Genomic DNA, 72,089 nt, shown 5'->3' with positions numbered 1-72,089 from the left:
CCTAAAGTAACTAAGATTGGGAAATTTTAAAAAAACATATACTTACTTTGTATTTGTTATTATACTTTTAATGAGAGGATGAGGTTGCCCTATCCTACCCGTTCGGCTAACGACCCTCCACCGATCTAGCAAGCGGTGGGTGTGAGTGTACACCCATTAAGCGCCATTTTATAGGCCGCAACCTTATACCCACCTTATAGATCGGCTTCGTGAATGAGGCATACTAACGGTAAGACTAGCATTTTAGTTATACATATATATATTTATTAATCTTGTAATATTATCTTAGTATAGGGTTGCATTTTAAACATTTTAAAATCTAGGGTTTGAAATTTAAATTGTCTAAATTAAAACTTTTAATCACAAAATATAAATTTCAAAACTTGAGGACAAGTTTTAAACATTTAAAACATGGAGGATCAAATAACAAATAATTTCAATTAACAATTAATTTCCTAATTATCTATATTTGATTTATTCAAGATTTCTTTCAAGATAATTACCAAAATAATCAAAATAATTAATTAATTATCATATAAGGAAATTAAATATTTTATTAATTGATAAATATCTTTAATTAGATCAAGATAATAGTCATATATATCAAAAAATCGGATTAGGGTTGATCTAATATGATTAAGGTAAGTTTCCATAAGATAATCATGAAGAAATCCCGAATCTGGCCATTCCTGACGTTCGGACTCGCCGAGTGCACCAAGTGACTCGCCGAGTCAGGCCAACTCGCTGAGTCCATGACTCAGAAACACAAAAATCGAATTTTGCAATTTAGTTTCAGACAATTAAGCAACAATTTAATGATAACCAACCTAGGCTCTGATACCACTGATGGGTTTTAGCCATAAGAACTTTCCTATGTGCGTATGCAAAACCCTAATGCTTGGATCTAGGCTTTCTAATTAAACATGCTTTGAATCCAAGACTTCTAACAACTATTTAGGTGCAATAACAATATTGAAACAGATCTAGAATCATACCTTTGAATTCCTTGTTGATCTTGTTGTCTTGGAGCTTCTAGAGTCACAATTGTCACTCCTCTAATGGCTTACAAACACCAAATAGCAAGGAGGATGATTTGGGAGAGAGAAGAGGGGAGGAAATCGGCCAGGGTTTCTATACTTTTGATGAAGTACCGATTTCCCTTTGCCATAGGGTCTATTTATACTTGTAGACTCCTTAAGGGTTACAACCTAAACCCTAATTGGATAATCTTCCATTAAGGCTATCCAAATCCATTCCTTAGATAACTTTTGGACGATTTGAAGCAATCCTTAGCTTCTAGAATCCGTCCAATCATTATCTATATGGATTTACAGTCTAAAGTTTAACTATCAAACAATTGACAGTTTATACCCTCTTATTTAATTAATCTCTTTAAGTCACCAAATTAATTCCAATTAATTCTATGACTTATATTAATCGAATAACAATATATTATTCTTTATATTATTCTCATAATATACTAATAATATTTACTCTCTCTTAATAAATCATCCTATCAAGTTGCTATGGTGAAGGCAACCCAAAAGGACCATGCACAACCGGGTCAAATACTTGCCTAATATAGTTGCAGCCTTAGACACTATTCCAACATTATTAAAGTAAAACTTTTACATATAAGAAAATACTTTATTGAATAAGTAAGTAATTGAACCCAAATTACTAAAAAATAGTAATTAAATATTTTAAATAATTGTAAAAAATCACAAATTTCTAAATTCTTCTTTGAATAGAACATTAAATGTCTTATTGATAAGGTTACCTTTATTGTCTAAAAATTAATATTTTCAATCCGTCTCTACTTTTAACTCTGGACAATGTAACATACAACTGCCCATAAGTAAACACTGGTTGTCTAAAAAACAAACCAACATTTGATAACGACTGTCCGTGACTTTTGTTTATTGTACAACACGGATTTAATTAAAAAAAAAGTTTAATATAAAGGTGTAACCTACATGGGTTCAAAATGTTTTTAAAACGTATAAGATGATATTATGGGATCACTTTTGTTTTTATAACATAATTAATAGCATTATAGATTCTTTTATGTTTGTTTATGAATCTGTCAACATCACCTATGGCTACATGTTAATTTTTTTTATTGAAAGTATTTAACATGCTAATTCATATGAACTTTCAATAAATTAACTACAAACAAATTAAACACAACACTTTTTTATTAATAATAAGGATACCTACAGAAAAGGTTTGTAAAAACGAAGGAAAACAGACAAAAACACCCCTTTATTTTCTATTTAGAAAAAATAGGAACAGTTTGAAGGTATTAAGTATAGTCTAAAAGAACCAATTCATGTGCAAACCGGAAGTGTTAAATCAATTCAGCAATTATATGAATTAAAAAATTAAACAAATAACATTGTTTGATAATAAAAGGACCAAAATGCCCCTTTCCAGATTTCTGCTATTCAAAATTACAGTTGCATGAAAAATTAAAGTCTGTATTGGGTTTCTTTGCTGGAGATTTTGTAGGAGTACTTAAACAATTGAAATAATTGTAGAAACTCTAGAAATAACATCCCATTTTCCATTTTTTTCTCCGAAAATAGCATTGTACTTAACAATGTACCTTTACACTTAATAAAAGGACCAAAATGACATTTTCCCAGATTTTCCATGTTCAAAGTTATAGTTAGCTGCCCTTATTGGTTCAAAATGTTTTAAAAACATATAAGTATCATATCGATACAATTTTAGCATCCAACTTTTATTTCTTTTAATACTTGTTTTAAAACATATAAGTAAGATGTGAGAATTGACATAAATCTGAGAAAATAAAAATAAATAAACAAAAAAATTATAAAAGACAAATGAATTTATTTTTCCAATTTATCGATTTACCCCTGTGCAAAAAGTAAAAGTAGCATGCTAATTCATAGGAACTTCTGGTAATTAAAAACAAAGAGATTAAACACAACATTTTTCATTAACAATAAGTAAGCCTACAGGAAAGATGTGTAAAAAGAAGGAAAAAAGATGAAAATAACCATTTCTTTTATGTTTGTTTATGAGTTTGTCAATAGGGACCGAGGGCTACATGTTGATTTTTTTTAACTAAAAGTAGTGTTATGAGCATGCTAATTCCTATGACCTTCCATCAAATTATCATATAATAGCATTATACATTCGTTTTTAGCACATAACAGCATCAAACTTTCATTTTATCCCATAATAGCATCATACTTTCGTTTTCATCCCATAATAGCATCGTACTTTTTTCCCCATAATCGTATAATACTTTCATTTGCATCACATAACTGCATCATACTTTCGTTTTTTTTTATCACAAATCACATCATATTTTCCTTTTTATCCCATAATAGCATCATACAATTCCTTCATAAAAAAACCATATCTTGAGATGTGCTACTGAGTTGGGTATTTTTTTTAAGATAAAGGGATTTTTAGTATTTTTGCTAGTTTACAATTTCTATAAACCTTTAACGCACATATTAAAATGTTTTAGCTCAACACAATTGCAATATTTAATAGAAGGTAAAAGATAATACGAATCCATAAGTTAGTTTCTAAAGAAAAGAAATAATGAAATCTCAAAAAAAAAAACCAAAATTTAATTAGAAATTGGACAATTCCTTAGAGAAGAGTTTCTTGCACCAAAATTTACTTTATTAGTTAGAAATGATAAATTTTTTATATGATCGTAAAGCCTAGAAAATGCTAAAATTCACTACCAAAACCCAAACTAAAAGAATCTTCATATATGTGGTTAAACACACTGTCGAATGAAAAAGAAAACCAAATTATTGGATCGTTAGGCTATAAATTGCCTTATTGTGACAGTTAATAATAAAATTTCTTTTTTACTTTCTACTTTACTCTTACATTCACTCTTCAGTCCACAAGCTCATCGTTCTTTAACCAAAATTAGATATATTCAAACTTATAAAAATGTAAATGAAATACTATGTCACATAAAAATCTCAAAAGTATGAGAATTTTAACACATGTCAATAAATAACAATGTACTTTATCTTCTTTTATTTTACAAAAACGACATAAACAACACTTTGGAAAAAAAAATTGTGTTGAAAAATAACCTTAATTATAACAGGCTCGCTAGGTTTGACCAAGAATCTTGAGTCAGCTAACAGTAATGGTTTGTTGGCTCCCACACACAGAGATTATGTAAAATTCTACAAGAATTTATTAAAAAACAAAGGTGACTTTTATGCTTTATCACTACTTTTTGAAGTTTTTCAAAGGAACAATGAACTTACCTTCTATTCTTTCAAATATATGTTTGCTCCCATTCATTTAGCACCAAATTGGTTTATCATCTTAACGAAATGAAGGTAAATATAGAAGAAGAGAGTGTTACCAACAAAACTGTTGTAGGGCTCCACGACTATTGTTGACACCGATAGAAATGGCCATTTTGATCAAGGTACAACAAAGGGTATGATCAAGATTTCAATTTTAGTATACCCAATTAAGAAAAAGGGTTTATATTGAATTCTCAGTGTTTAATGGATCATTAAGTGAAAGTTTTTGGATAATCACCTGGGAAGGGTAGATGGTGAATCTGAACTTTGACTTTTTCCATGGTCAATAGACAAGCTTTCCATTAGGAATGATTTTAAAATAGAACCACTATCTCCACTAACAATATTGAACAGACACACAAATTCTCTAATCTACATGGGTTTATTACAAACACACACACACACACACCACGTACATCATAATCAAATTGATTTTTTAGAGTTATCGTGCAAAATAAAATACTTTTTTCAAAGAAAATCGAACATGAATGGAATGTTGTATTTTAAATTGTACTAACAATCAACATAAAGAGATAGAATGGATTACAACAATGATGTACACGACAAAGTTGAATCGTATATGTTCAATGAATATAAACAGTAATAGATTTGTATTGTACAATTTCAATAGTAATTAAAACATCCAACCTCTGTTAACTGTTGCTATATGCAAAGAGGATTATGGAGAAGAAACTATCTCAAAATACGACAAAGTAATCCCGATCCTCAGAGGTAAAATGAATTAAATAGGATAAACTATACATATCTTTGGAATTGACTACCATATATGAGAAAACTTGTTGAGATATCAAAATCATCATAATTTTGGAAATAAATAATGAATTATTTGAAATTCGAATGTAGTAAATTAAATTTGGTGCATAGTCAATTAAAATGAGTTGACATTTATTAAGGTAAATATTCTAATTGATTTCAACATTTATTTTGAATAAACAATTTAGTGAGTAGTCAATTAAAATGAGCTAGAACGAATAAGAAAAAACATGTGGAAAATACATTAAATCAAAAATGGTTAGAAAATGCCATATGTCCAAATCAATGAGAAGAGGACATGTGGCAATAAGTTCTTTATTTATTAGGGAGGATGTGGTTGTAACTTCTCGAAATTTGGAAATATATCATTCTGATATTAAACTAAAGCATCTAAACATAGTTTTACAAGTATAAATATACATGGAACTGCCAAGCAGTTATCTTACCCGAGGGAAAGCAACAAAATGTATGGGTAATAAAGTCATTATATGATTAAAGCAAGCTTTGGAAGAACGGGTACCAAAAGTATGAATATGTCGTTCAGCATCAATGGATGTGATGAAATAGATCCATATAAATGACACTTGAAAGTTTTATTCTATTTTATGACATAGTGTGATCTTTGATATAGGATGCCTAAAAGAATTTAACGTGTAAATGGTTAAAGCAAGAAATTGCATGAAAAAATATGATATTTGCAAGAAAACTCATGTATGGAATATTCATAATTACATCTGGCCAATGTTATTGTGAACTCACAAATACATAGAGTATATATGCTTATCGTACTATGTTGTCACAATTTTGCATATTGATCAATAGTGGTAACTATGGTGTAGGAGTAACCATATTGATAATGGCCAAAATTTGTTGGAAAATATAGGAGAACAAATTTGCTAGTGTATCCAAGGAAGGACAATGAAACTAAAGGGTGTTGTAAGTTCTTGGGATACGTCCCATCATGACGAGCCAATAACTCAAATATATGTACATGATAATGTAAATAATGGTGAGTCTAGACATATTTGTCAAACACATAACACCATTCAACAATGACTCTCAAGATGAATTTGATGACTACATTACGGATATGCTAACAAAATGTTTAGAATGAGAGGTTGTTACGAGGAATGGGACTAAAACCTATGAATTAAAAAGTTACTACTAAGGAAAACCCAACCTAGTTGACCGGAGATCCCAAGATCTAGGTTCAGTGGGATAACCTACATGCATATAACATTTGTGAATCACCGTGGGGTTCAACCCCAACTCATTCCTAAAACAAACAATGATGCAGGTTAAGCTTATAGCTGAAGATGATAAGTTGGAAATCACCATGTATTAGCTTTTAATGATTATGATGGAATCAACTATGTGAGAGATACGTGGGGCCGCTTCAAAGGGAACTGTATGGGAACATTCCTAAGAACTCTTACAGAACCAGGCAAGTGTCCATGACCATACGAACACATCAATAAGAACCTAACTAGGTTAGGGAGAATCATGTGAGACATATATTGATTATTTACACAAACGGCAGAACAAATGAAGGACATCTAGTCTACTGGTCAGCTATTAAATAAATATGCATCCTAAGGGAAGGTTTAAAGAGTAACACCTACCTATCCTATGTATGATTCAACTGTTCGATTTTATCTAAATAGCTTGAAAATGTTTGATAAATTTCAATTCATCTACCCATGTTCTACCCAACATATTTCGTAGATAAAAAGCATATAAAGTTTAAAACTTGTATAAAACATCAATTCAACAGTCACCTCAAATAAACAATTAACAAATTTACACATAACATGTATTTCAAGGTAAATACTTCATATCTATGTGTAAATTGAAAGTAACTACACACTCACATGATTTGATGATAATCGAGCAGCATTTCGTTTCCTAAAACGATCGTTTCTAATAAAACCGGGAGTTTTATTGAGAAACCGGGCTTTGCAAAAGTCGGGCTTCGAAACCGAAAACATAAATTTTCCGGGCTTCTCGGGCCCTTCATGGAGTATTCCGAGCTTTACAATCGATATTGGGGCTTTGCGGGATGTTAAGATGAAAGAAATATGGGTTTAGGGGTTAAAATTGACAATTTTTCAAAGTTACCCAGGAGGTCTCGCACCCTTCTATATATAGGGGCGAGGCTTCTGATCGGACAGTCAGAAAGAAGACACGCGTCGCAGATCCGAAGCTCGCAGAGGAGGTGGCTCGCATGTGGCTGCGCATGGCTCGCACGTGGCTGCACATGGCTCGCACATGGGTCGCACCTGCGAGGGCTCGCTGGCAGCTTCTAAGTGGACCGAAGTCTAGGTCCGAGGTTCAGACCCGAAGCAGGAGGGAAAGGAGACAGCTGGTGCGAAGGTCGGACACACGACAGGCATTGCGAGGCTCGGACTAGGCTGCACACACGTCGCTCCTCGGATGTGCCACGGCTTCGGATGACTCAGCAGCTCAATGACTCAGCAGGACACGTGTCACATTCTAAGCGAGGGTGACGTGGCAAAGTGTGAGTATGCGAATTTTCTCGATTTTTGCGCCAAAACTTCTAAAATCCATAACTTTCGCATACGAGCTCCGTTTTTGACGTTCTTTATATGCACGCGTAGCTAAAATTGCGCTCTAAAACTTCCGTTTAGACTTTGTCAGCTAATTTCGACTTTAATTTTTTATTTTTTATTTTTAACAGACCGGGACAGGAAATCCGTTAAAAATTCATAACTTCTTCATCCAACGTCCGTTTTCGTCAGACTTTTTACCGTTGTGCTACTAATGACGAGACCTTCAATTCTCGTTTAGGTTGTGTCGACTAAAAATCGCTCGATCTAAAATTCGAGTTTTTAGCTGTCTACTGCTAAGCTGAAACTTCGAAAAATCATAACTTCCTCATACGAAGTCAAATTTGGGCGTTCTTTTTATCGAACTTCTTGGTTTAACGAATACTACGAATTTCTTTTAGATCACTAAGGCTAAAAAGTAGTTTATCTAAAACTCACTTTTTACGACATTCAGCACCGTGCCGGTTTTGTCGCGAAACTTCGAGAGGTCATAACTTCTTCGTTATAACTCGGATTTTGGTATTCTTTATATCCCTGAAATCCTTGTTTCGACCACTACAACTTTATGTAAAGATATCGGGCTTATCTCACACTTTAATTTTGACGCTTATTTTTATTCTTAATTAATTAAGCCCTAATAATTAAGCATAAAACACATAATTCACATAATATTCACATAATTCCTTTTCATTTCTTCAGAATGAGTTACAAAGGTTAATCTAGACTATCAAATCAATATAAATGCCTAGGATAGAAACACAAGTGTTTCAGGTTGTTTAGCCAACGGTAGGATAGCCTGATTAGGTTATGCCTGATGTGGTTACTCAATGCACGAATGCTGCTTGCTTTGTGCTAAAGGGGCCCCGACTAACTTTAACTAACTAGTGAGCGGATATGTAACAGTATTCGCGAGCTAGCTAGGAAAAGGAAGTAGGGACTCCTAGTGTAGCTGATGGTGGATAGTAGGTCGTAGGGTGCCTTAGGACAGCCTAGGATGAGATCAGTTGGAAGGGGATATTGGTAAGGGAACTTGGTGAAGTTGAGGCAATCCTTGAGGAAAGTACAGATAGATGTGGAACGTAGTATGGGCCCGTACTACTGAAAGCAGAGGATCCGTACTCGAGTCAAGCAGGGTCGAGATGGAACTAGGAAACCGGGAGAGTGTGTGAGGCCTCTCGGGAGTATGTATGATCCGAACATGTACGTGTTCATTTTCAGTATAGTGGTCACACGACATGGAGCAGAAGGCTCAGGATCTGGTTCGGGATCAGGATCTGGCTCGAGGGCAGGATTCGAGTAGGTTGATGATGGGTTACGCGAGTTCATCGTGTCTGAGATCACGAGAGGTATCCTTGAGGCGACCCCGATTATTTTTGGGTTGATCAAGGAAGGGATTGTTGAGCCGATGGAGGATCCCCTCCAAGCATTCAGGAGTGACTTGGCGTCCAGCCAGCCGGGTACGCGCATACTGTCCTTCAAGGACTTTAGAGGGAATTGTGTGCCGAATTTTCATGGGGTGAAGGAGCTCATTGCTGCCAGGAGATGGATCATAGACATTCAGTCTGTGCAGTTGACGAGCTTCTGCCCGGAAGGGTCGAAGTTCTGTATTGCTGCGGGATATCTGAGGGATAGAGCTAGAGACTAGTGGGAGTCGGTTGGCGACTCGTTGGGAGCCCCAACCATCGAGGCTATGACGTGGTCAGATTTTGTGACCAGATTCAAGGCTGACTTTGCGCCGACTGTGGAGCTTCAGCAGCTAGCCAGGGAGATTTTGGATATGAGGCAGACGACTGAGACAGTTTCGGAGACTGCCAAGTTCAGGGAGAGGGCCATGTTGGTACCCCAGTATGTGGGGGAAGACCCGCTACCATGATATGTTGAGGGTTGATATTCGGGAGCATGTCAGCTATTCAACATGCCTAACCCTGGAGTCTGTGATTGCCCGGGCGCGGGAGAGGGAGCTCGATTTGGAGCACGTCAAGAAGATAAAAGCAGAGAATAAACAGGTGACACAGGTTTTGGGGAAGAAACCCAAGTGATCCGATGGTAGGTCGAAGGGCTAGCCGAGCCAGAGCCGTTGGAGGAAATGCGGCAGGCCGCATGAGGGAACTTGTAGAGCGGGATCGTCGGGCTGCTACAAGTGCGGCAAGAAGGGGCACTTTGGAAGGGAATGTACTGCCCCCACCCCCACAATGCAGATGTCAAACCTTATTTGCTTCCATTGCAATCTGAGGGGCCATAAGAAGGCCAACCGCCCTAGATTAACAGCAGCGACAGCAGCAACGCCAGCGGCGGCGCCAACCCCAACGTCAGCACAGGTTATGGATGGCCGGAAGGCCAAGGTAGAGGCTCCAGTGGTGCGGAGCCGAGCATTTCAGTTGACAGCCGAGGAGGCACGTGCTGCACCCGATGTGGTGACAGGTATGATTTCTTTCTTATGCTTTTATGTTATGACACTGTGATTTTGAAATGTTATGTATGTGCTCTATTTAGGATCGTTCCATGTGAATGGTATCCCAGTTAAGGTATTGTTTGATTCGGGTGCTACTCGATCATTTGTCTCTCTTGCGCTTAGCAAGAAGTTCCCTGAGACTTCGGGCATGTTGGATTGCCCCCATGAGGTCAAGATTGCTGACGAACGGTCAGTGCAAGCATCAGAGGTCTACCGAGATTGTGTTTTGGGGCTGTTCGAGGAGTGTTACCTGGTAGATCTGGTTCCCATACCTTTACGGGGGAACAAGGTTATTATTGGAATGGATTGGCTAAGCCCCAATGGGGCAGTGATTGACTGCGCGCAATAGTTGGTGCGGATCAGGACCAAAAGTGGGGGAGAGCTAGTGATTCAGAGCGAGAGGCCACAGCAAGGACCAACTTTATATTCAGCAGCGAGAGCTAGGCACTACCTTCAGCAGGGTTTTATAGGATTTGTCACTTATGTTATGGATACCCGAGAGGCGGGTAAGGCGACGGTGGGCGATGTGCCCGTGGTACAAGAGTTTGTGGATGTATTCCCCAAGGAGTTGCCTAGGATACCTCCGGAGAGGTAGGTAGAGTTCAGGATCGACCTAGTCCCTGGTGCGGTTCCGGTAGCCAAGGAACCGTATTGGTTGGCTCCTCCTGAGATGCAACAGTTGTCTGCACAGCTGCAGGAGCTATTAGACAAGGGATTCATTAGATCGAGCAGTTCACCCTGGGGAGCCCCGATTCTGTTTGTGAAGAAGAAGGACAGGTTGCGTCGGATGTGTATAGACTATCGGGAGCGGAATAAGGTAACGGTGAAGAATCGTTACCCACTCCCGAGGATTGATGACCTCTTTGACCAACTACAGGGAGCGTCTTGGTTCTCCACGATTAATCTGCATTCAGGATATCATCAGGTAAGGGTCAGAGAGGAGGATGTGTAGAAGATTGCGTTTCGGACGCATTATGGCCACTATGAGTTCATGGTGATGCCTTTCGGGCTCACGAATGCTCCTGCCGCGTTCATGGATCTCATGAACCGCGTGCGCAGACCGATGTTGGATTGGTCTGTGCTAGTTCATCGATGACATCTTGGTTTACGCCAAGACGCGAGAGCAGCATGAGGAGCACATGCGGGAGGTTCTGGATACTTTGAGGAGGGAGAGCTTGCATGCTAAGTGTTGGGCTTATAGTGTTGCGTCATGGGCTTGGTCCTTAGCCCAATTTTGATTGTCGGTTTGGCCCTGTCTGTAAAGCCCGTAGATCCGGGCTAGTCAATTTAGAGGCAATAAGTGTCGAAAATGACTTTTCGGCAAAAGATTTTTTATAATAAATAGTCTTAACCAAGTTGTAGAATATGTCTCAAGGTTTCAGTACATATAAAGAACGTCGAAATCCGAGTTATAACGAAGAAGTTATGGCACGTCGAAGTTTTACGGCAAAACTGGCACGACACCGGGAAGCGTAAATAGTAAATTTACGATGGAGCAATTTTTAGCCTTAGTGATCTAAACCAAAGTTGTAGTATACGTTAAACCGAGAACATCCATAAAAATAACGCCCAAATCTTACTTCGTATGAGGAATTATGATTTTTCTAAGATTTGGCTTAGCAGTGCACGGCCCGAAACTCAGATTTTAGTTCGAGCAGTTTTTGGCTTACGCGACCTAAATGAGAGTTGAAGATCTCATTAATAGGAACTCAACGGTAAAAAGATAGACGAAAACGGATTCCGTATGAAGAAGTTTTGAATTCTTTGTGGTCATTTAACAATCTAAATGCCTCCTACTATTAAATTTGAGATCGGTCTAGAATTAGCCGATAGAGTCCAAATGAAAGTTGTAGATCTTGATTTTACCTACGCGTTGTAAAAAAGAACGTCGAAAACGGAGCTCGTATTCGAGAGTTATGATTTTTCTAATTTTTAAGGCTGATACGCGATAGGGATTGACGTGGCACCACCAAAATTGGACACGTGGCACCACCAGAAGGCTGCCACATGCCCCAACTCGGCGAGTAGGTCCTCCTACTCGGCGAGTCGATCAGGAATTCAGCCTATAAATAGAGGTTTCGGGTTCCTCCATTTCCCACACCTTTCCCCACTTCTTTCTCTCTCTAAACTCTCTCTCTAAGCCTCCCTAACCCCCCAAAGCCTAGGGTAACTCCCTAGCACGAGGCGGAAGCACCGAAGCGCCCGGCGGCTCCGATAAAAGAGCCTTTCGGCTCAGGAACGCTGCTACAGCGAAGCCCGGTTTTGCGAAAAAAAACCCACTGTAAGTGAGTTAAGCCTACGCTATTTTTAATATAGTTTCTAATTAATTATAGTAATGTTATTAGGACCTTATAATAAGTACTTGGGCTATTATTATGGGTTATATAAGTATCGTTTAACGCTTATATAATAGTCATAATAGCTAGACTATTAATTAGTCTCGGTGAATATTAGACTAAACTCTAGTGGTAATGATACTAGGTTTTGTTCGAGGAAAATTGTTTTAAGAGTAACGAAGTGTTGTCCGAGTACCGAGTCACCACCTTACCAAGTGAGTGCATGGTCCCTTTCATCTTACACATAGATATGAAGTATTTAATATAAATTATGTGCTATGTGTGCATATTGTCTGAATACTTGCGGTCTATGCTGGGTGAGAGATTTTTATACATGTTTTAAATGTTTTAAACTGTATACGTATTTTTATATCTACAAAATATGTTGGGTAAAACATGGGTAGATGAAGGATGAGGGGTCAAAGCTGAAATAGAGGAACATTAGTAGTACGAACCTAGTGCCCTGTAGGTATACATTGGCAACAGTGGACCTAGTACCCTATAGATGAGCACTGGTAGCTGCGCCACAACCCGTAGATGATTTAGATCTACGGTAAACGTCCTAGAAGTTGCGCTCTCAGAACAGTATCGGCAACTGCACCTAATAGGGAGCCTTATGACCATGATAGTAGCGTCTAAAGGTCAATACCGGCATAAGCGCCTCATAGAAAATGTCCCAATTCTGGCAGTCGCGCCTAAGTGAAAATATTAGCAGTTGCGCTTGACCAATGTGTCATTGGCAACAATGGACTTCATGTTGTTTCGTTAGGATGATCCTTAGGAATGAATGAATGAGAAATAGCTGATTCTGAGGGTAGATCCTTAAGAATAAAGAAGATAATGGGGATGGGTAATTGGGTTGATTGTTTGATTGTTTAAACATAATAATTATATTATTGTGGGTTGAAAACCCTATGTACTCACCAGGTTTCCCAACCTAACCCACTCAGTTTATTTATATCACAGGTATTGATATGAAGTCACATTACACTGACAAATTTAAAAGAGATGTAGATCACTAGTGTAAATGAATGTAAGTTCTGTTTATGCTTATGTTTCTGTATTGACGATGACATCGCAAATGTTTTAAAAGTGAATAAAAATATATTTCTTTAGAAATGCTTTGATAACGCGATTATCATGTTTTTCTGGGAACAAATTCCGCAACATTTTTATTAAAAGAGATACTCTGATTTTCATAAAGCATAAACAAAATCAGTCTTTTCTGGCCGTGAAAATGGGGATGTCACAGTTGGTATCAGAGCATTAGTTTAAGCGAACTAGGAATATGGATTTATTTCAAGACTTAAACTTAGAATGCTAAGCGATGATTGTGAGGTGTGAGCACTACATTATTTTAGGGATTGTGCTTAAAATGCTTTTATGTGCTAAATGCTTGTGCCTGATATGCTGTTATTTGTTCGGATCTATGGTCTATTGCTGACCGGATCTGGAAACCCTATGTGTTTAGGATTCTAAGCATTTAACTACGATATTAGAACTAGCATATAAACGTTTCGGGTTGATAAGGATGATTTAAACGTCAATCCTAAATAAAGATCTAGATTCACCTTATTCGGCTTATAGATCAAGATGGCAAGGACTCGTAGCGGAAACGTGAATGAAAATGGGAACCGAGATTAGCCCCCAGTGATTGAGCAAATACCGATTGTGGTGGCCGCTGTTGAGCCAATAACGATGGCCGGGGTGCAAGCAATGATCCAGGCAATGTTGGATCATCAAATGGAGGAAACTAGGCATTTGCTCCAACAAAATCGAGAGGAAGCGACCATACAGATCGAACAGCCCGAGTTGAATGAAGGGCGGACTGAGGAGGGGAACTACAGTGGAACCGTTGGTCAAGTCAACCCACCAATAGTTCGACAAAACAACCAAGATGACGGAGTGGAGAGGAATGGATGCAAGTACAAGGATTTTCTGACTTGCAAGCCATCGACGTTCACTGGAAAGGAAGATCCGATCGGGGTCATGGATTGGATCTCGGAGATGGAGTTAGCTTTCATGATGTGTGGTTGTAGAGGCAAACTACAAACCACGTTTGCAGTACACCAGTTCAGAGGAGGCGCGGTTCGTAGTGGAACACTCTGGGGAAGACTCTAAGCCCTAATAAGCCCCTGCAACTGAAGTGGGCAGAGTTTTTGGTGCAGTTCAAATGTAGGTACTGCTCAGCCCAAAATTTGCTCGAGCTAGAAAACCAATTACTTACCTTGAAGAAAGGAAGCATGTCTGGGAGTACGCGGTTCCAGTGCGTCAGGCACCTACTTTGGAGGCAGCTATCTGGGTTGCCAAGTCGGTTGAGAAGATGATTAAGGGAAGATCTGCCAACAAGACCGAGGTTGGCGAAAAGAGGAAGCTTGAGGGGTCTGTGAAGCCCGATGAGAGAAGCAAGTCCAGTACAAGGAAGTTTAAAGAAGGAGGAAGTGAAGAAAGATGGTGCGAGAAGTGCAAAAAGAAACACTCTTGAAAATGTGGTGAGAAGGTGACTTGTTTCAAGTGTGGGAAGCATGGGCATTATGCCAACGAGTGTAAATTCAACAAAAGGGTGTGTTACGAATGTAATGAGGAAGGGCACTTCAAGCAAGATTGCCCAAAGAGAGAAGGGGCAACAAAGCCAAATGTGCCGCCAAAACCAAAGGCAAGAGCATTCGATATGATCCTAGACGAAGCAGCTGCCGATGCAAGGAATCAGGAATGAGGATCTATGAAGTAGTCATGTAAATAGTACCACGTGGTATGGCCTATTAGAGGCATATTATAGGTTGAATTGGAACACCTATGTAATCGTTTCAAGAAATAATATAAAACCTTCGTTTTGTTATCCGATGATTGTGTGATTTGCTACATGCTGACTTGGGAAACTGCGGGACAATACTTGGGATGAGTATGAGTAGGTGTGAAAGGTAGTAGAGGCCTATACTAGCAGAAGCACATGACTCACACTTGGATCAGGAAAGTTCACAAGTTTACCAAGAAGCTAGTAATTGATTTCGTTTTATTCAAGTATGTCGTTACCATCGTTTCGGTAATGACTAAAAAGATGATTGTTATTCCGACCCTAGTGGTCATATCAAATCGAGTCCGACTGAGATGAATATGCTACGTGGTTCAGAGAACCAAGTTTGATGTAGCATCTGACTTAAGTCGGAAGATTCAAATAAAAGATAATCGAAGCAACCAATAGGAGTATTGCGAATTGTCGTTAAAGTAAGAAGCTTGTAGCTAGAAATGCTACATATTGAAATGTGATTGTATCACATTAGAACATGAAGGAAGGTATATTATGTTCTGGAATTTGTCTCTAAGAGACCTGAGTCTGAGCGTTGCAACATACGATGAGAGGTCATTAGAATATAACACATCGGTCCATGATAGTAATAAAAGAACTTATGTTATGTTCATATCCAGTGAGGATCAAGATTGTGACTTGAAGGTCATAATTTGGAGTCTAACATGAGATAGGGAGCAAGTGCAAGATCGAGCACCGCCTGCAGTCAGGAAGTCTTAGAGTTAGATACTTGTTCGAAGAAATATCAAAGTTACGGTTATTACTTAGGATAAAGAGGTAACATATGGAGTCATCATGTGAGCCCTGTTTTGTTGATGATTCCGGGACGTAATCATCCTAAGGGGGGGATAATTGTAATGCCCCTAGATCCGGGCCAGTCAATTTAGAGGCAATAAGTGTCGAAAACGACTTTTCGGCAAAATACTATTTAGAATAAATAGTCTTGACCAAGTTGTAGAATATGTCTCAATGTTTCCGTACATATAAAGAACGCCGAAATCCGAGTTATAACGAAGAAGTTATGGCACGTCGAAGTTTTACGGTAAAACCGGCACGACACCAGGAAGCGTAAATACTAAATTTACGATGGAGCAATTTTTAGCCTTAGTGATCTAAACCAAAGTTGTAGTATACATTAAACCGAGAACATCCATAATAAGAACGCCCAAATCTAACTTCGTATGAGGAAGTTATGATTTTTCTAAGATTTGGCTTAGCAGTGCACGACCCAAAACTCGAATTTTAGTTCAAGCGGTTTTTGGCTTACGCGACCTAAATGAGAGTTGAAGATCTCATTAATAGGAACTCAACGGTAAAAAGATAGACGAAAACGGATTCCGTATGAAGAAGTTACGAATTCTTCGCGATCATTTAACAGTCTAAACGCCTTTGAATGTTAAATTTGAGATCGGTCGAGAATTAGCCGACGGAGTCCAAATGAAAGTTGTAGATCTTGATTTTACGTACGCGTTGAAAAAAAGAACATCCAAAACGGAGCTCGTATGTGAGAGTTATGATTTTTATAAGTTTGAAGGCTGATACGCGATAGGGGTGACGTGGTACCACCAAAATTGGACACGTGGCACCACTAGAAGGCTGCCATATGCCCCAAATCAGTGAGTAGGTCGTCCTACTTGGCGAGTCGATCAGGAATTCAGCCTATAAATAGAGGTGTCAGGTTCCTCCATTTCCCACACCTTTCCCCACTTCTTTCTCTCTCTAAACTCTTTCTCTCTCTAAGCCTCCCTAACCCCCCAAAGCCTAGGGTAACTCCCTAGCACGAGGCGGGAGCCCCAGAGCGCCCGAAGGCTCCGAGAAAAGAGCCTTTCAGCTCGGGAACGTTGCTCCAGCGAAACCTGGCTTTGCAAAAAAAACCCACTGTAAGTGAGTTATGTCTACGCTATTTTTAATATAGCTTCTAATTAATTATAGTAATGTTATTAGGACCTTATAATAAGTACTTGGGCTATTATTATGGGTTATATAAGTATCGTTTAACGCTTATAGAATAGTAATAATAGCTAGACTATTAATTAGTCTCGGTGAATATTAGACTAAACTCTAGTGGTAATGATACTAGGTTTTGTCCGAGGAAAATTGTTTTAAGAGTAACGAAGTGCTATCGGAGTACCGAGTCACCACCTTACCAAGTGAGTGCATGGTCCCTTTCATCTTACACATAGATATGAAGTATTTAATATAAATTACGTGCTATGTGTGCATCTTGTCTGAATACTTGCGGTCTATGCTGGGTGAGAGATTTTTATACATGTTTTAAATGTTTTAAATTGTATACGTATTTTTATATCTACAAAATATGTTGGGTAAAATATGGGTAGATGAAGGACGAGGGGTGAAAGCTGAAATAGAGGATCATTAGTAGTATGGACCTAGTGCCCTATAGGTATACATTGGCATCAGTGGACCTAGTACTCTATAAATGAGCACTGGTAGCTGCGCCACAACCCGTAGATGATTTAGATCTACGGTAAACGTCCTAGAAGTTGCGCTCTCAGGACAGTATCGGCAACTGCACCTAATAGGGAGCCTTATGACCATGACAGTAGCGTCTAAAGGTCAATACCGGCAGAAGCACCTCATAGAAAATGTCCCAATTCTGGCAGTTGCGCCTAAGTGAAAATATTAGCAGTTGCGCTTGACCAATGTGTCATTGGCAACAATGGACTTCATGTTGTTTTGTTAGGATGATCTTTAGGAATGAATGAATGAGAAATAGCTGATTCTTAGGGTAGATCCTTAAGAATAAAGAAGATAATGGGGATGGGTAATTGGGTTGATTGTTTTATTGTTTAAACATAATAATTATATTATTGTGGGTTTAAAGCCCTATGTACTCACCAGGTTTCCCAACCTGACCCACTCAGTTTATTGATATCACAGGTATTGATATGAAGTCACATTACACTGAGAGATTTAAAAGAGATGTAGATCACTAGTGTAAATGAATGTAAGTTCTATTTATGCTTATGTTTCTGTATTGACGATGACATCCCAAATGTTTTAAAAGTGAATAAAAATATATTTCTTTAGAAATGCTTTGATAACGCGATTATCATGTATTTCTGGGAACAAATTCGACAACATTTTTATTAAAAGACATACTCTGATTTTTATAAAGAATAAACAAAATCGGTTTTTTCTGGCCTTGAAAATGGGGGTGTCACACACTGTCCAACCGTGCTTCTTTTATTCTAGGGTTTAGTATTTAAGTTGCATGTATGCAGTCTTTGTAAAAAAACGCTTTGATTATTTTTTCTGATTCAGTTTTTGTAAACCCTAGCTCGCTCTAAAGTGGAAGTTCTTCATCGAGCTCTGCTGAGGCGTGACTATATTTGAATCATAAGCACAACGTTGAGTCTATTCTGTGTTCATCATATTATTGTGTTTGTTTTTGTTTGATCTTTATCTTTTACCTGTGAAATATCTAATCGATCTAAGTTTTATTCTCTTCAATTGGTATCAGAGCAGGAAACTGTGTAATTAATACATATCTCTTATGTCGAAGAAGTTATTAGGGTTTGAATTCCGCATTGATTGATATTAATTGAGTCGTCATTCCATATTGACGTATCTCATTAATCATCAGTCTTACTCTAATTGATAAAATTACAAGTCTGGTCTTTAAAACATGTAATCGATCAAACACTATCACAATGTCCATGGATGATTCTCAATCCAATCCGATCAACATCTCTAACAGCATTGGTTCAACTACAGGGATTCCAATATTGTATACTCAAGATTATGAAGTTTGGACGCATCATTTTGAAGATTATGTGATTGGATCGGAAGATAACGGGTACTTGATCTGTGAAGCAATCACTATCGGCCCATTCGCTCACTCAAGCACCTCAAAGATTGTCAAAACTCAGAAGGAGTACAATCAGCTTGTTAACGATGTAAAAGATATTCCTCAAGATGAGAAGGAAAAGTTTCAATGCAACATCAAGGCCTTGAGGATGATCAAGTTTGCTCTGCAGTCAGATACTTTCCGTTTGGTGAGTTTGTGCGCTACTGCTAAAGAGATATGGGACAGGCTAAAAGATATGTATTCCACTGATGAAGATCTGGAACATTCCATTCAAACTCTTTTGCTTTCTGAATTTGGTGATTTCAAAATGAAGCCCGAAGAGAAACTGGTTCAGGCTTTTGATCGCTTTAATCATCTTTTAAGTAAGATGATAAAGCATGGGATCGAAAGGAAGGTTATAGAACAAAAGGTTACATTCATGAACGGTTTGAGATCTGAATGGATGGCTGTCGTATCCACTGTTAAAGCACATGAACAGTTCAAATCGTATTCTCTAGCAAAGCTGGTGGGAATTTTGAAATCCCATGAAAATGCAATGTCTAAGGAAACGAATGTGGTTTCTAGTTTGGGTTCGTTAGCCCTTGTTTCAAAAGGGAAGAGTTCAGTTGAAGAAGAAGAGGAATTGGATCTTGCTGACTACGATCTAACTGGTGAATAATATGCCATGATGGTATCCAATCCTAGAAATTTCATTAAAAGAAAGTTCCCAGCCAACAAGAACCGAAACTGGCAGGGAAGTTACAACTCTGAAAAGGTTAAGGAGGAATCGAAGATGGTGTCGAAGTCAGAAGAGTCAAAGAAAGAGGTGAAAGTTGTTGGAGATTCAGGGCTTGATTGTCATTACTGTGGAGGCAAGAACCATTTTGCAAAAGACTGTATGTTGAATAAGAAAGTAGAAAAGATATATGATGATGATGAGGAAGCGATCCTTCTGAGACGAATGGAGGAAATCAAGAAAAGAAAGTCTACTGCTAATAACATAACCATGAATGCTTTGATTGTATAGGATACATGCAATCGTGATGAATTTGGTGGTGTGGAAGTATGGTCCACGGACTCCGAGGATGAAGAAGTGAGAAAACCCACTCATGGCAAGGCGATGTTGGTAAAAGAAGAAACTGCTGCAAGAAGATGTTTGATGGTGACTGAAGGTGTATCTCAGATGAGAGGATATACAACCGATGGTGGGATAGAAGGCGAGAAGGAGCGAGAGGACAGGTGTTTTGCTGCTAAACCTATTAGTGCATAGATCAACGAACGTGATGAGTTGATCAAGAAGGTACAAAATATTCTTGCTTCTCTAAATATACCTATTACTAACTATGAAAAGGAATTAAATAACTTAAAATCTAAATTTTCAAGCATAAGTAGCAGTCTTACCCAAACCCGTGTCACAAATTCTAACCTGAATGATCAATTAGCAGGATATCGTCGAAGAGTGAGGAAAGGAGGATGTAGCTGGATTGAGCTGAAGGAGAAAGAGTTGATTAGGTCTAAGGATGAATCGATTTATTTGCAAAGAGACAATCTTAAATTTTTAAAACAACGAAATGTGTTTTGTTTGATTGCTAAAAGACTTTATTTTAATATTACTCAGTTGCATCTTGATTGTGAAATAGGAAAGAAGATACATCGCATGATTTTACCCTTCCTTGAGTTAAAGGAGGATGAAATCAATGTTGAAGCTTACAACTATGAAAGCGTTGTATCTTCTGACGAGGTCTCTCCTGCATATAAAATCGGTCTTCACAAAAATGAATCCTACATAAAGTCCAAAGACCACAAGGACATGCTCAAAAATGTGTTAGATGAGAATGATAAATTAAAGTTAAGAACCGAAACTGTACATAAATTTGGCTCATTAAATGCCAAATTAAGTTCAGAAAATAAAATTGATGTTGAAAATGCATCTGAACTTAATGAGGATGATGATCTAAGTGAAATCTCTGTAGAGGATTTGGTGGACTGTTCAGAATTTATCAAAAGAGAACCTGAAACACGCAAAAATCTGATTTCTGAAAATTTTGTTGAGTTCGCTCGCTGATCAACAGACAAGACCAAAACTCTCAAAGATAAAGTTGTTGTGTATCAAAAGGTACAAACCACTCCAAATCAAGTATACACAGTTCTAGGAGTCACTCCACAACAAACCGCAGAACTGACAGCTATAGTGGAAGAAGATAATGTAGATGGATGTGATGAGCTCTTCTGGTCAGCCCCAATAGATAATGCTGATGAGACAAAAGGTCTATTTAGAAGACCTCATGGAGAGTGAAAGGTAGATATGTGCCAAGCAAAAGTGGCACCAAAACATAATTGGGCAAATCGGTGCAAACTACCAATGAAACATCTTTAAAAAAGAGCGAAAACTATGCTCACGCTTCAAAGGAAAAGGCTAACATCCACAAAAATCCAAAATAGGTGGCAGATCGAAAACACCAACGAAATCTGAGATACAAGAAGAATCTCTCATAAAGAAAACAATTTTGGAGATCACAAAATCCTCACTATGTCAGGAACGAAAGGAAGCATAAGTCTCAAGAGGAATCAAAGAACTGAAAGGGTAGTTTCGGTCCCTTGACTGAAAGGAACCAAAAGGGTACTTTCGGTCTCATGACTAAAGGGAACCAAAAGGAGAGTTTTGGACCTCAAACCAATATCAACCAAAAGAGTAGTTTCGGTCCTCTACCCAATATCAACCGAAAGAGAGGTCTCGATCCTCTACCCTATATCAACGGAAAGAGCGTTTTCGGTCCCCAAACTAATAGTAACCGAAAGAGCGGTTTCGGTCCTCAACCATGCAAGTTAAATCAGATGAACAAAAGACCCAATGTCACTTCTAAACCCAACTCTTCTCATTCTCATTCTTATTCCTCAAAAGATTTAAAGGGAAAAGGAAAGCTCTATCGAGAAGATGACAAAAGTCCAAAAGAGACACAAAAGAATGTTGACGTCAAAATCTCAAAACCTACGTCCAATGAACCTAAACCAACCAAAATTAAAGTATTCACAATAAAAAGAAAAGATGAAACAACTTTAGTTAAACGTACTTATTTGGTTGATATCTCTCTTACTATTTCCTGTCCTGTAAAAGCCTCACAAGGACCCAAGAAACTTTGGGTTCCTAAATCTGCTTAATATTTTGCAAGTTATTAGTGACGAGCAGTTTGACGAAGAATGGTATATTGACAGTGGCTGCTCACGTCACATGACAGGAAGGAAGGAAGAACTGAGGGAGTTTCGGTCTCTCAAGGATGGTGGTATTGTAAAGTATGGCAACAACTCATTTGGTACTATCAAAGGCTATGGAATGATCACCAATGGCGATTTCTCGATAAGAAAGGTAGCTTATGTTGAAGGGCTCCAACACAACCTTATCAGTGTATCACAGCTGGTAGTTGGTACTGGATTGAAGGTATCGTTTGATGATAAAGGATCATAAATAGTTGAGAAGAAGTAAATAATATTCTGCTGAAGTCAAAGCGAAAGGGGGAAATGTACCCTTTAAACCTCAACCTAATTCGAGGCAAACCAATAGTCTGTTTACTCACGAAGGTTCACTCAAATGAAAGTTGGTTATGGCATCGAAGACTCTCTCATCTTAATTTCAAGGATATCAACAAGCTAGTTTTAGGAGATCGTGTTCGAGGTCTTCCTGTTCTTAAATTCAATAAAGATCACCTATGCGTAGCCTGTGAAATAGGAAAGCAGAGTAAACAAAGTCGTCCCTCTATTATCAATACAAAGGTAATAGAACCATTGGAGCTATTGCACATCGATCTATGTGGTCCTTCTTCCATTGAAAGCATTGGTGGTAACAAGTATATTCTGGTCATAGTGGACGATTTCTCTCGATTCACTTGGGTGTTCTTCCTGAAGCAAAAATTTGAGGCTACTCCAAAGCTCAAGCTCTTCATAAAACAGATAGAAATTCAACTGAGGAAAGTCGTTCGTAATGTAAGAAGCAACAACGGCTTGGAATTCAAGAACAAAGATTTTGAAGAGTTTCTTGCTGAGAAAGGAACGACACATAATTTCTCATCCCCCTATACTCCACAGCAGAATGGTATTGTTGAAAGGCAAAACCGGTCTTTGTGTGAAGCAGCTCGAACGATGTTATGCTTCGCATCATTGCCTTTATATTTCTCAGATGATGCAATCACTGCTGTTTGTTACACTTAGAATAGATCATATCTGAACAAGCGATTCTCTATCACTCCCTACGAAATCTTGAACAATCACAAACCGAATGTGAAATTATTCCATGTGTTCGGTTCAAGATGCTTCATCTTCAACTCTAAAGAGAATCGAAATAAGTTTGATGCTAAGGCAGATGAAGCAATATTCTTAGGTTACTCTCTGAATTCTAAAGCATATAGAGTTCTAAACAAGCGCTCTAAGAAGATTGAAGAAACATACTATGTCACTTTTGACGATAGCTATGTTAAGAAGATGAAGACAACCGAAGGTGCCATACAGGAAATCTTTCCAAAGACTTGTCAAGTTACAACCTCTATTTCAAATCTTTTCGAGCAATATATGCTTCTTTTTGACGATCCTCAAACAACAATTGATTCTAAATCAACGGCAAAAGACAACAAGGTTGATAGTCTAAGGCAATCATCGATGTTGTTTCTCAAAAGATGGCTAATGATACACCTAAAGCATCCGAGAGGCCAGACGGAAGCGAACCTTCAAATGACCATCCTAATGTCTAGGGGGAGGGTCCGTTACTTCAACATGATCAAAGTTCATCATTCCAGGGGGAGAATTTATCATCACAATCATCAAGCTTCTCTGAGAATCCAATAGAAGGAGAAGATACTAATCCAGATTCTGAACAGGCGTCATCCTTTGAGGGGGAGAACACCAATGTCAATGATGATGACATGCTATCAGAATTGGAAGAAGAAATCAATGCATAATTGGATCCCTCTTGTGATCCAAATTACCCGCCGCTTATTAAATGGACAAAAGATCATCCTCAAAGTCAAATTATTTGGGAATCTTCTGAAAAGGTGTTAACTCGATCTTAGATCAAAGCGAAACAAGCTGCACTATTTTCTCAAGTGGATTTTTGTATGTTCAACTCCTTTGTTTCCAAAGTTGAACCAAAGACTGTTAATTCAACACTTGATCATTATGACTGGGTGCAAGCCATGTAAGATGAGTTAAATGAATTTGAAAGAAATAAAGTATGGCGTCTTATTACAACTCCAAAAGATGCTTCAGTTGTAGGTCTCAAATGGGTATTTAGAAACAAGATGGATAAGGAGGGGAACGTGATTCGTAACAAAGCTCGGTTGGTTGTGAAAGGCTATTGTCAGGAAGAAGGTATCGACTATGAAGAAACCTTCGCTCCCATTGCAAGATTAGAGTCCGTTCGTATCTTTCTTGCCTACGTTGCACACAAAAACTTTGAAGTCTATCAGATGGACGTCAAGTCTGCCTTTCTCAACGGAGAACTTGAAGAAACTGTGAACGTTGAGCAACTGCCAGGCTTCGTGAACGAGAAGTATCCAGATCACTGCTACATACTTGATAAAGCGGTATACGGCCTAAAACAGGCTCCCAAGGCATGGTATGAAACTCTAACTCGATTCTTAAATATGTCTAAATTCAAACAAGGTTCGGTTGACCTAACCTTCTTTCGAAAGAGAGAGAGGGTAACCACCTTATGATAGTCCAAATTTATGTTGATGACATCATCTTTGGCCCCACGAATCCCAGCTTAACAGCTAAATTCAGGAAGTTGATGGAAACTAAATTTGAGATGAGCTCAATGGGTCCTATTAACTTTTTCCTTGGCTTAAACATTAGACAGGGACCCGAAGACATTTTTATTAATCAGGAGGCATACACCAAGACATTATTGGCTAAATTTGGTATGACAGGGGACTCCAAAGTTAAAGTTCCAATGGCTTTTGGGACAAAGCTTACGCCCTCATTGGAGAAGCCAGCCGCTGACATGGCGCTCTACCGTCAAATGATTGGGTCTCTAATGTATCTCACAGCCAGTAGACCTGACATCATGTTTTCATTCTGTTACTGTGCCAGATTCCAAGCTAACCCACGAGAACCTCATTTGCAATCTGTGAAAAACATCTTTCGCTATCTGAAGCGAACTTCCTCTCTCGGTCTGTGGTATCCAGCCAACTCAGGATTCTTTGTTCAAGCGTTCTCAGACGCTGACCTAGGTGGTTGTGGATTAGATCGTAAAATCACCACTGGAGGATGCCAATTTCTAGACGGTAAATTGGTTAGCTGGCAATCGAAGAAACAAACTTGTGTTTCTCTCTCTACTACAGAAGCTAAATACATCCCTACAACATCATGCACATCTCAAGTTGTATGGATACAAAGTCAGCTAAGAGATTACGGGCTGAACATGAAGAAAATCCCACTATATTGCGACTCTGAAAGTGCAATTAGGATTTGTCATAACCCAGTGCAACACTCAAAGACCAAACATATAGCACTGAGGTATCACTTTATTAAGGATCACGTGGAAGATGGCAACGTGGAAATTCACTTTGTAAGGACAACTGATCAACTGGCAGATATATTCACTAAGTTTTTTTACCTGAAGCAAGCTTCAACAAGATTTTTCAAGGCTAAGGAATGATGGAAGCAAAATCAGTACCAAAATCGCCTTCGCTTCAATAAAGGTAAGAAGCGAAATAGAGCGAACCGAAATGAACCGAACGTTCGGTCTATTTCGGGTGAAGCTCGACCAAGAACCGAAATGAACCGAACGTTCGGTCTATTTCGGGTTCGATCCTTCTGAACTTTTTCGCTTCTTTTTCTTCTCAAGGCATTTTCATTGTATTACCATGTACATTCTTTTAAATACTTTTTTTATATTCATAAAATTCAAAAATATTTTCCTTTTTGTTCAATTAAATATTTATCACAAAATACAAAAATATTTTTCGTTGTAATCAATTTTTTGAAGTGTTATTCTCAATAATGAAGATCAACAAGGTATGATTTCTTTTCTACACACGTTCTATACATCCCTAGAAGCATGTTGCTGCATGTTGACTAAAGCCTCAAAAGATTTTGAGTGAAGCCTTAATAACATGATATATACAAATCATGTTTTCCCAAGCTAGGTTGTTCACTCTAATGATGAGCTACCTTACTCTACTCACATTGAGCTTAGACTTTTCTGCTTAGTCCTTCTTTTATAGCAGAGGTACATTTGTTTCTTATACCACCTCCATCATTTTTCTCCATTATACTTCATCTCACCAACATAACCCTTGAGACTCTCAGTATTTACCACTGAGGTTTATGGTTATACAAAAATCTGTGTTAATGATCTTAGTTTCGTGTTACTATGTACTAAGTGAAACCCACCATTCAATACCATTAATGAATTGACGGTACATGAACTATATGTTTCGACTGAAATCTCTTTTTTTTTGAGTGATTCTTCTGAAACATTCTATTACCAAGAATTTTTCTTCCCCAAGGATCCAGTTAATTTTTTTTTTGAGATTTCTCACCTATCCAACAGTCAATACATATCTTTCCTACCTACTTGTTCAACAGATCACATTCATCTCACAAGTACTTCGTTCAGTTTCGGTCTTATATCAAGTATCGAAATCATGAATTGAAGTGAAAGCCACCCGTTATAAGCTTTAACTTAAAAGATGCCTTTCAATACTTCTTAACAAGTACTTGATCATTATTTAATGGGAAACCTCACAAGCTCTTTAAAGTCTCTCTTGAATTTGAAGGAAGAAATTTGTGCCCAGAATCAGCTGCTTTATGTCTTTTTCAGACATCACAATTTATCCCAAAAAGTTTGCTTTGTTTCTTTATCTTTTACACTCCTTGCACGAAAATTTTTAATATTCCAAAATCTGGTTCTATTAATGGTGATTTACTTGTTCCAACTTCGTTTCATCAAGTATTTCAATGCTCGATAAAGTTAAAAGCGATGACAGTTCATGTGGAATATGGGGTGACGATTGGGATAAAGTTAAGGGTGACTCAGCAGCTATCCAATCGTTTCGACGATTTGAAAAATCACATTTTATGGAATGTCGTGCAAAAAGGAAACTTCCTTTCTCTTTCCTGCATCATCATCGGGTATGACAACTGTTCATCCATCAAATCAGGCGTAGTTACCAATTAACTCCAAGCACTCAGCCAGATTTTTCTCTCTCCTCTTAGTACGTATAAAAGGGTCAGGCACTCTCCACTTTACCCTTTTATCACTCACAAAATCTCTCAAAGAACAACGGCGATTTATCTCACTTTTCATCATCTTCTCCAAGCTTTAACAATGGCAGACTCTTCTTCTGTTCATGATACCTCTGTTCACCAAAACCTTCTCACCATCAAACCTCAACAAAACCTGATCATCGATCTTACTCCCTTCTTCTATAAACCCTACATGCTCTATGGCGTCGAGTGTCTCAAATACTCGCCTCTCGTCGATGCTCTGACCAAAGTTGAAGTCGTTCCCATGTCCTGCCTCTCACTCATCTACTCCACTGCCTATTACGACAAAGCTGCTGAAAGGATTCACTTTGAAGTCCACAACGAGAAGACTTCTATTTCCAAGCACCGCTTTTGTGCCCTAATTGGTCTCTCTCAAGAACCAAACTTGGTTAACCCTGACTTGATCACTACTAGTCAGCTCTTCTCAATGTTCTATCAAATGGGGTACACTGAAACCCTAACCACCATAACCAAGTTCAAGAAGTCCTGCCTTCCTCCTCAATGGAATGATCTATTTACTCTACTGTTCAAAGGACTCTCTGAGCGAAGCGTCGGCTCAGATGGGGCAAGCAAGTCATTCATGACTGTGCTTTATGGTCTATATCATGGGATAGATCTGGACTATGGGTCCATCATCTGGCAACAGTTAATCCAAAGCTTATACTCCTCCTCAAGACACCCAGAAATCTCATGTGGCAGGTACTGGTCAATCATCACCAAGTAGGCAATGGATCTTCTTCACGTTCTAATCATGGCGGATTCTCTTCTCTCCTCTATTAGCACTTTTCACACAACCAAGATAATCGTCACGGATCCTACCAAGTACTCCTTTATCGGCTCCATTCCTGAGACCATGCTTTCCCGTGTGTCTACAGCAAGTAATGTCTTGCAACAATACATGAAGATTCCTTCTTCGGGTCCAAGGGAGCTTACACCAGCCATTGTTTGCTCCATTCATGAGGCTGACAAGCCAGCTAAATGGGGAAAGAAGGCTGACACTTAGAAGGAGTCGAAGGTGACAAAAACAACCAAGGGGCAAACCCCTAAGAAGTGAAAGTCTGACAAGGCTGCTCCGTCCCAGCCTCAACCAAAAAAGCAGAAGAAGCCTGCTCGGAGACTCATACTCCCATCTTTAAGTGATTCAGACTCAGAGTATGTTCCCCCCAAATATAAATCTGCTCCTCCTTCAGAATCTGAAAGCGAAAGCTCCGATGATGAGGCTTCGGGTCGTGGTGATACCCCGCCTCGCTCCCCTACCCCAGAAATTCCAGTTCGCTCCCTACCTCCTTCTCCTCCACCTGTTACTATCCCAATATCCATCCCTCCTATATTTCATATCCCTACATCTCAACCATCAACCTCAACTCCCATCCCCACTCCAATCTTCAGAGACACTACCACTACCACCACTACTCATTCTACAGCTCCCAGCCCACCTGTTACAACCGAACCACCTGTTACAACCGAACCACCTGTTACAACCGAATCACCAGTAACAACCAACCCTCCTGTTACTACCAAACCCTTATCACCAACACCTTCTACTGACACCACCCCAGTTCTAGGCGGTGAGGACTTGGAATTTGATTCCACTTATTTCAGGCCTTACCGTCATCTCAAAGCAGTCAACGACAAACTCGATCAACTGCTCTCCTCTTCTTCATCTGGAGCCTATTCTGATGCTGCTTTAAAGGCTTTATTCTCCTCTGTCGTTCAAGAACACAGTGCCTCTCTTTCTGTTGCAGCTAAGCCTATAGACGCGTCCACTTCACAATGCCAGAAAACCTCCCACGTTGTTGAGGCTTCCACCAAGGAGAGCAAAGAAGCGACCACAAAAGTCGATAAACTAATTTCTGAGGCTCACTTATTTCTGGATTCATTGCAGGCGGCAGCTCAGAAAAATTCTCAAACAGTGAACGCTTTGATTGACAATCTTCAGCGTTCTCTTCAAGTTGAACGGTCTAACCTTGAAGCTGCTCATCAAGCAACCGATGCAGCCAATGCCACTCTGCATGACAATGTCAATGATTGATTGACTCAATTGGAGGTAGAGCTGGCTGTTGAGAATCGCATCATGGATGAACTCGACAAAAGAACCTCTCAGCTGAAGATACACAATCTCAAACTTCGCATTACCACAGCTGAACTCGATGACTTGAAGTCTGAGAGGGAGGTTATACGAAGCTCTGATGCTGATGTTCACTCCATCTTGCTTCACCTTCTTGAAGCCCATGATCCCATCATTACCATCACCATTCGCAGGCATTTGGCTGACAAACTTCGACCTGCCCTGGACATCCTTAGTCGTATCGAGGGTGTTCCGGTGACTAGCGTCTAGCCGAAACAAGGGGGAGAGAAGGCAGCAAAAACTCAACCTCCTCGTGCACTGAAACCATCTACTGAACCGAAGGGTAATGAATCTTCGGTCAGTAATAGAGACAAGAAGAAGAAGAAAATTGGGGAGGATGACACTGATAATGAAGATGATGTCTATGCTGAAAATCCCGAAAAGCCTTTCAGAAGACAAAACCTTCTGATAAAGAGCTTGAAGAAAGGTTCAAGAAACAAAAGGCTGAGCTGGAGCAGAAGAAAAAGGAAATAGAGCTCCTGGAAAAGAAGAAGTCCATCCTTCCAGAATGGACTCTTGATTCGCTTCAAAGCTGTGCCATTGATGAGCCAAGCACACTTTGGCTTGAGCCTGTGATGTCGTTCGGGCTTGATAACTCCATGGATGCATAGTTTGACATGTCGATCACGCGAAAGTCATTCATCTTTCATTGCTTCAACTCGTCTGTTGCCATCCCGTCTCCAGACCCGAACGTGGATAGGGATCTGTTGGAGTTCTACCTAGAGTTCGCTCAAACCCAGTACTTGACCTGAAGTTCGAAGAAAATTACGAATGTCAAGGTTCTGAAACCCTACTCAGCAAGGAAGTTTGTTAATGTGAAATTCAAGGTAACTCGAGGCTCTGAAGGCTCGGCTCATAACTTCACCCTCGCTGATCTACCGAACCTCAATCTCCACGACTGGATACTCCTCAACAATAATATACCGTCAAATCCACAGGAGTATCAGTCGATCATTGACCATGTCAAGTGAATTCTTGTGTGCTACATTCACGAGATAGTAAAGATGGAACAGGAAATTGCCTCTGCCATTCACATGCGAACCACGATCAAAATTATGGGCAGAGCAGGCAATGTTAATCAGAGGCGAAGGATAGAAATGCATGTTCGCTCTTGTCGACAAACACCTCTTCTCAACTGCTTGCTTGGAGCACATATTGGAGATTATTCAGAGGTGTGATCAGAACACTACAGCTGAAAAGAAGATGTTTACTGATATGCTGAGATGGTACATTCAATTTCGGCAGACTCTTCTTGCTATTATCCCTCGGCTGTTCAAAAAGGTCAAGACTATGAAGTCAACTCAAAGAAAGTGATCTCTCGCCTCATTTGACGCAAAGGGGGAGATTGTTGGGCTTATGGTGTTGCATCATGGGCTCGGTCCTTAGCCCAGTTTTGATTGTTGGTTTGGGTCTGTCCAACCGTGCTTCTATTATTCTAGGGTTTAGTATTTAAGCTACATGCATGCAGTCTTTGTAAAAAAACGCTTTGATTATTTTTTTTGATTCAGTTTTTGTAAACCCTAGCTCGCCTCTACAGTGGAAGTTCTTCATCGAGCTTTGCTGAGGCGTGACTATATTTGAATCATAAGCACAATGTTGATTCTATTCTGTGTTCATCATATTATTGTGTTTGTTTTTGTTTGATCTTTATCTTTTACCAGTGAAAGATCTAATCGATCTAAGTTTTATTCTCTTCACTAAGTTCTCCAAGTGAGAGTTCTGGTTGCGCAAGGTGTAGTTTCTTGGGCATCTTGACAACCAGGACGGGATATCGGTTGATCTAGCCAAGGTGGAGGCCATGATGAGGTGGGAGGTTCCAAGGTCTCCATCTGAGATTCAGAGCTTCCTGGGACTGGTAGGCTACTATCGGAGATTCATTCACGACTTCTCCAAGATAGTTGTGCCCCTGACCCGGTTAACGAGGAAAGTCGTGGTCTTTTGCTGGGGGACTGAGCAACAGTCTATGTTTGAGAAATTGAGACAAAGATTATGTGAGGCGTCAATCCTAGCCCTGCTGGAGGGCATGGAGGATTTTTTGTATACTGCGATGCGTCCATCTCGGCTTTGGGCGCGTTATTGATGCAGAGGGGGCATGTTATCGCTTACGCTTCGGGGCAGCTGAAGCCTCACGAGGCGAATTATCCAACGCATGATTTGGAGCTGGGGGATGTTGTTTTTGCCCTCAAGATTTGGTGTCATTACCTCTATGGGGTTCGTTGTACCATTTACACGGACCACAAGAGCCTGTGGTATCTCATAGACCGCCAAATCTGGATATGAGGCAGCATCCGTGGCTTGATGTGGTAAAGGATTATGATTGCAAGATCCTCTACCACTCGGGGAAGGCTAATGTCGTGGCCGATGCGCTTAGCCGCAAGGCAGCGCCGATCAGGGACATCTGTTTGAGGATGAAAATTGTGACTCCGTTGTTAGAGCAGATTCGGAAGGCCCAGCAGGAGGCCATGAAGGAGGAGCATTGATAGAGTGAGTGAATTATGGGTCAGGTTTCCTCCTTCGATTATGATCGCCGGGGATTATTGGCTATTCACCGTAGGGTGTGGGTCCCTTATCATGGGGGTGTGCGCCAGGTATTGATGGCAGAGGTGCACAAATCTAGGTTCTCTATCCATCCCGGGGCGACGAAGATGTATAGGGATCTCCGTCTCGATTATTGGTGACCCTGTATGAAGAGGGACATAGCTTGGTTTGTGGAAAGGTGCCTAACCTGCAGGAAGGTTAAGGTTGAGCACCAGAGACCTCACGGCAAGGTCTAGCTGTTGGATATCCCGCTATGGAAGTGGGAGGATAATATTATGGACTACATTACGAAGCTTCCCTGGACCGCACGAGGAGTGGATTCGATTTTGGTCATCGTGGATTGATTGACCAAGAGCGCCCATTTTATTGCGATTCAGGAGAATATTTCGGCGGAAAAGTTGGCCGATATCTATATCAGGGAGGTATTGGCGCGGCACGGGGTGCCAGTTTTAGTGATTTCGAACAGGGACGTGCGGTTCACTTCCAGGTTTTGGAAGAAGTTTCATAACGAGCTGGGTATCCGACTGCATTTTAGCACCGCCTTTCACCCGCAGATGGATGGGCAGAGCGAGCGGACCATCTAGACTCTGGAGGATATGCCGCGGGCGTGCGTTTTAGACTTTGGAGGTAGTTGTGATAGTTACCTTCCGTTGGCTGAGTTCTCCTATGACAATAGCTATCATGCGAGTATCGAACGTCCTCCTTCTGAGAGGTTGTATGGGAGGAAGTGCAGGACCCCGATATGTTGGGGAGAGGTTGGAAAGAGAGTCATAGGGAGTACTGAAGTGGTACACAAGACTATGGAGAAGATCCAACAGGTTTGGAGTAGGCTACAAATTGTTCAGAGTCGGAATAAAAGTTAGGCCGACAAGCGGCGGTCAGACCTAGAGTTTCAGGTCTGGGATATGGTGCTCCTGAAGGTGTCGCCGTGGAAGGGTGTCATTCGGTTCAGGAAGCGGGGAAAGTTGGGACCCAGCTATATCGGACCCTTCAGGGATTATGGACCGGGTGTGCAAGGTTGCCTATAGGCTGGATCTCCCAGCCAAACCCAGTCAAATTCATAGTACTTTTCATGTCTCCCAGTTACGGAAATGCCTGGTAGACGATTCGGCAGTGGTGCCTTTGGAGGATATTCAGGTTGATGACAGCCTGAACTACATCGAGCGGCCAGTGGCAATCCTTGACAAGAAGTCAAAGGATCTGAGGAACAAGAGAGTGGGGCTGGTAAAGGTGCAGTGGCAGCACCGAAAGGGATCGGAATGGACCTGCGAGCTGGGAGACGAGATAAGGGAGCATTACCCCGAGCTTTTTCAGGATCGAGCATCAGACTTTGGGGACGAAGTCTAAGATAAGTGGGGGAGATTTGTAACACCCGATTCCTGGTACGCAGTTAATTCAAGCATTTCTTGTGTTTTTTTCTGGGACTCGACGAGTTGGAGGCCCAACTCGTCGAGTAGAGTCGAGATTTGCAGACAGTTTAAGTGACCTACTTGACGACTCAGAAGACTGACTCAGCGAGTAGGTGCTGTTTGGCTAAAACCCTAAATTAAGGGTTTACACCCTATGTAAACGCCTTATCTCAGCCTCCATCGTCCCTTATACTCCCAAAAGACATCATATCGAAACCCTAGCCGTTTTTGTGAGTTCTAAGGCCATTTTGGTGCTTTTGGTGGGTTTTGAAGTTTGAGAAGAGGAAAGGAGCTTGTGAGATGAAGCCAAAACAAGAAGATCCAGGGTTTGGAACTCATTTTCATCTTATTGGAGGTATGAAGCTAAACCTTTGTCTATAGATCTTGATTTTGGGCATTTTCCTTCATATTTCTAAGCCCTAGAGAGGTTGTATTCGGGATTTAGTGTTGGAAGTCAGTGTATGCTTTAGATATAGGTCTATTGGGGGGTTTTATGGCACAAAGGTTCCCATTTTGTTGCCATGAACACCCCATGCACCTTGGAGGCCATCTTTTATGGCTTTTTGGGCCAAAGACCCCTTCCATGTGTACCAAGTTTGGAACTTTACGTGTAAAATGGTCATTAGGAGGCCATATTAATGGTTTTGGTGTGTTAAGACCCATTTAAATCAATTTGTATAGTGTTGGTCAAGGATGGACTCGACGAGTTGTTCTTGGGACTCGGCGAGTCTCGGTGACCACCAAATCCTTTCTGTGGATGGACCGGTTGTTAGGGAGGAAAGTCCTCTAGATGTTTAGACGCGAAAAAGGACCTGGGAATCATGGGACTCGACGAGTGTATGAGCAGACTCGGTTAGTCCAAGGCAATCTCCCAATCTTTAAAGATGGACTCGACGAGTTGTTCATACAACTCGGCGAGTTGTAGACCGGACATTCTTATGAGGGAGATGAACTTGTCGAGTTCAAGGAAGAACTCAATAAGTTGGATGAAGATGGTCCCGATGGTTTGAATGAAGGAGAACCCGTCGAGTTCTTGCTAGACTCGACGAGTGGAGTCGGGGTTGGATCGGGTTAATGGACTATGGACTCGACGAATTGGTAGACCAACTCGGCTAGTCAGGTCAACTAGTAGTTGAATTTGACCAATGTTGACTTTTCCTGGTTTTGGTATTGACCCGGGTTAGGGTTGTATGTTTTGTTTGATGACTAAAGGGTTGTCGTGTAGGGATTGAGGAGTCGAGGAGAGCCGACCTTCAAGCCGAGGACTGTTCAGACACAACATGACATCGAGGTGAGTTACCTTCCAGTAGAAGTGGGTCTAAGGCACCAAGGTCAGCCCACTAGTAATTGTTAGTTGGGATGATTATCTTTGTGCTAATTGTCTGGTCTATTATTGTTGGATATGTGAGTATGCTAGATTGCTAGATATGTGAGTATGCTAGTTTGCTAGTTGCCATGTTTTATGAGATAGTATCAGTAGAAGGGGACTAGTCCCCAATTCGGTCGTTAGGACCAATGGGTAGGTCAGACACCCTATATATGTCTGACAGCATGATTATGATATGATATTATGTGTTAGTAATAGGGGTGAAATAGTCCCTGTGTTCGGTTGGGATAGACCGGAGGGTAGGTCTGCACCCCCAGAATGACTTCACATGGGTAGGTCAGCACCCCTGCATAGCTTGACATGGGTAGGTCAACACCCCAGAATGGCTTGACATGGGTTGGTCAGGACCCTAGAATGGCTTGACATGGGTAGGACGGGCGCCCCAGAATTGCCCGGCAGTATGTATGCTATGTGATTGCTTGGTATGTGGTATGATGGAGGAACTCACTAAGCTTCGTGCTTACAGTTTTAGTTTTTGGTTTCAGATACCTCTTCGTCTAAGGGGAAGGAGCCAGCAGTGTAGTAGTGCACCACACACACACACATGATTTCCGCTTAGCGTTTTCTGGTAATGTACTCTGATATTTTGTTACTTCAAGATGATTTGGTTTTGAGACATGATATTATGTTTTTATGTATTGTTTTGATCTTGGCGATGTTTTGATAAACTAATTTATAAATCACTTAATTAAAAAGAAAATTTTTGGCCACAAATATTGGGATGTTACAATTCATGTGGGGGATTGTTGGAAAAATAATTGATGAATTGAAACTAATCACCAAAATTGAGGGGTTGAATGGTGTATAATCGAAAATTGATGTTCAATTTTCGGTTACATCTCGTAATTAAGAACAATATTAAATATAATGTTGGATAAGAATTGTGTTTTAATGACAATTTAATTGTTTGTTGGTTATGGTTTGTAGTATAAATACAAACATTCCTCAAGCATTTGAGGTATACCAAATAATGGAACTAACTCTCTTCTTCCCGACTTCATCGTCTTCTTTTTCTAGCTACATTGAAGATATAATCTAGGCATATTGAGGGTTCGGGTGGTGTGGAAGAACCACTTCAAACTGTTGTATCTTGGGAAACAAACACATGGTAGCGGACAAATTTGTTTTAAGGACAATGTCTTAAAGGCATGCCTCTGTTTTTTCTGTTTTCTTGTTTACTTTCGTACATTACTGCAATATAATTCCTACAATTTTTTCTCCTATCCATATGAAATTTTATCAAGTGTCACATTTTGATAAAATTAATAATATTTTAAGACACTTGTCATTATTTCATATGGGTAGGAGGATAAATAAGAAGAAAAATAAAATAATATTCAATTTCTCAAAAAATACTATTAGGTTGAAAGCGTTAATGTGTATTATGTTGTTTATATTATTTTGTATTACTAGGTCCATATTAGTTTGTGTATTCTAGCCTATACTTGTATCATGTAATATATATTGATGATAAATGAGAAGGGTTCGTTTTATGGGAAATATACCAATTATCTTGGTATCAGAGCCCTCTTATTCTTTCTCACCCTATCCGCTACTTTCTTCTCCTTCTGTCAATTCCTTCTCATTCTTCTCCTTCAGTCCATCCCTTTTTTTTCTTAAATCATGCCAAACGCATCAAGTTTTGTTGTTCCTAACTCTGAAAAGCCATATGGTATCTCCAACATCAAGGCTTCCATCCTTATTGTCCTTGATCTTGAAAACCTAAATTATGATTCATGGAGAAAGTTGTTTCAGACTCACTGTATAGGTTTTGGAGTGGCCGATCATCTGAAGCCTCCAAGCGGGAAACAAATCATAGATTCAGATGAATGGAATCGCATTGATTCCATTGTGCAGATGTGGATTTTCTGCACTATTTTCGAGCCATTGCTTCAAATGGTTCTCAAGAAGGTAAGTTCTGCTCACGAGATGTGGAGTGATCTAGAGAACCAGTTTCGCACCAACAAAGACACAAAGATCATTCAACTTGACAATGAATTACGCACTATTACTCAAGCTGATTATGATATCGCCTCTTACTGTACTCGAATCAAATCCATTACAAACATGCTTGATAATATTGACTCTATTGTTCCTGAAAAGAACATTGTTATTTATACTATCAACGGATTACATCCCAAGTTCGAGAATGTTGCTACAATCATTCATCATAGTGATCCCCTGCCTTCATTCCTTAAAGTCCGCTCAATGCTCATGGATCAAGAACAACGCCTCAAACAAATTGCTACACCACCCAATTCTAGTGCAACTTCTTCTTCTCCTACTATTTTGATTTCTGAACAGCAACATCAAAACATTAATAATCCTTCTAGTTCGGAAAATTTTAACCACCGAGGTGGTCGAACCAGTGGTCCAGGACGAGGAAGGGGTGGTGAAAGTCGTGGTGGTCGTTGGTCTCACAATTCCAGTCAACATGTTCATACACCACGGACTTGAACTTTGGGTGGTACCCTGTTAATCCTGTTGCTGCAACAGGTCTCCTACCAAGCCCCACTCAACAGCAATGGAATCAGCCCCAGTTAACTCGATGCACTCAACAACAGCGTTGCCCATCTGGTTACCAAAGTGCAAACACCCAGCAAGTATTCTCGGACTAACATACCCCTCCTCCATGGCACTAGTTTCAGCCTTCACCAACGAGTCCAAATCAGCCCACCGTTTTGCTTGAGATGTTCAATACAATGTCACTTAATGATCCTTCGAATGACAGATGGGTGATGGACACTGGGGCGACTTCTCATCTCCAGTCCAATGTAGGTATACTTAATTTCGTTTGAAATAATAGTTTTAATTCTCCTTCGGTTTTAGTTGGAAATGGGTCTAAAATACCTGTAAGTAATTTCGGTCACTCTGTCCTTCCTCATTACAACCCGTATCGTCCTCTTATCCTTAAAAATGTGCTTATCACTCCTCAAATCATAAAAAAAAAAACTATTTTTTTGTAAATTTACTCGTGACAATTCGTGTTCTATTACATTTGACGCTTAGGGTTTTTTTGTGAAGGATTCTCTCACCAAGAAAATACTCCTCTGACGTGATAGTTTTGGCAATCTATATCCAGTTACCTTCCCTACTCCTCAAGCTTTTGTTTCGGTCAAATCAACCATCTGGCATCAACGTCTTGGTCATCCCAGTCAAAACGTTTTTAATCAGTTATTTTCACAAAAGTTAATTCCTTGTAAAGACAATAAGAGTTCTATGTTTTGTCAGTCGTGTCAGTTGGGAAAACATGTTCGCTTACCTTTTAAATTATCTAATAATAATGCTACTTTTGCTTTTGAAATTGTACATACTGATGTTTGGACATCTCCGGTCCTTAGCAATACTGGTTTTATGTATGATGTGTTGTTTCTTGATCAATTAACCCATTTTTATGGGTTTACCCTCTTAAATAAAAATTTGAAGTTTTTGACAAATTTGTCCACTTTCGGTCTCATGTCACCAATCACTTTCAATCTAAGATTAAATAATTTCAGTGTGATAAGGGAAGTGAGTACAAAATCACCAATTTCATAACCTATGTAATTCTCATGGAATCTAAATGCGATTCTCGTGTCCTTATACTTCCGAACAAAATGGGAAGTTTGAAAGAATGATACGAACTATCAACAATACCTTTCGTACTCTTCTATTCCAAGCTCGTCTTCCTCCACCTTTTTGGACAGAAGCTCTTCTATTCCAAGCTCATTTACCTCATCAATATCACACCAACCACCATTCTGAAAAATACATCTCCATATCAAAAGTTGTTTCTAAAAAAACCCAACTATTCTCACATTCAGGTTTTTGGGAGTCTTTGTCATCCTCACATCCCTACCGATCATAAACTATCTCCCTGATCCACTCCATGCATTTTTCTTGGGTATCCCGTTCAACATAAAGGATATCAGTGTCTTAATCTTCATACAAATTCAATCATTATTCCGCATCATGTTACATTTAAAGAGACTATTTTCCAGTTTGGTTCCTGCATGCCAAACTTAGCTCCATCTTCTTCAGTTTTAGATTCATTAAACACTCCTAATTCCACTTCCATCATATTTCTCTATTCTCCAATTCCATCACTACATACTCATCACAATCTTAACACCTCTATCTCTAGTCACGATATTCCTACTTCTTCCACCGAGACCACCACTTCGACTCCTATCTCTACTGATCCAGCTCCAAATCCTCCCCCACCGTTTCTAGTTCACTTCCCACTCAAACTACTTCCTCCACTCATCCTATGACCACCCATTCTCATCACGGTATTGTCAAACATGTTCGTAAACTTAATATCCTCACTCAATCTATTTTATCTACTCCTCGAAACTACTTACAGGCTATTAATGACCCAAATTGGCTAAATTCGATGATGGATGAATTTAATGCTCTTATCTCTATTAAAACTTGGGTTTTGGTTCCAAAACCTGCTAATGCGAATATTGTTAATTTTATTTGGCTGTTTAAAAAGAAGGAGCATGCAGATGGTTCTTTAGTTCGATATAAAGCTCGTCTTGTGGCTAATGGACGTAGTTAAAGACCAGGGATAGATTGTGATGAAACATTCAGTCCGGTGGTTAAACCAACTACGATACGCACAGTTCTTTCTCTTGTTGTCTCTCTGTGACATCCTCAAAATCACAGCAAGAAAAGACCAATTTAATTTATGATTTTAAAATAATTTTCAGAGTAGTCCTTTGATTTAAAAGAGTTGCGGAATTTGTTCCCAAAACAAAATATGATAAATAAAATTTATCAACGCATTCCTTAAAGAAATCTATTTTCATATATAACAAAACTCAGGATGTCATGTTCCGATACAGACCAAAAACATAAACGGCACATTATAAGCCTTATAACAGTTATATACAACTACTAGCCTATAAACAAAATATCTTCACAAGTTGTCCAACTTATGCTCTCGCGCCACTACATGTAATACAAAGAAACAGAGTGGGCCAGACTTGGGAGCCTGGTGAGCATATAGGGTTTTCAACCCACAATAAATAATTATATTTAATTTCCACAATCCAACAATAACCCGATTACCCATTCTCGCTATCCTCACTTTACGTCCCTAAAACAATAACTATCACAAGGGACCTAGTCTAGGATTTTTCATCAAGATGGACATTACTGAAAAGGGGTTTTCTTGACAATAGATGTCCTAAAGGCAACCATGAGGGGGATAGAGTACACCGGTGAACACATCGTTCACAACACCTACAGGTTATGAACCTACCAGCGTTCCACTGGATTGTCTAGAAAGAGTCTGTGGTCATCATCCATACTACGCTAGATGACTAGATCAACAACAACATCGAGGCCTCTCATCATTTTATTTCATCACATATCAACTATATACACATGTTCTACCCAACATATTTGTAAATAAAAGTATATGTATAGAGTTTAAAACATGTATACAACATTCAATCAATACTCATTTCACTAACAAATAATATATAAACACATAGCACATATTTTATGGAGAATACTTCGTATTTATGTGTTAGAAGAAAGCAACTACACACTCACTCAAAATGTATGCTTAATACATTCAACAATACTTGTATTAAATCGTGTTTATGAAAGAGACTATGCAATCACTTGATAAGACGATTATCGAACAACACTACGACTCTTCAAGTAGTATTTTTCGATGAAACCGGGATATCTTCACACACCGGGCTTCTCGCAGGCAGAGCTTTGGCACGAAAACTCTTTTCTTCTAGGGATCTTCGGAGCTTCGGGACTGCTTCGGGTGTCGGGATGATACCGGGGCTTTGGGGGTACTTCAAGACAACTAGAGAGGGTATCGGGAGTGAGAGAGTGAAGGAAATAACAACCATGGTCGACTGCCCTTCGATTTCTATTTATAGGGCTGAAATTCTATGCTCACGTTGTGAGCCACAAGTACTCACGCAGTGAGCTCGATATGTCATTGTGTTCATCATTAGGCCACTTGCTCTGGAAGGCGTCCATCACATCCTCACATCGTGAACACTGTGTTCACATTGTGAGCTCTGACACAAGTGGAAGTTTGTGCCCCGAACTTCATAAATTCATATCTTTCGCATACGAGCTCCGTTTTCGACGTTCTTTATATGCACGCATAGGTGAGACTATGCTCTACAACTCTCGTTTAGACTCCATCAGCTAATTTTGGTTGCAACTTTTATTAAATTATTTTTAGTCGGCCGGGACAGGAAAACTCCGTTAGAAATTCATAACTTCATTTAACGTCCGTTTTCGTCTTTCTTTTTACCGTTTCATTACTATCAACAAGATCTTCGATTCTCAATTAGATTGTTTCGGCTAGAAATCACTCGATCTCATATTCGAACTTTGGGTTGTATATCGCTAAGTTGAAACTTTGAAAAATCATAACTTCCTCATACGAAGTCAGATTTAGACGTTCTTTTTATGTATGCTCTCGGTTTAATGTATTCTATGACTTTCGTTTAGATCACTAAGGCTAAATATCGCTCTATTGTAAATTCACTATTTACATCACGTAGTGTCTTACCGGTTCTGTCGTGAAACTTCGACAGGTCATAACTTCTTCGTTATAACTCGGATTTCGGCATTCTTTATATATTCGGAAACCTTGCCACGACCACTACAACTTCCTTCATAGATATAGGGCTTATCTAATATTTTATTATAATGCTTATTCTGGTTCTTAATTTATTTAAGTTACCCAATTAAGCATAGAACACATAACACTCAAAATAATACATTTTTATTATTTCACAACGGTTTACTAAGGTTAATCTATACTATTACATCATCATTAATGCCTAGCCTAGAAACACGGGCGTTACAATTCTCTCCCCCTTAGGATGATTCTGTCCCTGGAATCACACATCAACAAACAAATGTGGATAGAGACTCATCATGTCACTCTCTGTTTCCCAGGTGAGATTTTGCCTCTTCGCATGTTTCCATTGGACAAGCACTAATTCGACCATCTTGCGTAGCAACTTCTTAGTCTTTCGGTCAACGATTGCCTCTGGTTCTTCAATTAACCTCTTGTTTTAATCCAATCTTAATTCAGAAATTGGAATTATATCGGGAATTTCTCCTGCGAACTTCCTCAAATAACACACATAGAAAGTGTTATGAATTCCATTAAGTTCCTCGGGTACCTCGAGCTTGTAAGCTTGGTTCCCAATCCTCTGAAGAACTTTAAACGGTCCAGTAAACCTTGGACTTAACTTTCCCCTTTTTCCAAACCGTATAAGTCCCTTCCAGGGTGAGAATTTAAGCAAAACCGAATATCCAGTTTCAAAAGTCATCGGTCTTCGCTTGTTGTCAGCATAGCTCTTTTGACGATCCTGAGCTGCTAACATTCTCTCCCTAATTATTTTCAACTTTTCAGCAGTTTGATGGACTGTCTCAGGTCCCATAAACTGCTTTTCCCCAGCCTCAAGCCAACAAGACGACGTACGTCATTTTTGTCCATACATAGATTGATAAGGTGTCATCTTTATGCTCGAGTGGAAACTATTATTGTAGGAAAATTCTACCAAAGGTAAATGATCATCCAAGTTACCTTGGAATTCCAGGGTACATGCTCTCAACATATCTTCAAGTGTTTGCATCGTCCTCTCGCTCTGACCATCAGTCTATGGATGGTAAGTTGTACTCAAACACAACTTGGTACCCAATTCCTCTTGTAGACTTCTCCAAAACCTTGAGGTGAAACGGCTATCACGATCCGACACAATCGTTAATGGAACACCGTGAAGCCCCATAATTTCCTTCATATAGACCATTTCTGGTTGGCTGCTATGAAGTGTGCACTCTTAGTGAAGCGATCAATGACCACCCAAATCATGTCGTGATCGTTCTTTGTTCTGGGCAGTTTAGTGACAAAATCCATAGCAATGTCTTCCCATTTACCCATAGGTTCAGGCAAAGGTTCTAAACTCCCATATGGTTTCTGATGTTGTGCCTTAACTCTTGCACAGGTCACACACTCGGCCACATACTTTGCAATATCAAGCTTCATCGTCGACCACCAGTAGTAGGGTTTTAGGTCCCTAGACATTTTAGTGCTGCCAGGATGAATTTAGTACATGGTTTTGTGAGCTTCTTCCATCAGAAGATCTCTTACTCCGCCTGACATAGGCACCCAAATTCAATCCTGGAATACCTTCAGTCTGTGACTCTTTATACCGAACACTAACGTTTTACCCAAACGTTCCTCCTTTCGTTCATTCTTCTCTAAAGCTTCTTCTTGAGCTTTCTTTATACTCTCCAGAATTGTCGAGACAACTTCTATTCTCAACACTCTTGGCCTTTTTCTCTCAAGATTGACTTTCCGACTGAGAGAATCAGCGACAACATTTTCTTTACCGGGGTGGTAAAGTATCTCACAGTCGTAGTCTTTAAGTAACTCTAGCCAGCGTCGTTGCCTCATATTCAATTCTTTCTGATTAAATAGATACTAGAGACTCTTATGATCAGTCAAAAGTTTGCACTTCGAGCCATAGAGGTAATGCCTCCATATTTTTAGAGCAAATACTACCGCTGCCAACTCCAAATCATGAGTGGGGTAGTTCTTTTCATGCTCTTTCAGCTGTCGAGACGCATATGCTATCACCCTATCTCTTTGGGTCAAAACACAACCCAATCCAACACCAGACGCATCACTATAGATAGCAAAGTCCTCAACTCCATTGGGTAGAGAAAGAATCGGTGCCTCACATAGCTTCTCCTTTAGCAACTCGAATGCTTTAATCAATACTCATTTCACTAACAAATAATATATAAACACATAGCACGTATTTTATGGAGAATACTTCGTATTTATGTATTTGAAGAAAACAACTACACACTCACTCAAAACGTATATTTAATATATTCAACAATACTTGTATGAAATCGTGTTTATGAAAGAGACTGCGCACTCACTTGATAAGACGATTATCTGACAACACTACGTCTCTTCAAGTAGTATTCTTCGATGAAACCGAGATATCTTCACACACCGGGCTTCTCGTGGGTAGAGCTTTAGGTCGAAAACTTTTTTCTTCTCGGGATCTTTGGAGCTTCGGGTGTCAGGATGATATTGGAGCTTCGAGGGTACTTCAAGACAGCTAGAGAGGGTATCATGAGTGAGAGAGTGAAGGAAATAGCAACCATGGCCGACTGCCCTTCGATTTCTATTTATAGGGCTAAAATTATGTGCTCACGTCGTGAGCCACAAGTGCTCACGTTGTGAGCTCGATATGTCATTGCGTTCGTCAGCAGGCCACTTGCTCTGGAAGGCATCCATCACCTGCTCACGTCACAAACACTATGTTCACGTCGTGAGCTCTGACATAGGTGGAAGTTCATGCCCCGAACTTCAGAATTCCATATCTTTCGCATACCAGCTCCATTTTTGACGTTCTTTATATACACACGTAAGTGAGATTATGCTCTACAACTCTCGTTTAGACTTCATCGTCTAATTTTGATTTAACTTTTATTATATTATTTTTAGTAGGCCGGGACAGGAAAACTCCGTTACAAATTCATAACTTCTTCATCTGAGGTCCGTTTTAATCTGTCTTTTTACTGTTGCATTACTATCGACGAGATCTTCGATTCTCATTTAGATTGTTTCGGCTAGAAATCACTCGATCTCATATTCAAACTTTGGGTTGCATACCGCAAAGTCGAAACTTCGAAAAATCATAACATCCACATACGAAGTCAGATTTAGATGTTCTTTTTATGTATGCTCTCGATTTAACGTATTCTACGACTTTCGTTTACATCACTAAGGCTAAATATCGCTCTATCGTAAATTCACTATTTATATCACGCAGTGTCATACCGGTTTTGTTGCGAAACTTCGACAGGTCATAACTTCTTTGTTATAACTCGGATTTCGACATTATTTATATATTCGGAAACCTTGCCACGACCAATACAACTTCCTTCATAGATATCGGGCTTATCTAATATTTTAATATTACGCTTATTCTTGTTCTTAATTCATTTAAATTACACAATTAAGCATAGAACACATAACACGCAAAATAATACATTTTTATTATTTCACAACGGTTTACAAAGGTTAACCTAGACTATTACATCATCATTAATGCATAGCCTAGAAACACAGGCGTTACACTCTCAGAATTGGCCTATGCGTCAACTTGATGTTAAAAATGCCTTCTTACATGGGCATCTTTAGGAAACTGTGTATATGCATCAACCGCCTGGTTTTTGAGACTCTAGGTTTCCTAATCACATATGTGTCCTTAAAAGGTCCTTATATGGTCTTAAACAGGCACCATGAGCATGGTTCCAATGATTTGCATAATTTTTGTTACAATCTGGTTTTACCAATAGTAAATGTGACAATTCTTTGTTTATATATCACAATGGTCATCACACGACTTATCTTCTACTCTATGTAGATGACATCATTGTTACAGCGTAGTCATCTGAGATGTTACAATAGATCATCACCGCTCTTGGATCCAAGTTTGCCATGACAGGTCTAGGTGACCTTAATTATTTTCTTGGTGTGTCTATAGCTCGTGACTCTCATGGCATGTTCTTATCACAATAGAAATATGCTCTCGAAATCCTTACTAGAGCAAACATGCTTAACTGCAAACCTGTTAGCACTCCAGCTGACACATTGACCAAGATGGATGACACTGGACAACTTGTCTCTGATTCGACTTTGTATCGCAGTCCTGTAGGTGCTCTATAATATCTAACATTCACCAAGAAAGATCTCACATATGCAGTTCAACATATATGTTTATTCATGCATGATCCTAGAGAACCGCACTTAAGCGCGTTCTAAGGTATGTTCGAGGAACAATTGATTATGGTCTACGATTATATTCCACGCCCTCTTGAGGTCTTATTGCCTACTTTGATGCTGATTGGACGGGTTGTCCCAAAACTCGAAGATCAACTTCTGGATACTATATGTTTCTTGGTCAGAATTTATTATCCTGGTTGTCAAAACACCAAGGTACTATATCTCGATCTCGTGCTGAAGCAGAATATTGTGGGGTTGCAAATGTTGTCGCTGAAACCTCCTGGATTCGAAATCTTCTCCTGGAACTTCGCTACCCCACCACTAGAGCTACTATTGTCTATTGTGATAATGTTAGTACAGTCTACTTGTCCGATAATCTTGTTCAACACCAACAGACAAAACACATTGAGATAGATATTCACTTTGTTCGTGACAAAGTGGAATTGGGTTATATTCGAGTTCTACACGTGTCGTCCTCCTCTCAATATGCATGCATCTTCACTAAAGGGCTTCCTTCGTCTCTATTTTTGGATTTCAAATCCAGTTTGAATGTTTGTTAGTTACCTCTCGTTCAAACTGCAGAAGGCTGTTAATGTGTATTATGTTGTTTGTATTATTAGGCTTATATTAGTTTTAGTAGTCTAGCCCTATACTTGTATTATGTAATATATATTGCTGATTAATGAGAAGGGTTCATTTTATGGGAAATATACCAATTATCTGAAATGAGTAATGACATGTTTGTTAAAATCTGATGTTTCTAAAAATATTGTTAGGTTGGAGGGAGTAATGACATACATGTAATATTGTTTGTCTTTTTTACATCAACCATAAGTTCAAATTTGTTACATCTCTTCAATTTTTTGTCATTTAAAAAGAATTTAGAAGGTATGACTTGTCATAGTAAGTTTTCTATTTTTTTATATTATTTTATACAGTAAAATTTATTTTGTATATTGTTTTAAACAACTTATTTTTTTAAAAAAATAGAAATTTTGTTAACTTATAATAAAAATACATAACATTAAGCAAAAAGTACAAAAAAAAAAAAAACATAACAATAATAAATTAGTAATTAATTGCACGCCATTTCTCGGACTTTTTAAAACATTATAAAACTTTAAATTTTTTAAGGGGTTTTTTTTTCTGTCTGAAAAATTTAAAGAGTTTTGATTAAAATAATTGCATCATATTTCAACATGTTTTCGATCACCTTGCCAATTGCGTTTCTGGTTATTAAACAAAGAGTTAAATTCTGTTACCACTTTATTTGTATTTTTTTCCCATTTAATGTAGATATGCTTTTTCTTTTGGTAGCCATCTTGATGCATTTCTTTGAGGAAGCATGTGATAACTTTCCTCCAAAAAATAGCTCCATCATTGCCAAACGAAGGATCATCTGATACATCAACCAATGTATGGGCCAACCGTCTCTTCAGTCTTCAATCGGGTCCAAGCTAGAATTAAGAACTTCCCTTTGTTAATCAGATTGAGAGTTTGAAGAAGATATTTTGCAAATATATAATCAAAAGAAGTAAGATGAGGGTTAAAGTCTTTGAGATTGATAAGAATCGATGTGAGTTATTTGGTATTTATAAGAAAAAATTGGTAAAAACTTAAATTTTGTAGTTAGAAAACCTATCAAATAAGTAATGAGGAGAGAATGAAAAGAAGAGAGAAGTAGCAAGGAATGGGAGCTCCAAGCAAGTGATGTCCATCCTAGCTGAGTTGATGTATCGGGTTTTATATTCATGTGGGACGTGAGATTGGGAGTTCGATTTCTTTAAACTAGCTCTTGTGGTGCCACATGTGGGAAATTTTTCTCTGAAAATCCTATGGGGGCTGAGTTTGCCTTGTAAAGGAGCTCGAACCCAGAGCTCTCGTAGAGCTCTCGTTGAAATATTACGAGTATGTTTTCATTTAATTCGTTTGACGTTAAAAAAAAAAAAATGAGAGCTCCAAACTCGGCATACCGGTGGGACGGTGTTTGTGGACCCATAAGCTATAAGTTGATGACTTCAAATGATTATTTAGATATTACTTTTTTTTAAGGGATAATGACTTGAAAGGGTAACGAACTTTCGATTTTTTTAACATTTAGTCACTAAACTTTTTTCCGTTGTCTATTTGTCATTGAACTATTGAAACTGTTCATATTTTACCCTTATGACCGGCTGTTACCGGTCATAAGGGTAAAATGTGAACAATTTCAATAGTTTAGTGGCAAATATATAACGAAAAAAAGTTTAGTGACTAAATATGTACAAAATCGAAAGTTCGTTTCCCTCTAAAAAGTTCAATGACTAAATGTGAACAAACTTCCTCTTGTATTATGTTTTATAGCAAATTATTTATTTTTGTTAAATTGTAGCAATATTTGTTGATGAAAAAATCTATGAAATAAAAAAAAAACAAAAACAAAACCCTGAAAATATATTTAAAAAAAAAACAAAAAACCGAAACCGAAATAAAAAACCAATGGTTTGACATTTTCCAAAATAAAAAAATCAAAATTTCCAATCTGATTTTGGTTTTTCAAAAAAATGAACCATTCTCACTGATGTGAATTATGACAATTGGTTTGTCATGCGGAATTTGTGACATCCCATGAATACGTAGTTACAACATCGTCTGAACTTGTAATTCATAGTAAATGGTTAGAGTATCATCGCGTGAATACGTAGTTACAACATCGCCTGAACCCGTAATTCATCACCTACAGGTTATGGGTCTGCTGGTGTTTCCACTGGTTGTCTAGAATAGTACGTCCAGCATAGACAACAAGTATTCAAATAATATGCACACATAATACGTAATTTATATAAAATACTTCATATCTATGTGTAAGATGAAAGTAACTATATATACCATAAAAATCCCATAAATGCTCCCTAACTTCAAACCCCAAGGTTTACTCTACTAAAGCTTCATATTCTCGGCTCTCTGGACTTAGAAGGGTCCAGATTCCTAACTTCAAACCCCAAGGTTTACTCTACTAAAGCTTCATATTCTCGGCTCTCTGGACCTAGAAGGGTCTAGAACTATAACACAAATTTGCAAGAGGGGTTTGAGGCATGCAAAACCCCAAAGATGAAGTGATTCAAGTCCTAACCCCAAAATGGAATCTACACAATAGGGAAGGAAAGGGGTTCATTTTTGTACCTCAGAATGAAGCTCCTTGCTTGAATAACTCAGAACAATAACCTTCCTTGGTCCCTCTTGCTGGAACTCTTCTCTTTTCTTGCAAAATCACACCAAAAAGCTTAAGATAGCTCTTCCTCTCACTCTACACACTCAAGCTCGCTAGGGTTCTCACTTATGGGAAATGTAGTCGCAATTGAAGGCCATAAGTACCTTTAAATATGGCTTGAGCCCAAAGATTTAGGGTTTCTGCCAACAGCGCGGACTCGTCGAGTCGCCTCACCGACTCGTCAAGTCCATTCATTAATATGAGTCATCAGTCACAACCTTACTCGACGAGTTGAGGCGTCAACTCGTCGAGTCTCTCTTTTTAACTCAAAAGAAAAATACTTAAATTATGATACCTGGAAATCCGGATGTTACATTTTGTTTTTTTATTTCATAGATTTCTTCATTAACAAATGTTGCTACAATTAAACAAAAATAAATAATTTGCTAAAACATAATACAATAGGAAGTTTGTTCACATTTAGTAATTGAACTTTTTAGTGGGAAACGAACTTTTGATTTTGTTCACATTTAGTCACTAAACTTTTTTTCGTTATCTATTTGCCATTAAACTATTGAAATTGTTCACATTTTACCCCTATGACCGGTAACAGCCGGTCATAAGGGTAAAATGTGATCAGTTTCAATAGTTCAATGGCAAATACATAACGAAAAAAAAGTTTAGTGACTAAATGTGAACAAAGTCAAAAATTCGTTACCCTTTCAAGTCATTATCCCTTTTTTTAACTGAAAGTGAGAAATCCTTAATTGACATACTTTGTTATAGCCATCAATTTTGTAGACGGAAAATGTGACTACGGAATTAAGCAAGGGGGTGTAAAATTTGCCAAGAGTGGTACACTATATAAAAAATCTCTTTTCTTTTTTCCCATTTTTAATGTTTTTCAAACCATTTTTTTGTTAAAAACATTTAAAAAAAACTTCTCTTTTACACCATATAATACCCTTTTTCTATAAAAAAAAAATAGTATTTTAAGATTCATACCACAAAAAAACTTCAAAAATAAAAGGTTTTCTAAAAAAAACACCATGATTTTTGTGGATAACACCCTAAAAATTATTCCTTACATGCAAAATAAAAATGTTTTCTTTATTGTATTTTTGACATCAAAACTACCATATAAAGCTTTTTCTTTTGTTATGAAAATGGGTTTTGGAGATTTCTATCACAATAAAAACTTTTAAAAATGTGTTTTTTTCTTTCTTTTTTTAATGGATTTTTGCACTGCAAAGAAAATGATTTTTTTCCTTCAAAACGACGACATTTTAATCAGTCCATAAAACAACAATTTCACAACTCTGACATGCTATGCTAAATTAATGTATTTTTTTAGAAATGACTTAATTTTTCCTTAAATATTATAAAAAACTTATGAAAATTAGTCAAATTTATCACTTTCTCTTTTTATGTCCACTCATTGCTTACATGGTGTTATTTGGCTAATAGTTTGATATTAACTTGACGTAAATAGTCTTCAGGAGATAACCGCATAAGTACGGAATATAGACTTAGTACAACGAAAATCTCAATTAGGCAAAACCAAGCAAGAGTTTGATGATGATGTATAACAAGTGTTATTTGTGATTTACAGCATCACTATATCCATTCTATTGCTTTACAATCTGGAATGAATGGATTGAAACTTGTAAAATTTCAAGTTTATATTTTTAGAAGATTTAGCCACAATTCCTTTTCTATGTAGGAATGACAAAACTTTGTATTAACATAAAATTGAAGTGGCCAAATCTTGTTTTATAAACAGGTCTCTCAAGGGATAGGATCTCGATGGTGTTGTTACATCATTTCTATCAAAGTTATATTAAATGAAAATAAAATAGGACAAAGACTTCTATTGATACCATTAAGATTTCTATTTAGATTATATATTTTTCTTATATAAAAAAAATTAGCCCACTGCTAAATTGATCATGTTGGCAATTATGTTATTTTTTTTTTATATGTGAGGGTTCATCTTAGGTTCTTACAACTAAATGCTACTAGGTACAAGTTGAAATACAATCACTTCGTAAAATTTTGCTTTTTGTATGTTATCTTTATCTTTTCATTTGTATTTGGATAACATATTTACAACCGGATTCTATAACTTATCCATATAAAACTTTACTTGATAGACTATTAATCTAATCTTTCAAATGCAAAATTAAATATTGTTAGTTTAATTATAGATAAATCCTTTCATAATAATCAAAAGTGAAGTCCAATGGATTTCCCCCTCTTAATTATGTTGTTTGTATATTTGTTTTCTGTATAAATGGTTTCTGATATATTTGATATATAGTTGGTACAATATTTTTAATTCGAGTTTAACCGATTTGTAAATTTTGTTCTTTTTCAAGTTACTTGTTACAGGGAAATCATGCTATTTTAGTAGGTTCAAGTCAAAGTCATTAGCTTGGGAAGATATGATCAAACTTTCCTCATATGCGGTATGTTAAGAAGCCAAAAATTTTGCCCAGTCTTGAGTTGCCTAGAAAAAGTCTTACTTTGGAGCTCATCGAATCGTTGAGCAAGAATAAAATGCCACTGCCAACAATTATAAATCCTATGATTAACCAACAAGAATATCAAACTCTAATGCTTCATAAATATCAGTGGTGAACCTGTATAAAGTACAACCACAAGTTGTTGAATTTAAAGAAAATTGCCAATTAAGAACAACATATCATAAACCAGCAAATCATCATCTTAATAATCATAAACTAAAAACATTGTAATAGTTGTGGATTCAACAAAAAAAAGATTTAGTAAACAAGATTACGAATCTTGAAAACCATCACAAATAGATATACCTTTACTAAGGCGATAAATTCTTCCCTTTTTTTTTTGTTGTTGTTGATTAGTTAAATTACTGGGTGTACTATTTATTCTGCATTAGTTAATGGTGAACATGGACAAAGAAGTTTTACAACCATGAAGTATGAGGAAGCCAATTATACATTCTTTCATATCGTCACACCAAAGTATATTTCTTTTATGCATTCCAAAAAAGAAAAAATCACTACAAGAATAAAAAAAAACTCAAGTACAATGGATTTCAATGGAAAAAATATAATAACCCCAAGATGAGTTTGCTCTTTTTACCAATATAGGTATCATAGTTTAGTTTTTTCCTTTCATTGCAATGTATTTTCATTTCCTTACCCATATTAGCATTCTACTTTAATTTCTTACCAACAATAGTGATGTGTCATTTTATGTAAGACCAATTTATGAGGTTATTAAATTGTATATTGGAGGATTTCAAGTTTTGGAGGTTTTTTTTGGGAAAAGTACAAAATCACAATGCGACCTTGGGATGGTCACAATGCGAGCTTTAATGAAAATCACGACGTGAGTCTTGTGACTCACTTTGCGACCTTGCTGACATAAGAAACCCTAATTTCCGGGCCTTGGGCCATATTTAAAGGCACTTATATCTAGGGTTGCCTCATTTGACATCCCACATTCCAAGAGAACGTCCCCTCAATGAAACCCTAGCCAACATACTTGTAAATTGAGTGTTTGAGCCCCTTTTGTGAAGTTTAAAAGTGAAGGAAGTCCCTCTTGGTGCAAGGAAGCTTTGTCTTAGCTTAGATCCATCATTCATATCATATTTCCGGATAGTTGTGAGTATAAAGTTCGTATCTAGACAATTATTTCTTTAGATCTAGTTTTGTATGTCTTGATCGTATCTTTTGATCCATTTTATGGTGTTCTTGGAGTTTGGAGAACTCGAAAACCATGTGAGTGAGTTAAATGGCTTCTGGACTTGTTAGATTATCGGAAAATGGATATGCATGCTTTCCTTTTGTGTTATGTAAGAGATTTGACCCTTTTAGAGTTAGGATTAGAGTTTTAAGGATATTAAGCCATGGGAATGGACAAAAGATTAAGATATGGGGTTTTGAGCTTTTGACTTAAGGTATTGAGTCATTGTGAAACATCCCAAAAATACGACCCGAAAATTTTATTTTTAATATAACAAAGATCATAAAACTGAGTATCACATAATAAAACCATACGTTGCGTATCTCAAAACCATAATAAAATACTGTGAGAAAAACTGTGTCACAACTGTATCAAAACATATCTAAGAAACTGAATCAACTCCCAGGACAAGAACTGAAGCTGTGGTGTGTGCGATGCCATCATCCCGAGCTCTTCCCTTTACTTGCGGAAGTACCTGAAACCAAAACTGAAACTGTAAGCACGAAGCTTAGTGAGCTCCCCCAAACTACCACATACCATACAATAACAAATAAAGCACAGACTGGGCCTTGCCCACTGCATCGGACCGAAGTCCGGAACTGACTGCATCGGACCGAAGTCCAGAACTGACTGGGACCTTGTCCCCTGCATCGGACCAGTGTCCGGAACTAGCTGCATCGGATCGAAATCCGGAACTGTCTGAACATAGCATAACATAAACACGTATCTGCTAACATAACACATATACTGCATCGGACTGATGTCCGGAACACATAACACATAGACATGCCTGGATCACAAAGACATCAAGCACCCTGAACTACTGCTTCGGACCGAAGTCCGGAACTAACTGCTAGCTAAACGGGCCGGCATTGTGGCCGTAGACCCGTTCCTACTGGTAGGAAACTCACCTCGTGAACTGGCTGCTGAGTGTATGGCTCTGGAAGCTATCTGTTGCTGCTCTGGTATCTCCCCGGCTACAATTCCGTAAACACACTCAATCAAATACTAATAACTGTATTGGGGTAAAATGACTCTTTTACCCCTGGTCAAAGTCAACTCTCCCGGTCAAAGTCAACCTACAGTTGACCTGACTCGCCGAGTTGGGCTGCCAACTCGCCGAGTCTCTATTCTCACTTCTCAACCCTACTCGCGGCTACTCGTCGAGTATGGAATCAACTCGACGAGTTTCCTTTCGATTCTAGAACTCAGGCTATCTGCATCCGACTCGCCGAGTCGTATGAACAACTCGACGAGTTGTTCTTGAGCTAAGAAGATTGCCTTGGACTCACCGATTTGTATGAACAACTTGTCGAGTCCCTCCATTACTGAGTCTGGCCTCCAGCTCACTGAGTCCACTCTACTACTCACTGGTCCCCACTCGTCATCACTCAAAAGGGGAAAAATCGGGGACTCGCGACTCGACTCGCCGAGTCGGAAGAACGACTCGCCGAGTCGCATGCATGCAGCTACTATAAACTCGATTGTACTTGAATCCAGCACATAAAACTTATAGATATGGGCTCCCTAAGCTCGATTAACACATAAAGATTCTATCTTTACGTGCCCATATGCACCCATGAAGATTAAAAGGCTCAAAAAGCATAATAAAGGCTAGATCTAGGGTTCTCAAGCAAAGAAACTTCGAAAAGGCACTAGATCAGGGCTCTAAAACTCCTAAATGAACAGATCTAGGGATATCTCGACCCAACAAGGCATCCATACAACCATAAAGCTTGGAAAATACATTAAACTAGCCTTAGAGGTGTTCTAATGGAGGTTTTAAGCACAAAACAGAATAATTCCGAGACATACCTCAGTGAACTCTGACTTTGGCCTTGGATCTTTGCTCTACACTTCCTCTTTTTGGTCCTTTCTTCTTTTTCTTCTTCAATCCTTCAAGAATCCACACAAAAACACTTTAATCATACAAGGAATGGTTTAGGGTTTCTCACAAGCTCTCTGAGGGTGAAGGAGGCGAGTTTGGGGCACATAACATTGCTTAAATAGTGAGCAAACCCGGGGATTTAGGGTTTCTTCCTGGCAGGCGGACTCGCCGAGTCCCGAATATGGACTCGTCGAGTCGCCGACTTACACGTGCTCGAAATCCCGTCTCTACTCGACGAGTCGGGCTATAGACTCGCCGAGTCCCTCTTGAAAACTTCTAAATAAATAACATGGAAACAACATACCAGAGACGGGTCGTTACACATTGAATGGAAGACTATTAAGCCAAATATCACGGCGTGATAGGTTGGGGCTCGTGGTATGAGTTTTGACGATTTACCGACTGCTTTTTCGTTTAGTGGATCTCGTTGAGATAGATCAAGGGTTACGACATGCATGGTCATTGACTATTGGCTTGGATTTTAACCATTGACTTTTTGACCAGTTTGACTTTTGATAAAACTTTTGTAGAATTGAGTATTTGACCAAGGAATGGTCTTAGTTTGATATTAGGTGGTTTGTGTTAGCTATTTTTGTTGCAGAAGTTGTTGTTGAGCTTCTTCTATTTTGCTCATGTGAATTTTCTCACTATATTACTTATGACATAGTTATTATGACATAATTGTATGCTTAGATAAACTAGTAAAGTGTTGCTTGTTGCGTGTATGTTTACATGCTTCGTTCGGTTGAAACAAAGCTATTCAATTGAAATAGATATGATGGTTTGAATCAAACCCATTCACTTGAAATAGACTTGTTGGGTTGAAACAGACTCGTTCAGTTGAAATAAACCATTAGGTTGAAGCAGAACCTTAGGTTGAAATAGACTTGTTGGGTTGAAACTGACTCGTTCGGTTGAAATAAACCATTGGGTTGAAGCAGACCCTTCGGTTGAAATAAACTTGTTGGATTGAAACAGACCGGTTTGGTTGAAATAGACAAGTAACAGAGACTGGATGGCTTTCGGTTTTGTATGTGATATTTTAGGGAACTCGCTAAGATTTGGCTTAAAGTTGTGGATTAAATGTTTTTCAGGTACTTCTTATGGAAAAGGCTAGGCAAAGGCGTGAATGTACATACACATCAATAACTTTTATGTTTGAGACTTCTGCGGCGATCATATTTACACTTTGATCTTGGATGTTGGGATTGTGATTTTATGAACAAATGGATTTTATCTTGATTATGGTTTTATGAAAATTGGTATTTATCTTATTTAAAAATGAATTTTTTTTTGGTGAAAATTAGGATGTTACAAGTGGGTATTAGAGCCTTGGTTTGAGGGATTTGGATGAACATTTTTGTGATTCCAAACTCAAACTAGAATACGATAATTTATACAAAGAATTTAATAAAAGGGAAAACATATATGGTGTGTACAGTTAGGCGGCTCTAAAAAGGAAAGTGATTCCCAAAATATCCATACTTGTTATATATTTATACTTGGTATTTATCTTATCCAAAATATCCAATATGTTGGATAAGGATCTTTTTAGGAATTTCCTGATAGAATTGCTTGATCTTTGAGATGCTTTGTCACCTTAGAGTTTGATTGTTATGTGCGACTTGAAGATTATGCTAGCATTGCTAGTTGTTAAGTGAATGCATTAGGGTTGTACATAATTAGTATTAGATAGCCTTAGAATTCTTAATTCGGCCTTATTTCCTATTCTTGTATGATAAAGGCCTTAGGGTAGAGACATTCATTTGAATATCTATCTTGTCCTTGATTGTGTACAATTTTCATTCACATGGCAACTATCAACATTAATATAGACCTCTTTTAGTGCAATAGAAAAGGAGAGGGTTCTATAAGGTTAATCTAGGAAGATTAATGGTGTGTGCTTGTTTAAGCGTGTGTATATGTGTTTATAATGTTTAGTAGTAGTTGTATGTAGTGACTTGGGAACTTAGGAAATTCTTGGGATGAGTATGGATAGGTGTCTTTTGTATTACTAGAACCACAGGATCCGTACGGGGATCAGGCAGGGCCAAAGAGGTTACTAAGGAGCTGGTAGATGGTAAACAGTGTCGTATGGCACTATAGTTCGTTTGTAGCCTGTTTTCGTCGCCATCGGTCTTAAGGGTTTGGTTAGGCAAGATGAGGATTATTATGGTATTCATTCGGGCCTAGGTGGCCATGATGGATTGGGTATGAATGGTTCAGACCTGCACGAGTTGGTTGATTCTAAGGTCTCAAGGGCCTTTATTCGAGATATTGGAAAGTGAGTTGGTTGGTACCATTTTGATTCACTGGACTCAAAGGAAAGAGAATGTGATGATCGACATGAGGATTTCATACTTTTATCGGGATGGTCATCCGATGGCTTGTGTTTTTATTTTCTATGATAGGGTTATATTTTTGTAGCCTCCCGTATACGAAGGAGAAAATATTGGATTCTTAATAGTCGACAGAAAGAAGATAAGGAAGGTGTTTTTATGCAACCGTTTCTACCTCGAGGAAGTAAGGTCCGACTTGTTGTGAACCATCTTCATCTTATAGCGAAGGGATGTTGGATAATTTATTGTTTAGTTGGTTTGATGGCCAAGGTGGAGACCATGTTTCAAGTCGAGTCTTCGACCTAGTTTTGAAAAGAGCAGGTGTCTCTGATGCAAATGGAAAATATGGTCCTTGAGTACGAATTGGAGATCCGATAGAGGACGAGGAAGGTATTACATAGGTAGGAACCACTGTTAGCTAAGAAATTCAAGATCGTTGATGTTGATTAGGAGGTTAGAAATGTAGTGGTTATTGTAGAAGGTATAGGTAGACGCACGAACGAGTTTGTCTTGCTTATGTCTCAAGGTGTTCCGAATGTGATTAGGAATATACTTACATATGGGGACTGTAACTAAAGGGAAAAGGGAGTTTACATATTTTCGCAATCAGTTGAATCATGTCAAGGATGATTGTCTCTGTTGGATTGGAAGGATGGTGTGAGATCCAACCCCGTCTTTATGGCCAATGTGTTTTTGTTATGTTATGTTGGTTTGTTATGATTCTGTTGATGCTCGTATTAACTGGTATTATTCGAATGACCCTGATCGTATCTTCGTCTGGCCAATGTGTTTTTTTATGTCATGTTGGGACCACATTTTTTGTTCAGGTCTGTTGGTTGTTACAAAGGTAGTAATGTTACTTTGGGAGCATCAAAGTTATAGGATAGCCAATCAAGAATTTTTTTCAGTTAGCAAGGGATTATGCATAATTGAATTACATGGGCTTATGATTTCAACTTAGCCCCACTTCATGTTCGTTTCTGATAAGGTTTTAGGGCAGAGTTGATTTATTTGAAGGACTATGTGATTCCATTAGAGGCATAGTCATTTTATATCAAGGGTGGTATGTTTTGATTAGGCTGGTTCAGGTCCATGATATTAAGGATGACAAATGGAGGAATTTCAAACCCTAAGTGAGGGAGATTTGAGTATTCAAATTAGGGGATCAAAGGATAATTTGAATTTCGGTTTCAACATGATGGGTTAAAGAATCTGCGGTTTGAGTACTCAAAGTTATTAGTTTAGTCTTATTCTTATGAAAAGGGAGAGGATCAGTCTATCACTGGTGTGCTCATGATTATGATTTTTTCACAGTACGTGTCTCATGGGTTCATCTTATTTTCCTCCAAAGCGCTAGAAGGAATTCAGAAGTCAATCCGATCGTGGGTACAATTTGGGTAGCCGTTTGGGTTTATGTCTTCAGGGATGCATGAGTTGTTTGTGCAACATATGAGTTGTTAGACAAGGGACTCACTCTATGTGATAACAGTCAAAATAAGTCAACGATCATCAATCGCAAACATGATAAACATCAATGTAATAGGCCTAATGTATAATATTTGGATTTTTTGATGAAAATATAATATTATACTTTGAAATATATAAGAAAAATGAGATGAATCTTCAAAGTATGAAAATTTTGTGTGACATCCCCCTTTTTACGGCTAGAAAAGACCTATTTGTTTATGCTTATTAAATCAGAGTATTCTTTAAAAAGATTAATTTTGCGGAATTTGTCCTAAAACATCATAGTAATATTATCAAAGCATTTCCGCATAAATGTGTTTTATTTATAAAACTTCGGATGTCATCATCACTACATAAACATATACATAACAAAATATTACAAGCCTTAAAGTATTTATACTAGAAGCCTACAAACTCCTTAAATCGCTTAGTAGACACATATATCATTATCTAGATAACTTCATACCGCTACCTGTAATACAAAGAAACTGAGTGGGTTATGTTTGGAAACCTAGTGAGTACATATGGTTTTCAATCCACAATAATATAATTTAAGTTATATATTTTTCATTAAGCAAATAACCCGAATTACCCATCCCCGTTATTCTCACTTCCTGATCCTAACTGATAATCTCGAAGAATCTATCCTAGAGGATGTCTAACCGAATAATACTACTTTGGGGATTCCTTAGCAATATGTGTTAATAGGGAAATCATGGGGTGAGTAGAGTATCTACTTAAATAATTCATTCATATCTACAGTTTATAATCTTGTCTGTATGAGATTCCTTAACATCTACAATTTGAGGACTTGCCTATGTATAGTTCAGTAATACCTACATGTCATAGACCTATCTGCATACAAATCATTAATGACTACATGTCGTAGACCTGCCCGCACAAAGATTTATTAACACCTACAGGTTGTAAACCTGCCCATATATGATTGAATGACACCTATAGGTAGTAAACCTACCTGTGCATGGATTATGAACATATACAAGTTGCAAGCCTGTCCATGTTCGACCTGACTTGTCTAGAGTAGCATGTGTTCATCTATCAATACCCTACTAGGCAACTACATTTCTAGTCTGGTAGCATTATAAAGGTTACGCCCTCTCATTATTATTTTCATTCCTCTTTATCCTTTGCTACCCAATACATTATAAGTATGAAAATACATATATGATAAATCATGTAAAAATAATCTTATTTCATCTAACACAAAACATCTTCGCACAAAAACACATAAAACATTCAATTATCTAAATACTTCGTATCTATGTGTAAGATGAAAGTAACTATGCACTCACCTGATAAAAGTGGGTGATTGATCATTTCGGCAGCGCGTCTCTTCATAATTTGAAAAGACCTAGATGTATAAAGTACTAAGCCTTAGTCTAGTTTTGTAATCCTGGTGACTATAATAATTATAGTCTAGATTCCTCAGTAATCCTAATCTCTAGATCCAGAACTATCAAGTAAGGACCAGTCAGGTAGGACTGTTATGAGGCAGGATCATTTTGGCATATAGTCTTTCTGAAATCTAACAACCAAGCCAATATAACCATTCTAGACACATTTCCCATAAGTAGATTAATCAGTATAATGACTTGGAATTACTAATAAATCATATTTATAGGTTCATAATAACGGCTTATGAATATAAATATAAGTTACACTAAAAGCGATAGAGTGTAGCTTAACTTACAAAGATTTTAACGAGAAACCATGAAAATTGCGTTGGCACGACTCCGACCTGATAGCTACTAGATGTCGGGCTCCTATGGATATTTGAAAGTAGCCAAAATACTCTAAATACTAAGGAAAATTCAGAACAAAACTAAGAGAATTCAAGAGAGAAAGAACTAGAGGTGTGGGAAGAAGAATGAACAAATGTTGCTATTTATAGGCTGGATCCAACACTTGCAATTCGTGCACATGGTCAACGTGCTAGGCCTAGTGTGACGCCTTGTTTCGAATCATTTCCTATTTCGGGGTGGTGACCAAAGATAGGGTATTATCAAGGTTATGACCTTTCAGGAAACGAGATTTGGATCCATTTGGATGTGGGTGACGTAAATTTAGATGATCTGGGTGTTCGGTTTGTGTTTTGGAGCCAAGGGGCATTTTGGTAAAGTGTAAACTTGGACTTTTATGGATATTGGATTTTAATTCAGGAAATTTTAAGGCAGGTATGAGTTGATAAAAGCTTAGAGCTTCTTGTTACTTTTTCATGGATTTAAGGATCATCGAAATCGGATTTATAATGAAGAAGTTATGGCCTTCGGAAGAATTAAGGGTTTAAGGAAAACCCTAGTACGCGGGGCGTACGTGGGGAGTACACAGGGAGTACTAGTGTGAGGACAATTACACGAGGTGTACACTGATGTATGTTAAGCGAGCGTAGTCAGCAGATTGATCACAGATCCAAAGCCTCGTATGCTCGGTGTATGAGGGTTACGCTTAGCGTACTCAGTGGATGAAAAAACCCTATTTTAGGGTGTTCCGCCTAATTTACGGTCTTTAAGTTCCTAGGGTTGGCCTCTTTATCAATATTTATGGCTCCAAAACCCTATAAATCGACCCTTAGTCTCCATTGTTATGCATTTGAGTCTTTAAGAAGAATTTGGTGGTTGTTTTGCTCCTTGTGAAGGAAGTAGAGAAGATTGAAGATGCTTTGCTTGGTGAGAAGCTTATAAATCCAGAATCATCACCCTTGTTGCAAGCTTTTTGAGGTATCAAGTTGAAATCTTGTCTTCTCCATGCTTAGATCTCTCCATATCTTAGTTTTTAAGCTTTTGGTCCCTTTTTGGTTTGGTTTGAGGAGGTGGGACGTTTTTAGGACTTATTATTCTAGATCTGAGCTTATTTTGGACTCCTTAAGCATAAAGGTGGAAGCTTTATGGGATTTTTGGGCACATGCATGCATTAAGACATCTATTAAGTCCTTTTAATCTTTAAGGGCTTCATTTAGCCATGCATGAACGTAAAGTTAGCAACTTTATGTGATAATCCAGCTCAAGGAAGTCAGACCTACGTTTTGGAGCAGTGTTTTAAGGAATTAAGGGCTAATTATGAAAGATGGTTGAATGGGAGGACTGCGTTGGGTGTACAAGCCCTAATACATGTACGCTTAGCGTACATCTGAGTACGCCCCGTGTACTCAGTTAGTGAAGTTCAGGCATTTTGGGCTTCAGTTTGGGCCATTCTTTTAGGCCTTGATGCTTAGGGCTTTGTGGGCCATTTGAATGCATATGTTATGGTCTATAAATATTGTTGGGCCTTGGGGTAAGGCCCATGTTAGGGTTTGGGCCTAATTTAGAAAAGTGGGCCATGTTTGGGCCTTAGATGGCTAATTTATTTTGGGCCTTATAGATTGTAAGTTTGGGCCTTAGTCTTGGACCAAACTAGGTAAGGGGAAAATGGTTTTTTTTACTCTAAGGATGGACTAATGGTTATGGATTGGAATCCAATTGATAATTGGATGCTTTATGATATTGATAACTCTGGGATTTGTCGGACCAGCAGTCATGGATTTCTTATATGAGATTCGGTAGTGCGAGGTGAGTCTCTTCCGTGTACTATGGGTCGAAGGCACCAAGGCCGACCCATTATCTGGTTATGTATTATGCTAGTTATTATGTGATACATGTGGTGATCGGGTTGAAACACACCTCAGGGCGGGCCCAAAATGGCATGGTGGGTTGAAATATGCCCCAGGGCGTGTCCTACTGTGATATGTTCGGGTTGAAATATACCCCAGGGTGAGGCCCGAGAGTGGGGCCCATACATGTTTTTTGGGTTGGAATAAGCCCCAGGGCTAGGCACATTTGTATGATTGATATCTGGTATTTTGGGGAACTCACTAAGCTTTATTCTTATGGTGTTCAATTTATGTTTCAGGAACTTTGGTTTTCAAAGAGAAGAGCTCGAGATGATTGTAGAGCACCCATCATTCGATTCCACATTCTGTGATTTACTCTGATAATGATGATGTATTGATAAAACTTTGATTACCTTGGTTTTATGAAATTATATGATTTAACGGTTTATAAATTTAAAAATGAAAAAAAATTATGGTCTTATTTGTGGGACGTTACAACAGTAAGTTCTCAAACTCAATAGTTCAAATGATAAATCCATTATTGGTTTTTTCAACTTAGTCCAATATGATCTTTTAAGAAATGATCATATGATTCCAAATTTAAAATACTCATATTCTCATTCATAGTTCTTTCAACTTCATGTTGAATATCTTAATATTCATCAAAAACTTTATCTTGTTTTGATGAATTCCAACCAATATTATTGGATTTAATGGAAATAGCGTTTTGTAGTATAGAAGTGTTATTTGATTCTATATTTCCAAACATCAAATCGGGGCATATTTCTATTGAAATCATAGATGATTATGTTCTAACCGATTCTCATATTCTTTGGATCTATCTACTTTCATTTTCCTCTTGAAAATCCATTTATAGCCTAGTGGTTTATGTACTAGAGGTATATCCACTAGCTCTCATGTGTGATTTGGTAAGATAGAATCCATTTCACTTTTAATTGCCTCTTTTCATTGAGGTATTTCAAAGGAAGTGACTTCCGTTTTTAAAGTTTGAGGCTCTCTTTCAACCATATACATGCTGACATCATTTTCCAAATGATTTCTCACTTGTACCCTTTAACTCCATCATTATCTATTTCTTTCTACATTTCTTCTTCATGAGAGGATTCTCTTTGTCCAATTGTTTTGGAGCACTTGTCTTTTATTTATTAAGGCATGGAAACACATTTTCAAAGTATGATGCATTTGTTGGTTCCATTATTGTGCCTTTATTTTGGAGTCATGTACAAGAATAAAATAAGAACTATTGTTTTGTGCATTAATAATAAAGATGCAACCAACATTCTAGTGTCCAATCCTTAGAACCTTGGGGTTAGGTATAGCAACCTTTGTAAGACACTCCTACATTTAATTGTATTTGTAAAATGATTTTATACTCGACCATAACTCATATGGTGTTGTATGTGTTTTCTTTTTGGAGGACCTTACGTAAAAGATAACTAGTTCATAACATAAATTCCCCCACATTGAGGGTGACAACCTAAAACTTAATAACATGACGTTCATCATTTCCTAAAAGGTAAGGTTTTTCCTTTCTGTGATGCTATTTTGTTGTGGCGATTAATGTTCAATAATATCATGTATTATACCATGATTTTCATAAATATCTTTAAATGGTGATATATATATATATATATATATATATATATATATTCACCTCCATAATCAGTTTTTAGTACATTAATCATTTCGTTGAGTTGTATCTCAACTTCACTTTTTGTAACACCGTAAAAATTTAAAGAATTTTTCAGTTTTTAAAAACCATAAAATATCATTCACATTCACTTTTAGAAACATTGTATCAACATTATCTCAATACAAAACCCCAAGATCAAAAACATATAAACTCTGGTGTGCGTGTGTACGAATCACGCCGGCGCCTTCCCGCGATCATCGCTGGTACCTGAAACACATAACACATAACACTGTAAGCATAATTGGTTAGTGAGTTCCCCAAAATACCACTCTAACACATATTAGCCACTCAAAGCTATAACTTTGTCGACCCTCTGGTAAATGTGTCTCAGTGGGACCCTCCAACACCAACTCTCTGTGGGCCCTCTGGCCCTAACTCTATGGACCTGAAGGTCCTAACTCTATGGACCCACTGGTCCTGCTCTGTAAACTCTGAATCATGCATATCACATATCACAATAAATCACAACACATAACTAACATGCAAGTACACTAGCACATAACTCTAAAATACAATGTCACATCACTTTGTTACCACACTAGGTAAGGTATAGTGAGAAGACTTACCACAGATGTCTCGGTAAATCTCTGACTCGGTAGAAATACGATCTAGTCTCCGCCTAATCACATAAACTAAATACTCTCATAAGTATAACTCTTAGGACTAGACTCAACCCTCTCTTGGCACCCTCATAAGGGTAAAAGACCATTTTACCCCTCTCTTGGCCCAAAGGCCACATTGCTGACCAAACCCTAAAAGTCAACAAAAGTCAATAGTCAAACTTTGACCCGACTCGTCAAGTGCACTTGGGCAACTCGGCGAGTATACACGTGTTCACTAACTCTCTTGTCTCGCTTGGCACGTTGAGTCCCTCCCCTTGCTCGACGAGTCACACCTGGCATGAATCGCGGGGCCATCCCGACTCAACTTGTCGAGACTCAAGATCAACTCGGCGAGTTCCGCCTTGAACCACAGTCCTCTAATCCCCCTCTGACTCACTGAGTTATTCCCCCAACTCAGCAAGTCTACTCACTGAGTGATTTATGGGAAACCCTAACCCTACTCGTCGAGTATGCCCTTGGACTCTGCGAGTTCATGCCATGCACAAACTCAATTGACCTCCTGAGGTCAGATCTATTCCTTTGATGCATAGATCTGACCTTCCCAAGCCTGATAAACACGTAAAGCTCGAATCTTGACACTCATGGGACGTCTAGGAGGCTTCACTTGGTGATTTAGCCCCAAAAATAACATCCTAAGCTCAACACCTCCATAGCTCAACATAAAGCAAGCTGAGATAAGCTCTTTAGACCACTATGGGTCTAGATCTGAAATCTCAATGCGAATAAGGCCATATTCTCACAATTTCTTCCATTAAAGGACATGAAAACTCTACATCTATGGATTCCTTCAACAAAATAGATAAAGGGGTGATATAGTACCTCAAGGATGAAGTCTTTTGCTCAAAATCCACAGATGCACCACCTCCTTGGTCTCCTCCAAGCTGGAAACACCTCCTTGTTGCAAGAATCAACCACAAGGATCAAGAAATGGCTCCTTTCCTCTCACAATCGCTCTAGCTCCTTTAGGGTTTCTCTCTAGGGTTTGGTGGCCGCAAATGACGGCCCTAAGGGCCTTTAAATAGGTCCCAAACCCGGGAAATTAGGGTTTCATTAAACAGCGTGGACTCGCCGAGTCCACTCATGGACTCGCCGAGTCCAGTCATGAACCCGAATGAGAATCCGCGACCCTACTCGGCGAGTCTAAGCACCAACTCGCCGAGTTCCTCCACAAAGTCCAAAATAAATGAATAAAATAATATACCTGGGAATCCGGATGTTACACTTTTACACATTAAACTTGTCTATTGTGTAATCTTTTCTTTTAAGTAAATCTACATAGCAAAGTTTAGTGCAATCATCAATAAAAATGAGAAAGTACTTATTTCCACATTTAAATGGATTCAACTTCATGTCACACACATTTGTGTGAATCAATCCAAAGGGTTTAGTTGTCCTTTTAATGGACTTGAATTCTTGGTGTATTGACTTTAATTCAACACATGTGTTGCATCCATATTTTGACTTATATAAAAGTGTGGTATGTGTTAAAGTTTGATTAATCATCTTAATGTGTCAAAATTAACATCCCTAAGTCTAACATGCCACACATTAGAGGATTTGAGAAAGTAAGCAGAAGAGTTATCCAATTTACTAAAATTAGGCTCATTAGCCATTACATGGAATTTAAACATTCCACCATATGCATAACACTTACCTACAAACCTACCAATTTAAGTTAGTCCAAACTTATTGTACTCAAACACAAGAAAAATCCATGATTGTTCAACAACCATCCAAAGACTATGTTCTACCTAATCTCTAGAACATACAACATATCAATAAGTGTTGGCCCTTTCCAAGGTGATAGCATTTCTTGAATATTTTAAACACCAAATTTAAGTTTTTAGAATCACATTTCCAAGAATAACTTTCTGCCCCAACTTGGACAAAAACATTAGATATGCACCCATTTAAAGTTATTGAACCACTCCGTCTTTGAGCACACATGACGAATAGCTGTGATAACCCGATATTTCAACTCTTTGTAATGACCTAAAAGGTCAAGTATTGTAACCACCTTTGAGTTAATAAAATTAACTTTCATAATAAAATATGTCTTTAAACCATGATCGTACGTAAAAAGAACGCCCAAATCCGACTTCGTATATTGAAGTTATGATTTTTCCAAGTTCAGCTTAGCAACAGACAGCTAAAACCTCGAATCGGAGATCGAGCGACTTTTGGCCGGAATGACCTAAACGAGAATCGAAGGTCTCGACATTGGTATTTCAGCGGTAAAATGTCTGGCAAAAACCGACGTCAGATAAAGAAGTTATGAATTTTTGAAGAAAATTCCTTAAACACGATGAGTTATAAAATAAATAATAAAAATAATTTCGGAATTTGCCAATGGAGTCTAAACGAAAGTTGTAGAGCGTAATCTCACCTACGCGTGGATATAAAGACCATCGAAAACGGAGTTCGTATGAAGAAGATATGAATTTTTGAAGTTTATTAAATAAAATTATATTTATTTAATTCAAAAATCAAGCATTATCCGAAGAGGAGTCAGCGTCCTCATCCGAGGTACGCGCTGCGTCCCCCTGTACGCCCTGCGTACCCGATGGCCTTGGCCTCTGATCGTCCACGTCGCCCTATGCGAGGCTGCCGACCCGTCCGACCCGCCCGTCCGACCGACCCGTCCGACCTGCCGTCCCATCCGACCCGCCAGACTGATCCGTCCCATCCGAAGCCGAGGCAGTCGAGGCTTCGGTCATCCATGACATACGCGTACGCGCTGCGTACGAGCGTACGCCCTGCATACGAGGCTTCTCAGACCCCCCCTATAAATAGCATGCGAAGCTTTCCAATAAACTTGCTCATTTCTCTCCTTTCTCTCACGATATTGCCTCGTTTTCCGTGCCCGTTCAAACCCGAAGCTCTGGTCTTTTTGCTCAAGTCCTGAGGGTCGATTTTACTCCCGAGATTCCCAAAAATCCCGAGAAAAATCCGTTTCCCGAGACGAAACTCTGCTCGGTTTTCCTTCTCGCTATCTTCAAACTTTCAAGTGAGTTCATACCCCTTAATTTACCTTTTAAATGTTCTATAAATTCTTTTATATGCTTTCAAGGGGGGGATTACAAGTAAAACACACGAGTATTATCGTGTGTTACATAAAGAACTATTTTATATGCTTTTATATATCCAAATCACTTGCGCTTTACAAACTTTATAAGGAACTTTCATATATATAACATATGTTAAACTAGCATTCTATCTTTTGAAATATAAATTGTTGTAATGCATGTATAATTTAAACTTTTCTTAGATTATATGTATACTTGTCTATCTTAGACTCTACACCAAAAATCTATGCTTTCATAACAAATGATTCCTTTTTTCTAGGTATTTCTAAACAAACGAGGCACACTTTTAGAAAACTATAATAGGTATAGTTTTACGAACAAATTTGTAACTCTTATGTACTAGAAACATGAATTTCAAGAAGTCACTTTCGTATACAAGAACAAACGTAACATTTTAACAAGTAGATCTGTTTTTATACCACGGTTTTGTGAGACACTAACTTCATGTACGTTCGAGTACACATTTCAAGTCCTGTATTATATACCAGAATCCCTTGGAGGGGGAGCATGGTGTTTGTGTATAGATCTATACGGGCTTAACAACCCGCGCCCTGACTGTTAGCTGCAGTCCACCGTTTGGGGTGACAAACGTCATAACATTCCAACGCCTGAAGAACGTTGTGTATAGGCATTCCGAGTCAATAGTATAGTTATAAAACTCACATGGGGTATTAAAAATGCATTGATTTACAAGGTTTTCAAACACATTGGTTATTTTACACTTACATACATTTTTAGAAACAAACATTGGTCTTGAGTGAAGGCTACTTTTATACTAGTAGAAAATATAGGATTTTCTAAACACAAACAAACAAAGACAAAACATTTCATTTCATACAAACATTGTCACTTAAATACTTATGAAACTCACCAGCTTAAATGCTGATCTACTCTTTCAAAATTACTTGTATGTCCCAGGAAATCAGTAATTTCAGGTATTCATTTTGCTTTTGACGAAGGGATGCTGCGGCGCTAGTTTAATCTCGTATTTTGACATCATATTGTAATTGGTTTTAAACATGTAACTTTTGACAAATGTAAACTTTCAATTATATATATATGATGGTTATATTGCTTTCTTTACTACGTATTTATTTGTTACGTTACCACATGAAGTCATCCGCCCCCGAACGTTTCCGCCGTTCAGGTTTGGGGGTGTGACAGATTGGTATCAGAGCAATGTTTATAGTGAACTAAGTATATCGAATCACATAAGATATACAAACTATAAATGCTTAAGGGACTAATACTCTCTGACAAAACAAATTTTCTTTTACGCTTGAGCAGCATTGCGTTCAACTTAAATTGATAGTTCATTTAAGTACAATTACATGCATACCACAAATTATTTTCATGTTATCTAACTATACAAGTATTTATACAAGTTGACACTACAATTGAGACTCGATATATGTAATCAGATTTTGGACAAATATAGCGTGATCAACTATATTTGCCCGAGATTGGACCAACGTATATCGATGAATGATCGTAGTAAGCAACAAGTCAAAACTTACCAAACCATTACTAGAATCAAACACAAGAATTTAAATACTGTAGGAGTATTTGCTATCTAAACTAGTTTAACTTACATGTTTTGCATGTTTCAACTTTATTCCATTCTTATAAACCTATTTCTCGCACAGTCAAATGGCTGGATTTCACCACCCTGGCGACCCCTACTTTCCCAACCAAGGCAACAGAGGATGGATCGAAGATGATCCCGAAGAGGACGAGGAACCCATAGAAGTGGGTGATGACTCCGGTACCGACTCAGAGCCGGAAGTTATCGATCCACCACCCATTCAACCTCCCGTCTTCGTAAGGAACTTTCAAGGACCGACTCCCGTCTGGGGAAGTCACCTCCACCATTGGAGCCAACAGCAAAACCTACGCCCTCCCTACGGCATGTGTCGGGACTTCTATGATGTCCGCGGCGAAGGTTCGGCTGATCGAGCACTTCCGGTAATGGTGGGTAAGCTAGCCAATCAGTCCTATCAATCTGGAGTTCAAGCTAGTCGACTCCGAGATGTCAACGTGGAAGTGCAGGTTCACACTTCTGACATCCGTAGTCTGGACAAGATACAAGACAATGCTCAACTCCAAACCGAAGCATTTCAAGCCCAAATGATTGCAGCCCTCGCCGAACTGAGGGAACAACATGCCACTTTTGATAGGCGTCTAATGGAGTCGAAGCAATCAGATGCGGAGTCAAGCTCCAAGCGCAACCTACGTCGCAAGTAGTGCTTGTCAAGGACTCAAATTTTGTTATAGCTTAGGACATCGGCTAAAAATCTTTAAATTTCTCGAACTTTGTAATCGGAGACCCTTATAGGGGTCAAATTTTCATGATCGTTGTAACAACTTTTATATTAATATAAGTGACACTATTATTACTATGTTAAGTATTTCGTTCAAACCTTGAAAGGTCTTTGTGAAACCAAATACTTGTTTCATACCTTCAGTCTTACAAATAACTTTCATTCTTCTATTTTAATACTCATACTATCATCTGTTGTTGAACTATTGCGATTTAGTTCATGAGACACATACATTTTCTATTTCTATGAAATTATTATCCTTGTCTTTTCAACCTATAGTTGAAGGATGCCTCCGCGTAGGAATCCAAGGTGAAACAACGGTGGGGAAGCACCTGTACCACCACCACCTCCACCACCTCAATTTGATGCTGTTATGTTCCAAGCAGCAGTCACCGCAGCGGTGGCAGCTGCCATGTCACAGATCAATAACTCGAGTACAAATGGCTCGGGATCTGGCACACACCCATCCAACCATGGCGAGAGTCATGGACCACCTCGAGAATGCACCTATAAGGACTTCACTAATGCCAAACCCCCAATGTTTGATGGAACTGGTGGTGTGATGGCCCTGAGGCAGTGGATTGAAAGGACGGAGGCAGTCTTTGAAATCTGCTCCTGTCCCGAGCACAGCAAAGTCAAATTTGCAACCTTCACCCTTATTGATAAAGCTTTAACTTGGTGGAATGGCCACGTTAAAGTACTTACACTAATCGTGGCAAACTCCATAAGCTGGGAGAGCCTGAAAGCCATGATGATGAGAGAATACTGCCCACGGGGAGAGATTCAAAAGCTCGAACACGAACTATGGACTCTCGGAATGGTTGGTACCGACATCGCTACTTATACCAACAGATTCTGTGAGCTGGCAATCCTTTGTCCAGATATGATTGCTCCCGAGAGCAAGAAAATAGAAAGGTACATCTAGGGACTGACGCCCCAAATACGATCAAGCGTGTTAGCTTCCAAACCTGACACCTTTGAAAGTGCTAAGGAACTGGCACAATCTCTGATTGACTACGGAGGTCATCAGAACTCAACCACTTCTGCACCAGAACCACAGAAAGGAAACAACAACAACAACAACAACAACAACAACAACAACAACAATAGCAGAAAGAGAGTGTGGAATAAAGGGAAGGGTGGGTCTTCCCAAGAATCCGCAAAGAAACAACTGGTTTCAGTGAATGCTGCCACTGTACCTACTACAGCTCCTACAAATACCTACCCAACAAAGCCTTATGTAGGTAACCTCCCAAAGTGCACCAAATGCAATTACCACCACCATGGACCTTGTCAGGAAATGCAGTGCGCCAACTGCAACAGGAAGGGACACATAGCCCGTTTCTGCAAGGACCCCGCAAAGCTGATCACTCAAGTTCCCGGTGCGGGTGTAGGACAGACTTGCTACGGTTGTGGCGAGGTGGGCCACTACAAGAGGAACTGTCCTAAGGCAACAGGCACCGGCAGTGTGGGACGAGTTTTGGCAATAGGCCACGACGAAGCTGTAGCTGACCCAACTATATTTGCTGGTACGTTCCTTCTCGATAATTCATATGCATGCATATTATTCGATAGTGGAGCGGAGAGAAGCTTCGTGAGTCAAAACTTTATTCATTTACTTAAACCTAAACCTAGCAAGTTAGAAAAATCATTCACTGTAGAGATGGCCAATGGAAAGACCGAAAACACTAACTGCATATACATGGGCTGTACGTTAACTTTAGACGGCCATTCTTTTTCAATCAATCTCATGCCGGTCCAAATTAAAAGTTTCGACGTCATAGTCGGCATGGATTGGTTGAGTCTTCTTCGCGCCGACATCATGTGCTTTGAAAAAGCAGTTCGTCTTAACCTCCCTAACAACGAAACATTAGTTATCTACGGCGACAAATCTAGTACAAACCTTCGCATCATTTCGTGCATCCAAGCTCGAAAGTGCTTGCGGAAGGATTGTCGAGCATTCCTAGCGCACATCGTTGATACAAGTCAAGAACTGAAGGACATCAAGAACATCTCGGTAGTACGCGACTTTCCCGATATCTTTCCAGAAGAACTACCAGGATTACCACCGCAACGCCAAGTCGAGTTCAGAATCGACTTAGTTCCAGGAGCTACCCCAGTAGCGAAGTCGCCTTATCGTCTCGCACCAGCAGAGATGCAGGAACTTTCCAGTCAACTTAATGAACTCCTTCAAAAAGGATTCATAAGACCAAGTTTCTCACCTTGGGGAGCACCGGTCTTGTTTGTAAAGAAGAAAGACGGATCGTTCCGTATGTTCATCGACTATAGAGAGCTGAACAAACTTACTGTCAAGAACCGCTATCGTCTACCCCGTATTGACGACCTATTCGATCAACTTCAAGGAGCGAACTACTTCTCAAAGATATATCTACGATCCGGATATCACCAATTACGAGTTCTAGAGGGGGATATTCCAAAGACAGCTTTCCGAACTCGTTATGGACACTACGAATTTGTAGTGATGCCGTTCGGATTAACCAATGCACCAGCAGTATTTATGGACCTAATGAATAGGGTATGTCGTCCTTA

General features: G+C 38.7%; 1 protein-coding gene across 1 annotated transcript; it reads left to right on the top strand.

Annotated features, from left to right (window-relative positions):
- Nucleotides 1-36,412: 36,412 nt before the first annotated feature.
- LOC145060132 (uncharacterized) lies at nucleotides 36,413-37,246 on the top strand. The gene has a single exon (XM_079007853.1). The coding sequence runs from the start codon at nucleotides 36,413-36,415 to the stop codon at nucleotides 37,244-37,246; it is 834 nt and encodes a 277-aa protein (XP_078863979.1).
- The last annotated feature ends 34,843 nt before the right edge of the window (nucleotides 37,247-72,089 follow it).

Source organism: Lactuca serriola, chromosome 6 (genome assembly GCF_051521515.1).
Source record: "Lactuca serriola cultivar US96UC23 chromosome 6, Lser_US96UC23_V15, whole genome shotgun sequence".
Lineage (NCBI taxonomy): Eukaryota > Viridiplantae > Streptophyta > Magnoliopsida > Asterales > Asteraceae > Lactuca > Lactuca serriola.
This window is presented reverse-complemented; position numbering and strand designations above follow the sequence as displayed.

Coding starts and splice junctions, on each gene's coding strand:
- LOC145060132 (XM_079007853.1), top strand. CDS start 36,413: ATGCCAAACGCATCAAGTTTTGTTGTTCCTAACTCTGAAAAGCCATAT.